Below are 72,089 nucleotides of genomic sequence, written 5' to 3'. Positions count from 1 at the left end.
GATAAGTTTTAACTAACACTTATATAGCACTCTAAGGTTTACAAAACATTTTACAAGTGTCATTTCATTTTATCCTTATTAAAAATGATGTTAAAACTCTCATTTTACAGATGGGGAAACTGGGGCAGATTGAGGTTCAGTGACTTGCCTGAGATCAAAAAGGTTATTAAGTGCATAAGGGAGGATTTGAACTTTGCTTTTCCTGACTCCATGTTCCATGTTCTTTCTATTCTACCACCTAACTGCTTCCTTTTTAATAATAGCTTTTTGTTTTCAAAATATATGCAAAGATGGTTTTCAACATTCACGCTTGCAAAACCTTGTGTTCCAAAATTGTTTTACCTCCCCTCCCCACATCCCTTCCCATAAACATTAAGTAATCCAATATATGTTAAAAATATGGAATTCTTATATACATATTTCTATGTTTATCATGCTGCACAAGAAAAATCATATCAAAAAGGGAAAAAAGTGAGAAAGAGAAAAATATCAATCACCTCATTGTTGAAAAGACCCTAGTCCATCAAAGTTGATCATCATATAATCCTGTTGCCATGTACAATGATCTCTGGTTCTGCTCATTTCACTCAGCATCAGTTCATGTAAGTCTCTCCAGGCCTTTCTGAAATCATCCTGCTAATCATTTCTTATAGAACAATAATATTTCATAACATTCATATATGACTGAATATGGATCCCAACATATTATTTTCACCTTTGTTGTTGTTTGCTTGTCTTTTTTTTCTCTTTCTCACTTTTTTTTCCTTTTTGATTTGATTTTTCTTGTGCAGCAATAACTTATTCAGCCATTCCCCAAATAATGGGCATCTACTCCACTTTCAGTTACTTGCCCCTACAAAAAGAGCTGCTACAAACATTTTTGCACATATGGATCCTTTCCCCCTTTTTATGATTTTTTTGGGATACAGGCTCAGTAAAGACACTGGTATATTAAAGGGTATACACAGTATCATACTTATTAAGGCATAGTTCCAAACTGCTCTCCAGAATGGTTGGATCAGTTCACAACTCCACCAACAATGTATTATTAGTGTCCAGTTTTCCCACATCCCTATCAACATTTACCATTATCTTTTCCTGTCTTAGTCAATTTGAGCAGTGTATAGTGGTACCTCAGAGTTATCTTAATTAACATAAATCAATATAAGTGATTAAAAGTATTTTATATGACTAGAAATGGTTTTAATTTCTTCATCTGAAAATTATCTATTCATATCCTTTGACCATTTATCAATTGTAGAATGATTTGTATTCTTATAAATTTGAGTAAATTCTCTATATAGTTTAGAAATGAAGTCTTTAGCAGACCCCTTGGATATTAAAATTTTCCCCAGTTTTCTGCTTCCCTTCTAATCTTGTGTGCATTGGTGTTGTTTGTAAAAAAAAATTAACTTAATATAATCAAGATTATCTATTTTTCATTTCATAATGTACTCTAGTTCTTCTTTGGCCACAAGTATCTTCCTTCTTCACAGATCTGAGAGGTAGACTACTCTCTGTTCTAATTTGCTTATAGTATCACTCTTTATGTCTAAATCATGCACTCTTTTGACCTTATCTTGATATCACCTAATTGCTTCTTTGATGTCCTTATGTTTATTGCAAGTCCTTTATGTATCCTTACGGTATTGTTATTGTAGAAAATGTTCTGTTCATTTCATTCTGCATCCATACAAGTCTTCCAAGGTTTCTCTGAAACCATCCCTTTCACTATTTCTCATGATAGGAGAGTAGTCCTTTACGTTCATATGCCATAATTATTTTTAGCAATTCCCCAAATGATGGACCCTCCTTGAATGTCCAGATCTTCAACACTACAAAAAGAATTGATGTAAGTATATTTATACATAAGCATCTTTTTCTCCCTGTTTTTTTTGATTCCCATTAGATAAAGGAATAGTAGTGATACCACTTCCTCTTTGAGGAAGCCCATTCTATTTTGTACAATTCTGTTTCTTAAGAATTCCCTTCTTAGTCTGAGATGAAATGTATCTCCGTTAACTTTCCCTCTTCTTCCTCTATTTCTAATAGTTCTGCCCTCTATGACCAAACTAAAAAATTTCATCCAGACAGAGATGGGAGGGTGTGATATGGGCAAGGGGAAAAGAAAGAGTGATGTAGAACTGGTATCCCTGCTAAGGAAGAGGGAAATAAATCACAATCATGTGTCTTAGCCAAGCCAAAAAGTTAATATAGGAACATTATTCTAAAATAAAATGTAATCCAACTGTCTTTTAAATTGGATGGGCACATTTCAGGTAAAATTGACCTATCTACATAGATCTACAACTTATAGAAACACTAATTTCAGTCAAAATGAACAAAGCAAGATCATATATTTAGAGTTGGATAGGACCTTAAAGTCAGGTAGTCTTGATTGTGTTTGTAAATGGTTAACAACTGCCCCCAAAAAATGCATGTGTGTGATATGCTTTTAAATTTGATCTGCATTATTAACTTTCTCTCTGTCATTTATTTGTCTAAACAATCAACAGAACAATAATTGATTTTTAAAAACATTTAACAAAATGTAAATAGTCATACTGAAAACTTAACAATCAAAACAGTAGCTGTTATTTTGACATTTAATAAGTTCCAAGATGTAAATGGCCACACTGAAAATTGTACAATTAGGTCTGGAGAGCCAATTTCAACTGATTTCAGCACAACTCTATACTTAGTGCTAATCCCCACATTTTTCAGGTAAGAAAATTGAGATCCAATGCTGTTGAGTGAACAGTCTCTCAGGTTAGAAAAGAATGGGTTAAATATAAGTAGCAAAGTGAATTTAAATTTGTTGAGATAAATTAAGCACAAAATGTATTCCAAAGACAAATAGCAATAATTTTGGGATTACCTATATGTGTTGAATTATTTTTTAAAAGAATTTATACCTCTTCCCTTCTATTGTCTTAGATCTTCTGAGCCTTAAGTCTTACAACAATTTTCCAGTTTTCAAGTTAATTTTATATTCATTATCTTATTTGTTCTTCACAAGTCTCATAAATTCAAGAACACCTATTTTGCAGATTAGAAAAATGACGTTCAGATAGATAACGTGCAATGAATGTCCCTGTTTTAAATAAATACTAAAAAAATTTTGACAATTTTTAGTGTTCCTCTTTTGTGTTCTTGTCTAAATAACAAATCAAAAGTTAATTCCATGTCCTGTACTCAACTTCTTTCCTTTGGATATCTCCTTTTTCATCTTTCTTTCAAATATTGTTTTCCCCTTTTAGAATGTAAACCCCTTCAAAAAAGGGTCTGTCTTTCTTTTAACCTAAATTTGTATTCCCAGAATTTAGCACAGTGCTTAACAAATACTTGTTCACTGGTGGTTTGCCTGAAATCATGTAGCTAATTATGTAATGTTTAACATTTGATTTTAGATCTTTCTAAATCCATTCATTATACTATATTGTTTCTATGGATATTTAGAGTGGATTACAATATGAATTATTTCAAATTCAGAAAGCCATTTGGAAGTTTGAAAACATTTTATTCACATTGCTTTTCCTGAAATAAGCCATACAATGACAAAAAAATGCCCAAGAGATGAGAAGAATATGTAGCATGGCTTTTGCAAGTATAGTGAGACTCCTTCTTGGCATCTGTCTGCACCTCTGGAGTTATTTACAACCTCCAATCCATTCTGGCACATTTTCTGTTCTCACTATGGCAACCAAGGAGAGTTATCTTCAGTGCTATGGTTAATCAGGCTGTTGCTTGTTTCTCAGCTGTGAATCCTTCATTTCCTCTCATTTCATGGGCTCTAATCTTCAAAACTTTAATTCATTCATTCAAGAATTTTCCTTGATTTGTGATCAGAGATCTCACTAATAGGTCTCTGTATATGATCTTAAAGAAGAGAAAAAATGGTACCACTAGTTATGGAAAGATGACTACCCTAAGAGCTTGGGATTTGTAGCCAGAGGATCTTTATTTGAGTCTGAGCTCTGCTATTTGCTTCCTGATTGAGTTTAGGTAAATGACATCACTCTTCTGGATCCTGTTTCTTAATCTGTAAAATCCAGAAATTAGATAGGTTACCTTTAGATGTTTTTGAAATCTAAATCCTATGAACCTTCAACAGACCTTTAATAGAAATATTGCATCTCAATCCCTCTCAGAGTTTAAATGCACCATAAAATGGTAGTATCAGAAAGGCCAGAATTCATATCGAGAAATGTGAATTCCTTCATATAACTCCTTAATAAGTAGTCATCCAGTTTTTGCTTCAAAGTCTACAGAGATCTCATTCCTTCTTCATTCCATCCATTTTTTGGAAAGACAGGCCTCATTGTTAGAATATTCCTAATTAAAATGAGTCAACAACTTCCACTTATTTCTTCCAAGCAGAAAAAAAAAATAATAATTTTTACAGTCACACTTTACCAATACCCTCTCACATATTGAAGAAATGAATATGTACCTACCTATTTTTCTTCTTCAAGCTAGGCAACTCCAAGTTCTTCACTCCCTGTTTTTGTGGAATATTCACTGCTAGAAGTGTTCCAGATTGTCAATATCCTTCTTAAAATAGGATGCTCAAAACTAAGGTCATGTTATGTCCAGATTTGTACCAACAAGCATTTTCTTAGTAAGGTACATACTTGAGTACATAATTGTGCACTTGATTACCTGTGTGACTATATATCTGAACATTTCTTTTCAAAAGAATCCATCTGTTTCAAAGAAGTGGAGATTTCACTCAATTTCTAAGGAAATGCTTTCTTTGTATTTGCTCAAATAGCCAAGTGTCTTAAATTCTTTTTTACTGAAAGTGCACAAAAGACAGGATTTTTGAAGTGGAAGAACTCCAAAGATTATCTAAATCTCCTTCCTTATGTTTGCAGATATGGAGACTGAGGCCCAGAGGCATATCCAAGGTTAAATAGTTAAAAAGTTATATAATAGAATTTCCTTTCAGGTTGTTTGACTCCAAATTCAGTTTCCTTTCTACTCCTCCACATTGCTGGGATTCTATAACTAATTCAATTCAACAAATGTTCACTTTATCATCTAAGATACCATGCCAAATGATAGAGATACAAACATGAATAGCACTCAGTTCCTGCCATCTCAGTTTACAACCCACCTTTATTTAGTGCCTTCTGATTACAATTTCCATGGAATCTATGTGTTGAAAAATGCTAATGGAATGCAAAATCTAGCAAGTACCTTGAAACTGAAAATGCTTAAACTATGATTTGGGTAATCATTCTTCATCTAAGGCCCAGCCTAGGTAAAATCACAGTACCTTATCACCAGATTACTTCAAGGAGATGGATATTTCCACCTGCTTTAACACTATGACTATGTTTTAGTCATGTCTTTTGTTTTATAAATACCTCATCACTAGCAAAGGATCTTTCCATTGTTAGAAAAAAAAAAGGTAGGCAAAAGCAAATAAATTAATGTTTTACATTTCCTCCTGAATGTCAAACCTATAGCCCACCATCTACCCGTGGCAAAGAAGTTCTTAATATCATCTCTGAGGGGTTAAAAGTAAGCATAATAATGAATCTGCATTAGCTTTGTTTTAATATTCTTTTAATTTTAAAATACTGATGTCATTCTGTGTATTTTTATCCTTGCTTTTCTTCCTTTACTCTGGCTCCATTCATATAAGCCTTCCCATATTTCTTTGAATTTCTGGTATTCATTGTTCTTTAAGCCACAATAAATATTCCATTTACCTTCATATACATAATTCATCCAGTCATTTCCCAATAAATAAACACCCACTTCATTTCTAATTTTTTTTTGCTACCACAAAAATTGATATTGCAAATATAATGGGGAGAGGGAGATGGGGGGAAATCCTGAATTTAAATTGACTTCAGTTACTACCTATATGACTCAGGTCAAGTTGTTTAACTTTTGTTTTTGTTGCCTTATGTATAAAGTGGAGCTAATATAGTAACTACATACTAGGATTTTTATGAGAATAAAATGAGAAAATATTTGTAAAACATTTTGCAAGCCTTTAAGTACTATATAAATATTAATATTTATTATTATTATAATTGTCCCATAATAGGATCTCTAGATCAAATAGTAAGAACAATTTGATTCTTCTCAAATAATTCCAAATTGCTTTCAAAAACAGACCAATTCACAGATCCACCAATAGTATGTTTTAGGAATATTCCTGCAGTCCTTCCAACATTGATTATTTCTTTTTATTATCTTTGCCAATTTTCATAGCAATTTTTAATGGCTATCGGCTAAGTTACAGAGGAGTTGGGATCTATAATTGTTGTGCCACAATTCCCGGTTATTGTCCTGCCTCAGTTTCCATAATGGTCCTGCCTCAGTTTTTCTAATTGTTCTGCCTCAGTTTCCCTGGTTTCAAGCCACCTTTTCTGCTCATTAGAACTGAGATAATTAGGGCTGTGGAGATCTGACATACCAAAAAATAAAACTCCACATGTCCTATTGATGAGGAGTAAATTGTGGTCTAAACCGAGATGGGTCAGGTCCTTTTCTCTCTTTCCTTCCTTCCCCAAAGTAACCAATGGCGGGTTCGGCAGCAAAGGAATTTGCTACTTAAAGCTGTCTTTATTGATTAGACTGGAAACACTGGAGAGCCGGTGGGCAAAATGGCTGCATGGTACAAGGCCATTTTTGCAAAAAGCAGATCCCCGAGTTCTCTCTTTTATACCAGAGCACAATCATTCAGCCTGAGTGATGTAATAAGATAAGGATTCTCTTGTTATCTTTTGAGTAGAGACAGAAGTCTATTCCCCTGCTGTGACATTTGGTCTGTTTGAGCAGATTAGAATGGGGGCTGTAAAACCCTGGCCATCTCAGATAGCCCAAACTAGTTTGACCACATCACTATGTCAGATACCTAATTGGTATCCTTTAAGTCCAGACTTCCTGGCTCTAGTTGCACATCTCCTTAACACTCTTTTAGTAAGAATTTATGGTCCTACCCCCAACCTGTCAGAACCAGATTGATGGTTCCCTGTCTGGAAATTCTCGATCACTAGAGTTTGGACTCCACCCCACTTTGTGTACTCGAGCTTAGAGTCATATATATGTCATTGAGAACTCACATTCACTGCTGGATTCTTTGAGACGAAAGTGTCATTCAGCCCTGGGATCAAAAATGGATTTTTTTTGGTGCCAGTAAATCTCTCCCTCTCAGAAATCCAAATAAAATATTAAAAACTCTCTAGTCTCTCTCTTGCCTCAGTTTCTCCAGCATTACATCGTATTTATACTGATAAAATTTCATACTCTTAAATATTAGCATATTTAAGCCTTATACATCTATCATCCCACTTAATTTCCCCAGCATCTCTGAGATAGCTATTAGAAATATCATTGTCTTTATTTTGCAGATGAATTAACCAAGTCTCTGAGAAGTCAATTGATTTCTTCAAGATATACAGGGCTTGGTTATAGTTTATGTTAGCGCTAGAATTTGAGTTTGAATTTTCTAACTCCAGATCTAATATCTTTTTCCCCCATTCTCTATGGACTCTTTAAATATATGCTGATATTTGTCTCAAATGATTTTGCATTCAGACAGAAAGATAAATTAATACTTATGTACACAAATTGGATAAGCATTAATGAAAAAAAGCAGTTTCAGTACCTGACATCAGTTGTGTAGACTCTTCAAGAGTAATCTTACTCTTTACTGAAATTCACACTTGTCAGCTATTTGCCATCTTATCCACAGCCCTTCCTCAGCTTGAACTCTACGTTTCCTTAATTGGCATTTTCAGTCCCCTGTTCAGTTCTGTGCCTTGTAGACTGTTTGTATCCAATGAAAGGATTATGGCACATCTCAACTGTTCAGTTTGGCCGTCTTAACAATCCATCTGGATTGATTCAGCTGTGGTGCATCTGGGTAGATTGACAATATGCCAAGTCAGCACAAATATACTAGGTTAGTCTTTCCAAGGTCTGGTTATTTTTGCTCTGCAAACTTGGCTATAGAATCATAAAACTGAGGTTTAAACTCTTTCAGACAGTGATTTCCATTGTAATTATCTATCAAAGGCTCCTAAAGGGTAGTGGAAAAAATGCTTGACTTTGGGAGTCAGAAGTCAGAGATATGAAGCCCCAGCTTCCACTACTATGTAAATTTGGACAAATTTTTCTGCCACTTTAGGGTTCAGTTGCTTCCTATGCAGCCTGAAACATGTTGCACTCAATGAGCTTTAAATTCTCTCCCAACTCTAAAATTAGGATTCCTTTTTCAGAGGAAGAAACTGAGACCCCAAATTGGTCAAGAGACTTGCTCAGAGTCACACAGCTTTTTCCATTTGTAGGTTGTGGACTAGCACTGATACAGGCAGGAGCAGTTGAAACTGCTAAATGTATTCCTCCTGGAACATAAGATTTACCCAAATTCCTTATTCCAGGTGATGGGCAGTGAAGTATTCCCTTTTGTCACAGCTGGAGCAGGGAGACATATTGCTTCTCTCCATCTTTGCATCATTTTTCTCCCTCCCCTCCCCCAACTCCCTAGGATTCCTAGCTCAAGGGGGTTTATTGCCTCCAGCCGAGGTTGCCTAGCAACTGAATTCAGTAGCTTCCTGCTAGACAAAGGCTTTTCCATCCCTTTCTATGGCAGTGTTAATGCTAATTGTTGTCCAGGGAACCATTCCAACTATAGATGCTAAGAGATGTTAGGATGGGTTCTGGGATTTAGGATGCCCTTAGGGGCCAAGAGTGACCCTCTAGTCAGGCTGTAGAATGGGGGAAATTAGCTTTTCAGTTCCAGGCCTCCTGCTTTATATCCCTCTGTCCCCCTCCGGAATGCAGAGGTACACACTGGGCCTTCTATATCCCTTCTGCAGAGGCAGCTATGGTCCAAAGATTTAGGACTCGAGCACCAAAGGACCTGTGTTCCTATCCCAGTTCTGCTATTTCCTACCTATATTACTCTGAGCCTTAGTTTCTCCTCTGAAATAGGGGGAATATATTACTTACCTAATTTGTTGTGGGGATCAAATAATATAATGATGTATGTTATGTTACTTTTAAAATGTCAGGGGATCGTTATAAATGAATATAATTATTATTGTTGAATAAACTAATTTAAACAGCTAATATGCAGTGGTCATGTGAGATCTCATTTGTTTTTTGTTGCTTTTTTGTGGCATCTCTGGCAGGTAAAGGTAAATTCAAATAATTTCATAAAGAAACATGCACAGAGACAATTCTGGTTGAAATTCATATAGCAAGTCAGAGCATCCTTTTGTCACCCTGGCTTAGTGTCAGCAAAAATTAGACATTGTATCTTCCTACGTTGCAAGGTCACGAATGCCTCACTAGGCATGAACCCTATTGGTTTAATCTTAGGGCACATTTTTCTCACTAAAATTGGGTTTGAATAAAAATGGAATGTGACCTTTTCATTGTTTCTCTATATATGTGTATATACACACATACACACAGATACATATATAATCACTTAAACATATGGGTTTATTTTGTTGTTTTTTTTTCATTTCACAGAATCTCATTTTAAGGATGTGGTTTACAATTAGGGAGAGGAAGAGAGAAGAGGAAGAAAGTAGCTTATATTCAGGCCAATGCAGAATTTAGATGGTATTTTTACCTTCAGATACTTTCCTTTAACCAGCCTGATCTTGCAAAATAGCTTGGTGATATCAAGCTCATTTTTCAAAGTGAGCATAAATAATGGTCAAGGGACTTGTTTATGTTTACATAATTAATCAATGATTGAAACTAAGACTAAAATACCAGATATCTAAAACCTTACCCAGCTAAATTATATCCAATGATATAGTCTTAGGTTTGATCTAAGAAAGGACTTTTTTGTCAATGGAGGTTTATTACTGAGGAATGTTTTGAATGATTAGACAACCTCCATCTGTAGCAGAATAATTTAAATGTAGGTTAGTCTGAGGAAGAGTGTTGGTAGATATGACCCCTTCCATCTTCAGGATTCTGCCACTCTGGATTCATACATTTTTCTCTCTTCATTCTTCATCAGAGTAACAACTCAGTACATAAAAATATTAGAGTTGGGAACAATAGTATAGGTTTTGCCCCCTGACTGGGGTCCACTTCCTCACTGCCTCAGTTCATGTCACCATTCATTTGAGACCTTCCTTAATCCCTCAACCTTGACCACCAAACCTTTTGTCACCCTGGCTTAGTGTCAGCAAAAATTAGACATTGTATCTTCCTACGTTGCAAAGTCATGAATGCCTCACTAGGCATGAACTCTATTGGTTTAATCTTAGGGCACATTTTTCTCACTAAAATTTGACCACCAAAATGACCTTGTGATTATTTTGAATGTATTTTACATTTACTTATATGTATGTAGGCTTCAATAAGGAAGGCCTTAGTAAATAGGTCCAACCATACATACTTCCTAGTTGTGTGATCCCGGGCAGGTCATAATCTCTGTCGGCCTGTGTTACTTCATCTGTAAAATGGAGATAATAGCATTTACCTTAGAAATTATTGTGAGGGTAAAATTAGGTAATATTTTAACGTGCTTTATAAATTTTTAAGTATACAAATTCTAGCTTATTATTATTTAACCTGAAAGAACATAAACTCCTTAAGGGATGGTGCTATTTAGTTTTTGTCTTTCTATTTCCAGAACATAGCACATCACTTGGTTTATAATAGGTTTTCAATACTCTGCAAAGCAGTGAAACTGGACTTGCTGTTTCTTGAACAGAATATTCTATCTCCCAACTTTGGGCATTTTTCCAGTGCCTCTAATATTCTCTCTCCTCCCATCTTCCTCCTAGCTTCTCTGGCTTCCTTCAAATCCCAGCTAAAATCCTACCTTTATCCATTCCCTTTAATGCTCCTTTCTAAAATTGATTTATTTTTTATATATCTGGCTTGTACCTACTATTTGTATAGTATGTATATCATCTTTCCCATTAGATTATCAGCCCCCTAAGGACAGGAACAGTTTTTGCCTTTCTTTGTATCTCCAGAAGTTAGCACAGTGATGCTGCTTAAAATAAATGCATGTTGACTTAAACATTTGCTGGTTGATTGATACAGAACACTTTCCCCACAATAATCCTGAGCAGTAGTTAGTCTAGTATTATATTTTACACATAAACTGAACCTTTGAGAAATCAGCAGACTGCTTAAGGTCCACTGATTAGGGTCAGTTATAAGACTGGAACCCACTACTCCTGATTACCTTTAACCTCCATCTAGTGGCCTGGGAGTTGAAATCATTCCTTTTTCCCAGTCATCTACTCTCAGGACCTTATTTTAAAAAGTAGATGAAAGGATGCTAGAGTAAATAGAGACTCTTTCAATAAATAGGGACAACTCTTTCAAAAGCTCAGACTTTCAAGGAAATTTCTAGTTTATTTATCAATATGCAACACATCAAAAATTATTTCTATAAATTGAAGATATAATACTTAATAGTGTTAAATATATAGACACATAAGCCTTACTGTTAAAAGAGATGATAGTGGTGATGATAATGATGATAATAATGAAGATAACAAGCTAACATTTATATGGCACTTAGATATTTCTAATGTGTTTTGTATGTATTATTTCATTTGTTCTAAGCCTCTCAATAATAGTGTGAGGTAGATGCTATTATTATTCCCATTTAAAAATTATGAAAATGAAGTTGAGAGATTGTGAATCGCTCAGAATGATAGTACCAGTAAGTGTCTGTGAGTCAGGATTCAAACTCAGGTCTTCCAATACCTTTCTTGGGCCTTATTATGCATATTTTGACTTGACACAATATCCTCTTCTGGGTCCAAGATGAGAGAGAGAGAGAGAGAGAGAGAGAGAGAGAGAGAGAGAGAGAGAGAGAGAGAGAGAGAGAGAGAGAGAGAACAGAGGTAAGAAAAGAGAGAAGAGTGAGGAAAAAAGAAAAGAAAATGAGAAAAGTGTGAGGAAAGAGAAAGAAAGAGAAAGAATGAAAGCAAAGACAGAAGGTGAGAGAGTGGAGAAAGGAGTGAGAAAAGAGGAGAAAGAACAGCAACTGAGAGAAATAAAGTCACAGATGGAAAGAAGGAGCCAGAGAAAGGGCTCACTAACTGATTAACACAATACTGTCAAGGCCTTCATTGAGCGTGCAGGGTGCTTATAAGTGCATATTGCTTCCCTCACAACTCAGCTGAGAAGATCAAGTGAGGTAGATTATGGAATGGAAAGCACTTTATAGCTGGAAAGAGTTATCTAAACATGAGCTGTTGTTCTTATGAGGCCCCCAACAGCCAAAGTAGATATCTCCCTCATTTTGAGTTGCCTTTGATCAATGTTTGTGCTTTCCCCCCTCAGCAGATGCTACCTGTTTTGCACTCTGGCTAATGTCACTCCCATCAAGAACGTTGCCAAATGCAATGAGGTGCGACTGACACGAGGAAGGATGATGAGCAAGGAGAATGGCAGGTGGTTGCATTTCCTACTTGTAGAATTTTAATGAATCAAGGAGCTTCCTGATGTGTTACATCTGTACTTGCCACTTCGGTGGGGCTGGGAGTTGAGAGAAGGGAGGGGGCTTAGAATGGGAAATAAGAGGCCCAGGTATCATTTGAAGTTGACAGCAACCTATGTGCAAAGCAGCACAGTGAAAAGAACATTGAAGAGATTCAGATTCAAATTTCAATTTTCAGCCACTAACTACCTTGTTGTTACTTTAGACAGGCCACTCAAGTCACTTCTCTTCACTAGGTCTCAGTTTCTCCCGTCTGTAAAATAATGAATTTGGATTAGGCACTTTCTAAGATTCCTTCCATCTTTTATATTTTATGTTCTGGTGACCATAGGTTCCTTTTGGCTATAGCATTCTATCTCAATGCTCCAAGAGTCCTTCCAAGGCTAATACTTTGTGTGCTAAAGTCACTTTCAACTCCAACACTTCCAACTCCATGTCCTACCATACCGTCTTCTATGTTCAAAAGTTCCTGCTAGCTATGACTTTCTATGCTATAAGGTCCTTTTTAGCTCTGAAAGTCTATGGCTTAGGATTCCTTCCAGCTCTAATATTCTATGAATTTTTAATATTGGATTTCAGTTTCTGGCCTGCTGGGGCAATCTTCCTAGGCCTCTGTTTCCTCAAGTAACCTGTCATTTACTTGAAGGAAGAACTTCTATTTATAAGTCATTTTATGCCACAGAGGACTTAGCTAGCACAGTACCTTGCATATATTAGGTGCCTAATAAATATGTATTGATTGATTGGTCTGTTAAATTAGGATAAAAAACCATGAAATGGGCTGAATAATATATTCATATGAATAGTATTATGAGAATCAAATAAGATACTGCCATATGAAAAGACTTTATAATCTACCAGTACTTCTTAGATATAAATGATGTAGTTCCTGCCCACATGTCCTAAATAGCCAGAGATAGCTATTCTTGCCTTCAGGAGTTTCTACCTTAAGTCTACACCCCTAACCTGTGGGAACTGCCTGTGGTGAACTTGACAAAGGCAACAGAGTTCCCAGAGCAGAAGAGGCCCGCAACATACTTTGTCCTTCCTAAAGTCTAGCCCCTAATCCAAGTCTGTTTCCAACTTCAGAATCTTAGCTCTTAAGTACAGAATCCTAGAATTGACAGCAAAATTAAGATCGACCTTGTCCAATACCTTGCTTAATAAAGAAGTTAACTCTGTCACATCCCAGGCATTCTCCTATTTCTTTAGTGGCATAGCTTCATTTTTAATGTTCCAGTTATGAGAAACCTAGTTACATCCAAAGGCAACCCATTCCTTTTTCCTAATTGCTTGAAGATTCTTTATTTGAAAGCAACCTCCCTCTAACTTCTACCATTTCTCTTAGTTTTGCCCTAGGATGCAAAAGCAAAAGACATCCAGACATCTATCTAATCCTTCTGCAAAATAAATCTTGAAATATTTATTCTATGTAGATTTGTGCTTCAAAGAAGAGAAATCCTTCTCTGGGTATCTACAGTTTTTAGTATCCCTCCTAAGGCATGATAGAAGTAAACATACAATTTGGAACTATCCCCAAATGACAACTTAACTGCATACCATCTGATCCAGCAATACCACTATGAGGTCTATATCTCCACTGAAAGGAGAAAATAACCTATATGGGCAAAAAATTATAGCAGTTCTTTTCGTGGTGACAAAATATTGGAAGTTTAGGGCATTTCCATCAATTGGGGAATGACTAAACAAGTTGTGATATATGAATATATTTGTGGATTACTACATCAAAGTTTTGACCATTTTAAGAAGAGAGAAGATGAAGGGAGAAAATATTGAATTCAAAATTTTTCTGAAATGAGTGCTAAAATTGTCTTTATATATAACTTGGGGAGGGAATAAAATACTATTTAAAAAAAAGAAAGAGAACTCAGCACAATATTTAGAATGGTGATATTCATGATGAGTTTGTTTGGAAAGGAATTCTACAGACCAGGTATGGCCAACCTATGGAAGGAAAGAAATCAATTAGGTTTAATGAAAACAACAAGAATAATAACACTGGATTCAGCAGTATAAGAATTGATTTCTGGTTCTAACTCTAATGGGATATTTATTAGCCTTGTCACTCTAGGCAAGGCTCTGTGTCTCAGTTTCCTCATCTGTAAAATTAAGATAATAGTGTTTGTACTAGTTACTTCATTGCTATTTCAAAGAAAGCATTTCATAATCTGTAAATCTGACCTATTATTTTGATAGTTTAGACCAGTTTTCAGCAGTGTACAGGCTGGTTGCCACCAGCAAATAGCTGCTTTGTGAGCCTATTACATGTTCCCCAATAGAAAGTCAGTTTAGAAACAACCTACTGAGAGGCATCATTTTATAGATGAGGAAACTGAGGCCCAAAAAGGGGAGATGGATTTCCTATGTTTTCATATTAGTCAGTGATAGAGGAAATATTTAAATTCAAGTCTTCTGACTCTGATTCCAAATTTGTTTTTTCTACTCCACTACACTATTGAATATAGGCCACGGACCCCCAGGAGTCACAAAATCATTGCAAGAATTTAGCAATACATATATAAACAAACATACTTTCTGTAGACTGAATAAATAATGTCTCCCTTTTTTGGTATATAAATGCATATAAATACATGGGTAAATAGATAGGTCAGTATATTTGGTCAAGTCTCTTATTTAATCAGTGTGAAAAGTACCCTCTTCTAATGAATAGCATTCATTCATCTATAATTTATAGTTTGGGGAGTTGCCTGGGGGTACTGAATGGTTAAATTTATGATAATTAAGGACGGACATATTAAACACAGAATTTAAACCCATATGTTCCTTACTTTGAAGTTCACTGTCTAACCACTTCACCATGCTAATACATGTTGGCAAATGCTGTTTCACAAATACATGTTGTTTATTATAAAATGTATGTAGATGCTTTTTTGTTTAAAAAGTTACAAATACCTGCAAAATCATTATTTTAGCATTATTATATATTAACAGAATTATATGTTAGCCATTTTTCATTGTCTTTGTTCTCATTCAATGAATACTAATCAGAAAGGTAGGCTCACAAGAGGAGACCATATTCACAAATTTTATTATAAAGAGATCATCCTAATTGAAATGTTACAGAATGAGTGAAACACATTATATTTTTAACAGATTACTTTCTTAGCATTCCAGATTGAGAGAATGAAGTAATGAGTAGATTTTTCCTAAATCATTCTATGATTATATATCTATATAAGAGCAATATTAAATTGTAAGATTTCCAACTGCCAGGCGAAAGTTCTGTCCCCCTAAAAACTGTCCCCTCTATCAGGATATGCCCAGAACAGTGTTGTCTTACATTACATTGGAGTTCAATGGGCTTAGAGAGCAAAAATAACCCAGAACTTTCTTCTGCTTAATGTTAATGAATTAATTCTTTTTTTTTTGCTTTATGGAAATGGTATCCAAAAAATTGCAATAATTCATAATTGTTGTCATTAATAAACTTGGTTGCTATTTCCCTAACTGAACTCGGGAAACTTAATTACTAGGATTGTAAACACATTCTAAGGAGAGAGGAAAGCATGAATATTCAGTGGTACCAGCAACTTTCAGTTAATGGCCTACTATGGTTATTAATATTACTATTAATTTAGTGTGGGAAGGATGCTCCAAATATGACAGTTCTCCTCAGAGACCTCTGAAAGCAAAAGAATACCCATCCAAGAAAAATGGTATCCATATTACATTCAAGATAGATATTATTTAATCTATTAATCTATAAACAAAAAATGTTTTATAAGATTTTAGATTTAGAGATGAAAAGGATATAAAAGATCATTTAGTCTAATATCCTTAGTGTTGAGAGGAGAATAAACTGAGGATCAGAGAAATTAAGTAACTTTACCATGTCACACAAACAGTAAGTACCAGAATCAAGATTCAAACCCAGATCTTCTGACTTTGTCTATTCTTCCTTCCACTGTACCATGCTATTCTATCATTATCATCATCATCTTTACCATCATGTAATATTTTGTAATTAGTCAAATGTTACATCTAAAATCAAATGATCGGGGTTTAAATCCTATGCCTGTGACCATAGGTGATAATAAGCAAATCACTTAACCCCTCTGAGCCCCAATTTCTTTATCCACAAAAGGAAAATTGTAATGCCTACCCTGACAGGGTAGATGTGGTTTCAAGATAATGCATCTAGGACACTTTGCAAGCTTCAAGAGCTATATTACAAGCTCTAAAAAACAAAAATAAAATAATGTTCCACATTTGCATGCCATACATTATCCTCTTTGAACTTTCCATCATGACCCTGTGAGGTAGAAAGTAAAATCATAATTATTTTCATTCTATAGATTTGGAAACTGATGGTCAAAGAAAGTTGTGTCTGTTAAGATTGGTGGGGAATGTAAATATAACTGGGTTTGACTAGAAAAGGAAGAATAGATAGAATTGAACAATTTGGTTTTGATATCTTATAGGTCTTGGGTTCATAATTTTATTTCACCTATTTTTTTATCCTCTGAAAGTTCCATTAATGAACCAAACTTGCTCGTGAGACTACTGATAGTATTATTCCTGAAATGAACTTACTCTTCTCTTTAACCTCCTAGAGACCATGGCTTGCTTTGAGACTCAGTTTTTCCACATGAGAACTTTTCTATTCCCCACAATTAGCAATATCTTGCCACACTAAAGTTAGATTTAGTGAATTTAAAAAAGTATGTATGAAATATTTACTATGTACCAAGAATTGTGTTAAGTACAAGTGATACAGATACAAAGGCAAGATACTCAAAAGAATGGACAAAATATAGCAGAAGAGCAGGAAGATGCCAATTCCATGCCCTATATCTGTTTTTCATGTGTTTTGTCCATATATATATATATATATATATATATATATATATATATATATATATATATATGTTTCCTCTTTTAAATATAAAGTCCTTGAGAGCAGAAACTAGTTAAATTTTTTTCTTTGTATTCCTGGTGGCCACAATTGATATTTAATTAATACTATTTGCTTAATTAATTGATTGTTGTGTGTTTTCATGGCTCAGTGCTAAGAATTATGGACAACGGTCCAAGTAAAAGATTTTATAGTCATGTGTTTAGGAGAATGAAATCTTAATTGTGGAGTTCTTTTGATTTATAAGTACTATGAAGAAGGTAAAAGAATCACAAAATCTTAGAATTGGAGAGGACCTCAGAAGTCATCTAGTTCAACTCTTGTCTGCAGAGGAATCTCCATGAAAACATTATTGAACCATACATTCATACTCTGCTTGAAGATCTTTGTTAGAGATAAGGAAAACATTCTTTCATAAAATATACCATTATACTTCTAAATGTGTCTCATTGTTAGGAAACTTTCTTTTTCATGAACTGAAATCTTCCTCATAGCAATTATTACCCATCAATCTTAGATTAGTCGTTTAGTATCTATCATCTATCTACAAGCTGTTACATAGGACATCTTCCATATTAGAGCACACTATAATTTTATCTCTGCTTCCTAGAGTTCCTAGTTTCCCTCACAGTTCAACTTAATCTCACCTTTTACATGCATCATTTTATTCCCCTCCAGATATTAGAGCCTCTCTTGCCTAAAAAGAGCTTGTGTATTTTGCATCTTTTTATATGCATCTTGCTATCTCTAGAATTAATCTATTTGAGAGAATACAGGTTTCTTCTTTATATACTTCACACGAAAAATTGACTAATCATATGATCCCTACCATATTGAACTCATACTGCTGATTTTTTTTAATCCAAATATAGGCTGATCCACCATGACTTTGATATTTTATCTTATTGGATCCAGAATAGAATAAGAAAGGGTATGCTAAATCTCATCCAGGAAACTATAGTGTTTTCAACAATCATATTTAACTTCTCCATGGCATACATATTCACAAAAATATTTTAATACTAATTTTCCCAGGAATACTAAATAGTCATAAATAGTGCAACTCCATAATCACCAAAGCATTAGAACTGCAAATAACTCAAAAGGCAATGGAGAGACTTAGGTCAAGTAATAGTATGTTATTAATAATGACCTGCATATAATAAGTCTCAGGGATATCAAAGGAATATATTTTAATTATTTGTTATTGAGTTGTTTCAGTCCTGTCAGACTCTTCATGATTCTTTTGGATTTTCCTTCACAAAACTATTGGAATGGTTTGCCTTTTCCTTCTCCAGCTATTTTACAAAAGAGAAAACTTCTGTAAAGCTTTGCTTCTATAAAGCAAACAGGATTAAATAACATCTCCAGGAGTGCATAGATAGCAAATCTTTGAGGCCAGATTTGAATTCAGGAAATATAAATCTTCCTGACTCCAGACTAGGCACCCTATCTACTATGCTACCTAGCCACCCATGATAAATGCAATATGCATTTATAGAGTACTTTGAAATTTGTCTCATTTTATTATCTTATTTGATCTTCATAACAACCTTTATAATAACCCTGAGAGGGATGTCATTATTATTATTCCCATTTTGTAGATAAGAAAACTGGAGTTGCAGGACATGAGGTGATTTTTTCCAAAGTCACATAGTTACAAAATATCTGAACTCAGATCTTCCTGACTCCAGGTTCAGCACTCTATCTATACTACCACATAGTTGCCTGATGACTAAAAAGAAGGTGAATCAGTCATTTAACAAGCACAAAGCATAGATGACAGATGAATAACATGAGAGCTTTTATATGAAACCTTGAAATACCTAAATGAAAACCTCCATAAGGAGCCAAGATGATATAGGCCAGGACCCAGCTGAACTCTCTTAAAAATTCCCTCTAAACAATTTTAAAATAATGTTTCAAGTGAAATTTTGGAGATACAACAAATAGTCAGTGGGAAATATTTATCCAGCCTAAATCAACATTGGATGTCCACAGGAGAAATTTGTAACATTGGGTTGGTATAGGTCAGAGCACAATAAAAATACCAGTGATAGGCTTTGAATACAGCAATAGGTGTTGCAGCAGCTTCAGGAGCTCTTAGCCCAAAAACAAAAGGAGGATTGGAAAACTGGTCAAAAAGAGATTATAAAAAACTCTTTGCTGGCTCTGGTTGCAACTGGCACTGACTAATAATATTATTGTCCATAATCAATTTTGGATTTGGGCAGAATAGTGTTCTTCCTGAAACCATGACAGATCTGAAGAAGATACCAGGATGAAGATTTACCTCATGAGGTGTAAGCAACTCCAGACTGAGGGAGGAGGACTATAATTTTGAAACCTACTCATATCAGGAATGAGTTAAAAAGGGAACAATACATGCAAACACACACATATACATATAAAAATCTTCTAAATGTATAAATAGGAGGAGGAAATAGTATTAAAGGTAGAGAAGGATGTGTAGATTGATGGGAATGGGATAAAGAAGGAGGGAAAAGATTAGGAAAGATCTTTTGAAGCAGTGTAGGTTAAGTAATAGCAAGGAAAGATAGCAGATAAAGTAAAATAAATGAGTCAGCAGGGATAGGAAATGAGATACACACAAACATAATGATAATTATCATGAGCAGAATTATTCGGCAGGGAAAGAGAGGTAGCATCATTGATCTCAGACAAAGTTAGTCCCAAAATAGATTTAATCAAGAGAAAAAAATAGAAAAAACTACACTGTAAAAAGTTGAACAAGTCAAATGAAAGAGGAGATACAAAAATTCACTAAATAAAAGAACTCCTTAAAAAAGCAGAATTGGCCAAATAGTAAAACAAGTACGAAAGCTCACTAAGGAAAATAATTCCAAATAATTAGAAAAAAGGCAAGTAGAAGTTAAAGATTCAACAAAACATCAAGAACCCCCCAAAACAATGAAAAAATAGAAGAAAATATAAAACATCTCATCAGAAAAGCAAATGACCTGGGAAAATAGATCAAGGAAAGATAATTTAAGAATTACTAGAGTATCTGAAAGCCATGGGGAAAAAATGCAGACATCATATTTCAAGAAATTACAAAGAAAAATTGCCCCAATAGATTCAGAGAGCAAAATATAAATTGAAAGAATTCATCCATAATTTCCTAGAAAAAATCCCAAAATGAAAAATAGGAATATCATCATCAAATTCCAGAGTTCCCACATCAAGGAGAAATTATTTCAAAGAGCCAGAAGGAAACAATTCAAATATCATGGATCCATAATCAAAATAACAAAAGATCTAGTAATTTTCATATTTAAGAAGTTGAAGCCTTGGCATGTGACATTCCCAAAAGCAAAGGAATTAGAATTACAACCAAGAATCACCTACCCAGAAAAATTAGCATAATTCTGGGGGGGGGGTGTAAGGGCAACTAATAAAAGAATGGACTTCCAAGTAGTTTTAATAAAAGACCATAGCTACATAGACAATATGACTCTCAAATACGACTCAAGAGAAGCATAAAAAGGTAAACATAAAAGAGTAATCATAAAGAATTCAATAAAATCAAACTGTTTGCATTCCTATATGGGAACATGATATATGCAACCCCTAAGAACTTTTATCACTATTAGGACAGTTATAAAGAATCTACATCAACAGAGGGCATGGGCATGAGCATGGAATCAATTATGTTGGGATGATCTCCAAAAAAAAAAAAAAAAAAAAAAAAAAGTGAGAAAAAGGAATGTCCTGCAAGAAGGGAGAAGGAAAATGTAGAATGGGGAAATTTTATCACATTAAAGTTATTAAAGGAAGAGTTTTTATGGTGAGAAGAGAGAAAGGTGAATGCTTTAATGTCATTATCATCATAATTGATTGAAAGAAGGAAGAATATCTATACACACTAAATTGGTATAGAAATCTTTGAGGACAAAAGATATGGGGAGAGGGAGGATGACCAAAAATATGCAATCTGAAAATTATCAGAACAGCCTTTTGAAAAGGCAGGAGAACTAGAAATCAGGATGCCAATATTTGCTGGATTATAGAGAAAGTCAGGGAATTATGGGGCAGGGGGAGAGAACTATTTCTTCTTCATTAACTATACCAAAACCTTTAACTGTGTGAAAACAATAAAATATGGGAAGTTTTCAAAGACATGGGAGTACCAGATCATTTGATTCGGCTGCTGAAAAACCTATATGTAAGTGAAGAAACAACACTTATAACTAAACAATGACTCTGATGTTGGAAAAGATTGAAGGCAAAAGGAAAGGAGGACAACAGAGGATAAGATGGATAGATAGCATCATGAAAGAAACAAAAGTGAACTTGTACAGACTTTGAGAGAGTAGAAAATAGAAAGGTATGAAGTGTCATGGAAATACAGTTATTAATCATAACTGTGAATGTGAATGAGATTAGCTAACCCATAACATTGAAGCAGATAGCAGAATGTGTTAGAAATCAGAACTTAACAATATGTTGTATCCATATTGCAAACAACATTCTTAAAAAAGAAAGACAATTAAAACAAAGGTCTGAAAAGAATCAATTATGCTTCAGCTGAAGTAAAAAGGCAAGGTAGAAATCATGATTTCAAACAAAGCAAAAGCAAAATTAAATCTAATTGAAAGAGATAATTAGGAAACTACATTTTGCTAAAATGAAGACAATTAAGTTATATTTAAATTTTTACAGCAAGTTTTTTTCTGATAAAGGCCTCATTTTTTTCAAATATATAATAAATTGAGTTGCATTTATTAAAATATGAGCATTCCCCAATTGATAAATGATCAAGAAATATGAATCATCAGTTTTTGGAAGAAATCAAAGTTGTCTCTATTCATATAAAAATGTTTTAACTAACTACTGGTTAGAGAAAATCAAATTAAAACAATTCTGAGTACCACCTCAAGCCTATCAGAAATGCTACTTCCTAGAGGGGATGGGGGGAAATTAGTACATTATTGAATTGTTGGTAGAATAATAAAGTGGTCCAGCCATTTTGGAAAACAATGTGGAATTGTCAAAAGGGCAATAAAACTACATAACCTTTGATCCAGCAATACTAGGGCCTGTATTCCAAAGAGATTAAAGAAAAAGGAAAAGGACCTGTATGTACAAAAATATTTATAGTACCTTTTTGTAGTGGCAAAATATTGAATATGGAATTAGTGTTCATCAATTATGGAATGGCTAAAGAAATCATGACTTGATGAGGTATTATTGTGCTATAAGAAATGATCCGGGAGGTAGTGTTTAGAAATTATGGGCAAGATGCATATGAACTGATTTCAGCAAAATGAATTGAAAAGAATCAGGATATTATTGTGCACAATAAAACCAAAGTTATAATGATGATTAATTGTGAAAGACTTGGTTCCTCTTAGCAATACAATGATCCAAGACAATTCCAAAGTACTCACAACTGTTATCCATATCCAGAGAGAGAACTGATGAATTCTGAGTGAAAAATTGCAGCATAATTTCCTCATTTTTTTGCTTTTTTGTTATGTAGCTAATATGGAAATATGTTTTAGATGATTTCATGTCTATACTTGATTTCATATTGTGTTTGTCTTTTCACTGAGTAGGAGAGGTAGGGAAGGTAGGGGAGGTAAGGAATGTGGGGGGGAAAGTGGGAGAGCATCTAGAACTCAAAATTTAAAAAGAAAAGAATGTTAAAAATTTTAAAAAGAACATTCAAATAAAAAAACACCTCCAGGATACCTCATAGATTCTCTGTGGGTAATTAATAAGGAAATATGGAAAAGACTCATTCAAGATGAGACCAAAAGAGGCAGTAATAACCACATCAGTAAAATGCACTGAAGTATTGATAATTGCAATTTAAACTGTGTCCTCTTAACTTTGACCCATCATTATAGTCTAGGAATAACTTTTGAATCCTGATTACATCATGCAACAAATTAATTATCCTTTCTCTTGTTCAGAAACTTGAAAAGCATATCAATTATGCCTTCATTGAAGTCATTGATAAAAAATTTCGAACAGAATAGGAACAAAGACAAGAGCCCTAGCTCACTCTGTGGGAAATTCCCTTCAAGTGCTTGGTCTGTGATGTTTAATATCTTCATCAACGATTTGGATAAAGGGAGGCTTATCCTCCCCCATCTTATTTGAATAAAATGGGAGTCTTATTAAATTTTCAGATGACACACAGCTAGTGATGGTGGCAAGATAGTTAACATATTGAATGAGAGTGATATTATTAAAAACCATCCCAAAATATCTCAATAGGTTAGAATGTTGGATCAAATTAAATAAAATTAAATGTGAAAAGAAATTAACTTATTACAAATTTCAGTGTCACCTCATTTGTAGAACTAGTATCAGGAACAAGCCCTTCTGGGCCTCAATCACCATGTTTGTAAAATGAGGTGGACTTCTGAGATTACTCTTAGCTCTTTATCTATGATATTATGATAATAAATAGAAAAAGGCTATGAAAAGTTTAGCAGGTTTAACAATTAACAGGTTATATAATCATTTCCAATTTATTATGGATCCTATTTTCTCAGCATATTTCCCATCTTTTCCCTTCTCTCCATTCATGAGGCCATCACACTAGTTTAGACTATCATCACCTCTCCCCTGGACTATTGAAATAGTTTCCCATTTAGAATATTGGTCCCAGTTCCTTTCCAATCCAATAACCACATAATTGCCAAAATAAATTTCTGATTTTCCTGAAGTCCAAGTCTAACCACTTCACTGTCCTTGCATGAGAGTGTTCATTTCAATAACTCCCTTTTGCCTCCAGGATTAAACACAGACACCTCAGCGCTATTTTTCAGGTTCTTCATAATCTAGCTTTAACATTCTTTTCTAGATTTATTTCATTATTAATCATTTTCACATACTCTAGGTTCCAGTCACAATGGCCAAACTTTTTTTTTTCAAAGTTTTGACATGCCATCTACTATTTCAATCTGCACAAACTAATTTCATGCTAGGAATCTATGCTTTCCTTACCTCACCCCTCTTAGAATTCCTGAAGGCCAAAGTCTCCCATTGCTTCCAGGGCCATCTCCAGTCATCCTGACTATATCTGGCCACCAGACCCAAATATCTCTAGAGGGGAAAGTGAGGCAGGTGCCCTTGCACAGCCCTCCCTCACTTAAATACATTTCACTGGCATGGCATGCCATCATCTCCTTGATGACAACTTTCTTCCCTCATGTTCTAACTGCACTGTAAGCTTTGCTGGATGCCTCTGCTTAATAATTATTACTCTCCTCCTCCTGAAATAATTTTCTGGATACACATTGCATCTCCTACCCCTTCCTTTCCATAGAATATAAACTCCTTAAAAGCTGGGACCCACTACTCTCCTTGTTTTCTGGCCTTTGCATTGACATAATCTAAACAAAATGTCCTGGACATTTTAGACACTTTTAAAATGCTATTTGGATTGTATTGGATTGCAATAAAAACCATGTCTCATAAATCTTATGGCTTACAAGAGTTAGCCACTGGGTAATACCTAATGAATTTAAGGGTTTCTTATAGGGAAGGAGAATAAAGGGATTGTGATTCAGCAAGGCCCTGCAGGAAAGAACTGAGAGAAAGGCTAGGTGGAAGCAGGAGGCTGAAGAGAAAGTCTGAAACAACACATTCCCCATGGGAACTGGAGGCATCTTGTACTTTGGAAAAACTTGGCAAAGTTGGGGGAGGCTCCTCGCCAGATGAAGATAAGAGAAGAGGCTCTTCTCCCCAAGGAAGATGGCAAGTTACAGTTTACTAAGTGGAGAGTACAATCGGTGAGAGTGAATCTCGCCTGTGTGGGAGGGGAAGGAAAAGCAAAAGAGAGAAGGAGGGGAGGGGAGAAGGATTGAGGAGCAGGGAGTGGGTGGGGGAAGAAGAGAAAAAGGGAGCAGAGCCCAATCTTTAACAGGCAGGCTGGAAAGAAAGACTGAGCTCTGTTAGTGTGACTGTTGATTTCACAAGACAACACACTCACCCATACAGAATCCACCAACACACAGCGATATCTCAACAGTACCACCAGATATATACATACATCATACTTTCACACAAATACAAAGATATCCTATAATTCTAATCTGAGCCCAAGTATGCTCCACTCACACAGATAATCTATAGCACATATACACCAGAGACTCCTAAACCATACACCCACATTGCAATCAAAACTAAAGCCCTCTCATACATACACATGAACACATGTAACACACTGAAGTTAACTTATTTTCCACTGTTCCTACACAACATACCGTATACTATACACCATAAACGTACCACAAACCCATACTCACTTACCCCAATCTTACTGCTTTCACACATGCACACCCACATATGTCCATCTCAGTTCACATAAAACAACTTTTAATCTTCCTTGATGCACCGACTCCAACAGTCCTATAGGCTTTTCATAGACATATCTATGTGTATATATACATAATCTCTCTGTCCTCAGCCTTCCCAAATCACTCACTACCCACAGAAATAGCAAGAGTAGAAAAGTTGCTATCAGCAGAGGGGAGATAACCATAAAATCTTACAGTTTCAGAAGGCAGAGGTTACCCACTGTAAAATCTACTTGAGCAGGAGCCCCTTCTAAAATATCCTCAATAAGTGGTCATCCTTCCTGCATTCAGGGGTGAGATGAGGATCCCATGTCTCCCCTTTTTCTCAAAGAAAGAAAAAAACATGGCAAGCCAACTAGAAGAAAAGTAGAACCAGGTTCATTTTATGAAATGACAGATAATGTCTAGCAATTAAAGTAAGTTACAGATTGTATTCAACAGATATGTTGCTGAGGGAGGTCAGGAGGCAGCAGAAAGGCTTCTCAAAATTATAAATTTTGGTAAGATCCTGTTCAAATGGACCTTCATTAAAGGCTTAAATGACCCTTAATTAATATAAGGAATCTGGGGCAAATAACTTGCCTCAGGTCACCTGTGGTGACAGAGCCAGAACTAGGAGGCATAGATGCCAACTTTTAATCTAGTACTCAATGAACCACCCCGACTCCCTTAGAGGCAATTGGCATTGATCAAAAAAGCATTTATTAAGTGCCTAGAATATACCAAGTACTATGCTAAATTCAAGAATATGAAGAAAAGCAAAAGACCATAACTTACAGTCTAAAAGGGGAAACAGGAAATACAATTATGCACAAAGATTTAAACAAGATAAACTGGAGATAATATGTAGAGAAAATGTATATTAGGGAATAACAGGAAAGACATTTTATATTTTTGTGGGGGGGAATATATTCTCATTTATTCTTTTTATAGTAAAAGCTTTTTTAAAAATATATATATGCAAAGATTTTTCTCCCTCCTTTTTCCCCTCTTTCCTCCCCTAGACAACAAGTAATCCAGTTTAGATTAAAAATGTGCAATTCCTCTAAACATATTTCCACATTTATCAGGCTGCACAAGAAAAATCAGATCAAAAAGGGAAAAAATGAGAAAGAAAAAAGCAAGCAAGCAAACCATAATAAAAAGAGTGAAAATGCTATGTTATGATCCACCCTCAGTTCCCACAATCCTTTCTCTGGTTCTTTCTATCACAAGTCTATTGGAATTGGCCTGGATTACCTCGTTATTGAAAAGAGCCAAATCTATCACAGTTAATCTATCACATATTTTACTTGTTGCTGTTTCTCTTGGTTCTACTCATAGAAGACAAAATTTTAACAGGGAAGAAAACAGCAGAGATGTTGGGAGAGAATATTCTAAGAATGCTGGATTTGAGAGTTCAAATTCTACATCTAAAACTTATTGCCTGCAAGATCTGGAGCAAGTTTTTGAACTTTTCTGGACCCATTTTATCATCTATAATATGGAGAAGGTAAATTAGGTGACAGATATATATAGATATATAAAATGTGTGTATAACTACATGCAAACATGTATATTATTGTAGTTCTAAGGCTTCTTCCAGTTCTAGAGCTATGATCCTATGTTTTCCTGTGTCTTAAATTTCTACCCAAATGTAGATTATTATATATTTCCTATATGATATTTCAAACAACTTGGGTTATTTCTGGACTTATTTTACATCTTCTGATAGACTGGAGCTCTTTAAGGGACTAGGCCCTCACTTTGATTTGATTCACAACACCCAACATAGTTAAGGACAAAATGACTCAATACATATTTGTTATGGATAAGTTAATGAATGACTAGATAGAAAATCAAAAAATGTGCTACAATGTTTGAGTAGAAAAAGATTTTACAAATTAGAACATTTTTAAAGCTGACATTTCTATATTTCCAAAATGCTTTACATCCATTGTACTGATTCCCAAACAATCTTCTCTGGCAGATATGAGATTTTATGGAAATAATGCGACACAGAGAAAGAAATGATTCACCTAAGATTATGCAGCTAATAAAAAGCAGAACTGGTAACTTAGAACATAACATGTTAGATCTGGAAGAGACCATAGACCTTATATATCAAAATAAAAAATAACTTTAAAAACCAACCTCCTCATTCTTAAAATAAAAAAAAATTTCAAATCAAAAAGGGGAAAGCACTCTAGGTAGCCTGACTCCTAATTTGCTACTCTTCTACTCTACATCTAATTACTATACATTTGTTATTCTAATATCTATTGGGGGAAAACTGGAATTTTGGGAAACATTTCCTGTTGTTCAAAATCAGTTATTTTTGTTTGTTTGTTTTGTTTTGTTTTTTATTAATTTTATAATTATTAAATTTTTGACAGTATATATGCATGAGTAATTTTTTATATAATATTATCCCTTGTATTCATTTTTCCAAATTTTTCCCTCTCTCCCTTTACTCCCTCCCCTAGATGACAGGCAATCCCATACATTTTACATGTGTTACAGTATAACCTAGATACAATATATTTTCTTGTTGCACGTTAAGTATTGGATTCCGAAGGTATAAGTAACCTGGGTAGATAGACAGTAGTGCTAATAGTTTACATCAATTCCCAGTGTTCCTTCTCTGGGTGTAATTGTTTCTATCCATCATTGATCAACTGGAAGTGAGTTGGATCTTCTTTATGTTGAAGATATCCACTTCAATCAGAATACTTCTTCATACAGTATTGTTGTTGAAGTGTATAGTGATCTTCTGGTTCCGCTCATTTCACTCAGCATCAGTTGATGTAAGTCTCTCCAAACCTTTCTGAATTCATCCTCCTGGTCATTTCTTACAGAGCAATAATATTCCATAACCTTCATATACCATAATTTGCCCAACCATTCTCCAATTGATGGACATCCATTTCATCTTCCAGTTTCTAGCCACTACGAAAAGAGCTTCCACAAACATAAAATTAGTCATTTTTTAAGGTCACTAAAATTTTTTCAGTATCTCTCTTCCCCCACTTTAAATAATTCCATATAACAAAACAGTTTTAAGAAAAAGAAGAGGAAAGAAAAAGCAAAACTGATCAATATTCCAAAAATGTTGAAAACATGTACAATATTCCATAACCACTCTCCTCCTGCCTCTGCAAGGGAAGAAATAGAATAGTCTTTTTATATCTCTTCTTTTGTGCCATGTTTGTTGATTATAATTTTATACTATTTGGGTTTTCATTCTCTTGTGTTTTATTATATTGTGATGATTTTTCACTTTATATTGTTGTATCATTGTTTCCTTGGCTCTGCTTACTCCACTCTGCATTAGTTCATGTAAGTCTTTTCATGTTCCTCTGTTTTCATCACAATCTTCATTTCCTCCAGCACAATAATATTTCATTACTTTAGCATATCACTGCACTTTGTTTAACCATTCTCCAATCAATGGACATGCAATTTGTTTCTAATTCTTTACTATCACAAAAAAAATTGCTGCTATAAATATTTGTCTATTGATGGCTTCCTCAATATATAAGCTCAGTAATAGAATCTGTGGATCAAGAGCCATGCACATTTTATTTACTTAATTCCAAAATACTTTCCAAAATGGTTTTTACTAATTCATGGCTTTATCAAGAACACACTACTTAGTGTCTATCTTCCCACAATCCCTACAGCATTTACTATTCCCATATTTTACCATTTTTGCCAGTTTGCAGAATTTAAGGTAAAATCCATAGTTCATTTTATTCCCATCACTTTACTAGTGCTGAATGTGCATTCCTAGATAACAATTTTTTGGAACTTTTCATGGACATAAAGAACATTGCTCCGTTTGGCTCTTGACATAGACATGATAGGAAAGAGCACTAAAAAATGTAGCCAGAGATTCAGGATGATAATTTCTATGTTGTTTATTCAACTTCTGGAACTGAAGTCTTTGGTTCCTGGCCAAAACTCACATTGTCTTAGAGAAAGCCAATTCCTAGTTATATGCTGGCTCGGGATCATTCTTTGAGCAGAGAATGAAGTCCTGGTAACTTCTCTACTGATGTAGTCTATTCACTAAACAAATATCTACTCAATTCTTTCTATGTGTGTGCTGAATGGGATACCTAAAAAATAAAAGATAATATACCCCCTAAAGGGATGTATAATATAGTATTAATCTTAGAACCAAAATTCTTAGAGTTAGAAAGAATATTAGAACTTAAAGTGGTTTAGTTAAAAGAAAACAGAATAAATTTAGAGACAAACTAGCTCATGCAATGTAGCCATAATAAACTTTTAAGCTTAATCTACATTTTAAACATTTTTGTCATCACTTTCTTAAGTATAGACAATGCTATACAAACAGTAAACAAGTATACAAAGCCTGATTTGAGTTTTCCAATTTGTAAATTCTCACACTGAAAATTTAACAATGGGCTCTCAAGAATCATTTCAAGCTACCCCCAACATATCTCTGTTCCAAATCAAATTTCATCTCAGAGGCAAGCTTAGGTACTGAGACAATCAACTATCTTTAGCTCTTTCAACTAGTTGCAAAAAGACATGTCCACATCTTCCATAAAGCAATGCTTTTAAAAGTCTAAAGACTTGCTACCCTGAAAACTCAATAAGCTGATAAGAAAATTCCCTTGATGCCTCCTTTATGATGTCATAATTATATATAACCTACAAAGAAAAAATTCGGAGATAGCAAGAATTCTCAAAATCATTTCACAGATAAGGAAACTAAGTCTCAGAAAGGTTCAGTTTATTCCCCAAAGTCACATAGGAAATAATTATAGGGCTGGATTTGAATACAGGTTTTCTGACTCCTGGCCCATTGGTATTTCCAATGTTCTACACAACTTCTGAATTTGGAGCTCATTCCCTGAAATGAAGCCAGAACCAGCTTTGAGTTTTATTTAGCCAACTGAAAGTTTTGGAATGGAACTGTACTTGTGATATGGCACTTGTGAATTTCATCTGTAGGAAATAACTGGGTAAATATCCTGCCAGGTGTCCATCTGGAATTAGTTCCGTGGCCTTTCAGCTCTCATTCCTAAAAATCCTCCTCTGATGTACAGCCTTCCAAAGTTCAGCTGGCCAAACCTGGTCAAGTTATAGCATTGACATTTCCATGTCTTCTCACTCTTCAAGACAATTCAAATCTCTCCTCAACAATAATTCAAAATGTATCAGGAGCCTACTGTATACAGTCTAATTCAGTGGTGAGGAAAATATAAGTAATGGAGGAAAAATAAGATGTGGTCCTGACCCTCAAGAATATGCTTACCTTCTGTTTTCTTGAGTCCTTCTCTGTTCTAATATTCTATCTTCTAAAATTCTTTCTAGCTCTGACAGTTTATGTTCCAAAATAATTCCCAAGATGAAGAAAGTTCTTTCTAATGTGGATATTCTATGTTCTAAGGTCCCTTAGTTAAGTTCACTACCAAATTCCTATTTGAAATACAGTAAGAGTCTTCTAAAATGAATCACAAAACTACATGACAGATGGGAAAAATAGCTTTGTTTTTTTGTTTCCTTATAGAAAGAAGCATTCAACTGTGAACTAAAGAACTGGGAGGTGGATTGAATTTCATGATTTACAAATAGCTTGATATAAACCAAGTGGGGTATCTCTTCCCAGGATCATGGCTCAGAGTCTATAAAGACAGAAGGGAAGGGACCAGTGAAATTAGCTAGGAAGCAGTGGTCAAGGCCAAAGAGACAGACATCTGATTAATGGTTTAGTTTAAAATCACTGAACAAGGAATAAATAGACCAGGATTCAATTCAAAGCTTTGATACTTGATAAACTTATATTCTGAGCAAGTCACTTCCCTTATGTGACCCTTAGTTTCCCTATTATGTAAAATATAGATGCTTAACTCTATCTCTCTCATAGAATCAAATGAGATAATGTGAATCAAAAAAGTACTTTGCCCCCATAAAGTGCTACAGCAATGGGAGCAATTATTGTTATAGACAAGGAGCATTATCTTCATACAGCAAGTAGAGCACATTATTACATTATATTCCATCATCCATTAGTTTTGCAGAGCTGCCAAAATCATTTTTATCATGATGCGAAAGTGGTGGTATTTGAGCTGCCTTCCTCTTTCTTTCTGAGTTGAATGTCTCTTTTAGATGAAGAAAAAAAAAAAAAAGACTGAATCTTTTGTCCTGTCTGTCAGGCAATTTTCTGATTTTTTTTTTTTAAAGAGTCTCACTGTATTTCAAATACAGGTTGAGTATTATTTGAGGTCAAGTTCTCCTGCTGGCTAACAGACATATTGGCTGGGAGAGTCACAATACTGTGAAGTACTATTTAGCACCAGTTTGATAGACCAGGAGTCAACAATCCAAAGCCTTTGATGAAGGGGATGTCAGAGAAGCCTTGGTCTGGCAGGCTTATATAGGTGCCAAATCTCTCTATCATCTCCCTCTTCCCCACCCTCCACTTACCCACCACTACCATACACATACTCATCTACTCAGGGAAAAATTGTGAAGCTTGTGAAGTTCATTGTTGGTGCCCCTCCAATTACCTCTACTGCCTTTCAGTCCTTTCCTTCTATTACCAATCATTTCCTCCCATGCTTATTCTATTTCCTATTCCTACCGAACTCTTACTAAGATGTTAACTGAAAAATCTACAACTAGTCTGTAAATTGAATTATATGAACTCTAAGGATACTTCCAGATTCATTATTCTGTAATTATAATTTTAATGTCACTTCTGTCATTCTACGTTCTGCTTTAGGGTCTTTCCTATTGTTCATTATTTGTTCCATGCTCCAGGGTTTCATCTGTCTGTAGAATTTTGTGTTGTATGTTAAAAGATCTCTTCCAGGTTTGATAACCTAGGCTCTAAGGTCTTTTCTATTGCTGACATTCTGCATTCTCTATTATGACTTTCTATGGTCCAAGGTCTCTTTTATTTCTAACATTCTGATGGACTATAGTAATCAGAAGGTATGATGGATTTTACAGGCTGAGAAGAGAACATCTCATTCTCTCCATCTGAAATGTTCAAGTCATCTAAACAGCTTTTCACTGGAAAGACAATGTAGATCTTATGTTTAAAACATATAGTCATATAGCAATAGTGTCTGGCACCAGAAATATACTTGTTTATTGACTTTAGGAAAAAGAAGACTGGGAGGGGGTAGTAGAAAAGAAAAATGGTCTGTTTTACAGATTAGGTTATTAGGAGTGGGAATTGCCCCTGGGCAAGCAATGTGTTCATTTAAAATGTAAATGAACCTCTACCATCCCTCACTCTGTATTCTCCCTATCTCTATTACTTGAAATCAAATAAGGTTTTATGTTGCTGAACAGTTCAGTTCACAGCAGGTTACTCCTACCCCATATGCTTATAGTTGCTTTGGTCAGAGAACTCTTTCTGGCTTCTTGTCAAGAAGAGAAAGTCACCTATATGATTTCACTTTGTGAAAACAGTGAAGAGGGGACCCGGAACTCCGAAAATTCTTGAAGGAGAAAATCTCCTTCAATTCTGCCTCAATAACAGACTCTGCCCCAACTCCTTTTTTCTCTTAGATGAATTAAAGTTTTAACTGCTTGAGGGGGGAATGAATAGCGTTGTGGTCCCTTTAAGAAATTAGTCCTTTCAGATTGATTTATTCCTTTCTGATTGAGATTACTCCCAGCCCCTCCTGGTTGATACATTATCAGTTCAGGAAGCCTGCACCTTTGATTCACAAATCCTGGTCAAAAGCACCCTTTTGAATTCCAATAGGAAATCCTGGTTTGTCCCAGTCCCCACCAGATCTGGGACTCCACCCATGGACCCCTTTAGCTACATCTCTCATTATAAAAAGAGCCAAGCTGGAGTCCTCTCTTTGCAGAGGTTCCAAACATGCTAGTTACCATGCTTAGCACTCCGATCTCTGCCCACTGGAACACTGTTTCCGGTGCCCTCCTTTCTTTACCTAGCACCTTTTACTAATTAGACTTTAACCTTACTTCCAAACCTTACCTTTATCAATCTAGGTTTTAGGGTCTATAAATTCCTTTACAGAGAACTGTTTGCACCGCCACTAAACTTCATTTATCCTTGAGCTGAATCCTGAGGGATTGCAGGGAAGCTCCATTTGACTCCCTGAACCCCAAACCTGCCACTAGACCAGAAACCCTAATTTCATTTGGGTACTCCAAATCTAAACATCATCAACAGTTCCAGGCAGCAGTCTCCTGAGAATGATGGCAGCAATAGGTTGGAAATCAGGAATACTTTGATGCAAACTCATGCTAACGCTTAAACAGAATATATGAGTGATGAGGTCCTAAATGGTGAGTATGGTTGGCCAAGAGAAATTGGAACACTGGATCAGACAGGGAGAAAGCACTGATAGGGATCACTTTAGCTAAAGTCCCACCCTCTGGGGAGGTCATCCAGTCATAAATACAAATTATGTCAAATCTCTGAGACCTACCGTCTATCAGATCATTGGCAGCCTCACCTTGCCATGTCCTATCAGAAATCCTAGTCCATGAGACTAAATTTTCTCTATAAAACAGCTTATGGCCCATGGCTTCCACACTGTGACTCCTTTGGGTCAGTCCACCATGCCACTCTGCCTCATGGTGTCTTTCCCCTTGTCTCTCCCCCATACCATATGGGTTCTTCTAACCCCAACATATCTTATGGTATCTCTCCTCTTCTGTCCCCACTTCTCTTCCTGACAACTAACTAACTCTTAGGGTGCTAAATTCCTTTACAATTTATCCTGCCAACTAAGGGCATGCCCCAACTTCATGTAGTATTCTCTTTCTAACTAGGTAATTGTGAGTTTCATAAAGGAGCTTGTCTTTTATATGCTCTCCCACTCTATTTCATATTTACCATTTTGTGTATCTATTGAATTGCTTCATATTGTCTGTAACCTCTTTCCTTAAATAAATCTACCTTTAGCCAAAGAGAATGGGCATTGTGAATTCTTCACATGACTGAACCCCAATATTTGGTGCTTCTACTAAAGATCATCATCTAGTGCCTACATCAGCCACATCATTTAGAATGTTGTGTTCTGTTTTGGGAATTACATTTTATTTTTTTAATTAAAGATTTTTAATTTTCAAAAGATAAGCATGGATAATTTTTAACATTAACCCTTGCAAAACCTTGTGTTCCAATTTTCTCCCCTTCTATCCATCCCCTCCCCTAGATAGCAAGTAATCCAATTCATGTTAAACATAGTAAAATATATATGTTAAATCTAATATATGCATTCATATTTATACAATTATCTTGATGCACAAGAAAAATCGAATCAAAAAGAAAGAAAATGAGAAAGAAAATTGAATGCAAGCAAAAAGAGTGAAAATGCTATGTTGTGATCCACATTCAGTCCCCACAGTTCACTCTCTGGGTGTAGATGGCTCTCTTCCTCATAAGATAACTGGAACTGGCTTGAATCATCTCATTGTTAAGAAATGCCATGTCTACCAGAATTGATCATTATATAATCTTGTTGTTGCTGTGTACAGTGATCATTTCACTTAGCATCAGGTCATGCAAGTCTCATCCTGCTGATTGTTTCTTATAGAATAATAATATTCTATAACATTCATATACTATAACTTGATTCAGCCATTCTTCAACTGATGGGAAGCCACTGAGTTTCCAGTTTCTTGCCAATAAACAAAGGGCTGCATTAATCTATTATTAATTCAAAGAGGGAAGAAAACTTCCCTTTTTCTGGTCCTCTGGTTTCTTGTCTTATGTGAAAAGAGGGAGATGGACTATGGATCTTAAGGAGTCTTTTGGCACTATTACTCTATGAGGGTAGAGTAGAGTAGAGTAGAACTACAGAAAGGCTTTTAAATTAAGCTTTCTTGACATTCTTCATGATTCAATAGAACTGAAAAAATAATAAAATGTAGAATGTTGGATAAGGAGAGAATCTTAGAACATTGAATATAGTTTGCTAAAACTGGGAAATATATTTTAATAGGTCTGTAGAATACAGATCTAGATGGGATGTTAGAAATAATATATATATTTTATTGCTGGAATTTGAGAGGTATGGGCCAAGAAATTCCTTTCAGCAAGCTTCCTAAGTCTCTCCCATTTTCTGCCATAATGCAGAATTCTACCATTAAAGTTTCACTTATTCTGCTATTCAAGACTGTTTGGACTTCTCAAATTTTCCTACAAACCTATAAGTTCCTCTAGAATTGATGAGCTTTATCATATAACATCTTGGACATTCAGAACAGTGAGACAAAACTGGGACAAAGGATACAGAAATGGGAACTACTATGTAAAAGGGAAGTGTAAAGAAAACACCTTTATAATTATGCCTTAGGTTTAGGTTACACTTAGCCAAATAGAAGTATGGGAAAGTTAATTCAAGTCTTTACTATATTTTGTCTCAACTATTACAGTAACTTCTGTAAATTAATTTATTCTGTAAATTATTTATTCTATAAATTAATGTTTCTAAAGCATAAGTCTGAGGACATATTTCTCTGATCAAAATCTTTCAACTACTTCAACTACTCATAATTACTTAAACCCCAATTCCTTGGGCCTTACATTCAAGGCCTTTCTTATTTTGGATAATTCTTTGCTTTTTAGAAATGCCATGCTTTACCAATATTAAATTATGTGATACTCTAACCAAAACAAACAACAAGCAAACATACCTCACTCTATGTCTTCTGAGCTTTTTCTCATTATATTTTTTGTATCTCAAGAAGTCTTTCAATTTAACCTACTGATATTCAAGCTCTTACTTCAAGGACTAGCCAATATTATATTTTTCCACAAAATCGTTTGTATTCCATCCAAAGAATTTCAGTCCATGAATACTTAAGATATTAATGAAGCACTTCTTATTCTAAATAATGAAGCATAAGGCTATGAAATCTCTGAAGTCCCTTCCAAATCTGAGATTCTATCATGTCCTGAACTCTCTTTGCATATTATATTTCTCCTATTCACATCTCATGATCTACTTTATGATTATCTTATTTGCCTTATTAGTCCTATTTGTGAATATATCTCATCTCCTCCTCTCAGGGCTTGGAGTTTCATGAGATAAGGTTATTTCTTATTTATCTTTGTCTGTACCCAACACAGTGCCTTAAACAAAGTGGTTGCTTAGTAAATGCTTATGAAATATATACAGGATAAACTAATTAGCATTTCTTCTTGTTCAGTCATCTTTTCTCACTCATATTTCATTTTGTGATCCCATTTGCAGTTTTCTTGCCAAAAATACTGGAGTGGCTTGCCATTTCCTTCTCCAACTCATTGTACAGATGATAAAACTGAAGCAAACAGGATTAAGTGAGTTGTTCAAAGTTACATAGCTAATAAATGTCTGAGGTCAAATTGAAATCACAAAGACTCACCTTCTAGACCCAGGGCCCTCTATCCACTGCACCAACTAGCTGCATTTAATAAAATACCAATTTTTGCCAAGCATTTGTAGGACACTGAAGACAACAGAGATAAATAAAACATTGTCGCTGTCTTCAAGTACCTTATATTCTATTGGGAGAAATAGCATGTATACACATCAGTACACATAAAAATGCAGCATATTATATATTTTTATGTATACATATTTAATGTGTGTACACATATTTTTCAAAAAATACATTCATGGTGATGTAGCAGGGAAAGGCATTAGCATTTGGGTGTATCAGGAAAAAAACTGTAGGAATGACATTTGGGCTGCTCTTTAAAGGAAGCTGAGAATTTTAAGAAAAGGAAAGAGTGGATTCCAGGCACAAGGAACAAAAAAAGCAAAGAGATATAAAATAAAATGCTGTGTGTGAGGAACTACAAAAAGACCATTTTGGCAAAATTATAGAATATGTTAAAGGCATTAATGTAGGGAGGAGACTCTTTGGGCTACCTTAAGACCTCAGCATGATCTCTCAAGGTAATTCAATCAGCATCACTGACTGTTAGATCCAGAAGGGATGCCAGTTCTGCAGATGAGGAAACTGAGAGGCAAAAGATCTTGTCCAAAACCACATGGCTGATAGAGAGTGAGTTGGAATTCAAATTCAAGTTCTCTTACCTCAAATTCAGGGTATTTTCCCCTCTGCTCTCTGCTACCAGCTGAGATGCAATTTGGTACATATATATTGAGTTGAGCTTTAAATTATTTTTATTCCCTGAAGAATAAATATTTTTGTCAGGGAAATGTCAAGTGGTTAGCAATGTCACCCCTTGCAGCAGTCACTCACAATATCCTGAGGGACAGAAGAGGCCGGATGTACCAAAATACAGCTCTGTGTAGCTGCTGGGCTCTGCCAAGTGCAGAATTCACACTGACTCATGTCAATCCTCCTCTTCCGGTTATCATTTTCCTGATGATAATGTTTTCTAAATATGTCAGGTTCACGATGTTTCCCAAATAGGGTGCCCTATTTGAATTAAAGCTGTTCTAAGTCTTCTGTTTAAACACACAAAGAAGTCACTGGAGAAAAGAAAAATCCTTGGCATGGAAACTGGGTTGGGCATTCTTAAGGAGACAGAAAGTGTGATGTAGCAACAAGACCCCTTCATTTGGTATAAAAAGACCTAAATTTGAATCCTGACTCTGCCACACTACCCGTTTGAGGATGAAATTTCTTTAAATTTGCACTTTCTGGACTTCCAAGAACCAAGATGGTGGAATAAGCCATAAATTGTTATAATCTCATATTCAATTCTAAACAACCATAAAATATACCCCCCCAAAAAAAGTCCTGGAAGACCAGAACCAACAAAAAGACAAGGTGAAACAATATTTTAGTTCAAGAAATTTAGAAAATTGTTAAAAAAAAAAAAAAAAAAAAGTCTGTCTCATTCAGGAAAAAGGAGAAGGCAGTTTCAGATAGGAGGTGTCCCAGCAAATCAGCACAAGTCCACTTCAGCAACCAGCAAGAGATCCCCCTATTCAGTACAGTAGAACAGGCAAATGCCAACAAATGACATATAATGTGCCTTAGTGTAAGTAGAGGAATGAGGAGAACCCATTTCTAAATATTAGCATGTGCTTCAATGTAACTCTGGGTAAACAGGCAACTTTTAGTAGCCAGACTTCCACAGTTCCTCAGGATAGCCTAGGGAAGCAGGTGGGCAACAATCTTACAGGTGCCTCAGCAAACAGGCAGCTTCCAGACAGTCTTAGAAAAATACAGAAACATCCCAACAGACTCAACACACACCGGACACCAGCACTAGGACCCAGCCTCAGCCCCAGGCAAGCTGCCAGGCCTCTCCTGGTGCCAGTCATCCCTAGTCTACTCCCTCAGTGCAACACCAGGCACAAGTCCTCCATGGCTGCCTAAAACAACACCTTGTGTAGCATGGGAATAGAGCTAAATTTTTTTTTATTATGGCTTTTTTTTTTTTTTTACGAAACATATGCATGAGTAATTTTTCAACACTGATCCTTGCAAAATGTTCCATTCCAAATTTCTCCCTCCTTTCTCCCACCCTCATCCCTAGATGGCAGGTATTCCAATACATGTTAAAATATGTTAAAGTATATGTTAAATCATATATATATATATATATATATATATATATATATATATATATATATATATATATATCCATAAAATTATCTTGCTGCACAAAAAAAAAAAATGGATCTAGAAAGGAAAAAAAAACCTGAGGAGGAAAACAAAAATGCAAGCAAACAATAACAGAAAGAGTGGAAATGCTAGGTTGTGGTCTACACTCAGTTCTCACAGTCCTCTCCCTGGGTATAGATGGATATCTTCATTACTGAACAATTGGAACTGGTCTGAATCATTTCATTGTTGAAAAGAGTCACATCCATCAGAATTGATCGTTGTATAATCTTGTTGCCGTGTACAATGATCTCCTGGTTCTGCTTGTTTTACTTAGCATCAGTTCATATAAGTCACTCCAAGCCACTCTGAAATCATCCTGTTGGTCATTTCTTACAGAACAATAATATTCCATAACATTCATATACCATAATTTATTCAGCCATTCTCCAATTGAAGGGTGTCCATTCAGTTTTCAGTTTCTTGACACTACAAACAGGACTGCCACAAACATTCTTGCACATACAGGTCTTTTTCCCTCCTTTAAGATCTCTTTGGGATATAAGTCCATTAGTAACACTGCTGGATCAAAGGGTATGCACAGTTTGATGACATTTTGGGCATAGTTCCAAATTGCTAATAGAACTCAAATTTAAAAAAAAAATTAAAAAGACCAAAAATGTGAGCAAAAAATGAAACAAGAAATCTGATTGTACAAAATTATTATGGTGACAGGGAAGATTGACACAAACTCAGAGGAGGACAATAATATTGCAACCCCTATGGGAAAAACCCAAAAGAAAAACAGAAAGAAGCCTAAAGTCTAGAAAGAATTTATGGAAGAGGCAAAAAAAGAGCTTAAAAATAATAGAAGAAAAATAGAAGAAAAACTGGGAAGATAAATGAGAGTGGTACAAGAGAATTATGAAAAAAAAGTCAATAGCTTGGGGAAAAAACAACTTCTTAAAAAAGTAGAATCAACCAAATGGAAAAAGTAGTACAAAAGGCAACTGAGGAAAACAGCTCCTTAAAAGTTAGAATTGGAGAAATGGAAAGAAATAACTCTATGAGGCATCAAGAATGAGTCAAATTCAAAAGAATGAAAAAATATTAGAAAAAAAATGTAGATTACTTTATGGGGGGAAAAAAATGACCTGGAAAATGGATTCCAGGAGAGACAATTTCAGAATCACTGGATTACCTGAAAACCATAATCAAAAGGAAAGCCTGGAAGAATGCATCTTTCAACAAACTATCAAGGAATACTATTCTGATATCCTGGAACTAGAGGGCAAAATAAGCATTGAAAGAAATCACTAGTAACCTCAGAAAAGAGGTCTCAAAATGAAAACTCCAAGGAACATTCAAGCCAAACTTTCAAACTATCAGGTTGAGGAAAAAAATTACAAATAGCCAGAAAGAAATGATTCAAACGTCAGAGAATCACAATCAGGATTCCACAGGACTTAGCAACTGCAACATTAAAATATCAGAGGTCATGGAATATGATATTCTGAAAGGCAAAGGAGCTTGGACAACAACCAAGAATTACCTACCTGGAAAAATTAATTATAATACATTAAGGGGAAAATGTCATTCAATGAAATAGAAGCTTTTAATGCTTTCATAAAGGAGAAAAAAATTAAAACAAAAATTTGATCTCTACAAAATCAAAACTTGTAAAGTACAGGCTAGTACTTGGAGGACTCAGAGTCAGCCAGAGTCAGGATAAATTAAAGTCCTTGGTCTTTAGGGGGAGAAGTGAAGAAGATAGACAAACTGCTGCAAGGCTTGCCAAAAATGTATCCTGGATTCTCCAGTCCAGAGCCACCAGCTTCTCACCTCCTGGTCTTGCCAAAAAGTGACCTTCTGGCCCTTTTCTCTGCCCTCCAATCCTTGCCTATGGTTATCTTAACACCAAACATTCAGCAAGCACCCAACAGTGAGCTATTTATCCAAACATATATGCTAATGGAGTCATTGTCTCACATGGAATAGGTAATTAGCCTTAAATGTTCTCTTGTCTGATTCAAGCACACCTTTTTAGAATTTCAGCCTTCTACAAAGACTCAAAAGAAATCTAAAAAGAAAAAGAAAAAGAAAGCATGAGGCATTCAATGGAGCTGAACTGTTTATATAGGTACATATGAAGATGATGTTTCTAATTGCTAAAAATTGTAACATTAATAGTACAGTTTGAAGGAATTTGCATAGACAGAGGGTCTGGGTATGAGGTGAATTTAAGGGAATAATAGAAAATTAATTAAGGGATGAGAAAGAGAAGTACACTGGATCCAGAAAGGAGAGAGACATGAGATGGGGTAAATTATTTAACATAAAGAAGCACAAAAAAACCTATTACAATGGAGGGAAAGATGCAAGAGTGAGCTTTGGGCATCACTTGAACCTTACTGTCATCAGTATTTGCTGAAAGAGGGAATAATAGACACAATCAATTGAATACAGAAATCTATTTTACCCAACAAAAGGGGAGAACATTAACTAAAAAAAGAGTGAGAGGGAAAGACAGGAAAAAGGGAAGACTGTAGAATGTAGTAGAAAAAAAGCAAGACAATGGTGGGAAGGAAAAGGGTTAAAAAAAAAGAGGACAAACAGGAGGGGAAATAGGATGGAAGAAAATTCACAGTTAGCGATCATAACTGTAAATGTGAATAGAATTAGTATAGAATAGAATAGAAGTAGAAGCAGATAGCAGAATGGATTGAAAACCAAAATCCTATAATATATTGTTTATAAGAAACACACACTTGAAGCAGAGAGACACACAGTAAAGGTAAGAGACTGGAGCAAAATTCATCATGCTTCAGCTGAAGTTAAAAAGGGGAGGAGGGAGAGAGTATTGCAATCCTTATCTCAGACAAAGTAAAAGAAAAAGAGTATCTAATTAAAAGAGAAAAGGAATAAAACTGTACTTTAGTAAACAGACAATGAAGTAACACAATTACTAAACATATGCACCAAGTGGTTTTTTTAATTTTTTTCAATTTTTTTCATTTTTCTTTTTTGTTTGTTTTTTATTAGAGCTTTTTATTTTCAAAACATATGCATAGATAATTTTTCAACATTCACCCTTGCAAAACATTGTGTTACAAATTTTTTTTCCTTCCCTTCCCTCCACTCCCTCCCCTAGATAGCGAGTAATCCAACATATGCTAAACATATTAACATCCAAATTATTTTATTATTATTATTATTATTATTATTATTGTTAGAGGTTTTACATTTCAAAACATATGCACAGGGAGTTTTGGGAAGTGGAGCCAAGATGGCAGAGCAAAGTCAGGAAGCTGCTTAAGTTCTCCTAGTTTCCCTTGAAAACCAGATGAAACCAAGCCTCTGAACAGAGGCTGATGGAATGAAACCACTCTCTAGCTCAATATATACTGAAAAAACTTCAAGAAAGGTCTATCTCACTGGGGTGAAAAGGATATTCAATCCAGGTCAGATAGACTCTGGAAAAGTCAGTGAGAGGGTCTTAATCACAGCAAATCAGCAACTAAGACCCTCAGTCCTAATTCAGTAGAGGAGCAAATAAGTGGGGCAGACCTCAGTACCAGCTCAGAAGGGAAACTCTGGGAAACCAGGCTGTTTCCTGGAAAGAGCAGCCAAGCTATCCCCTACAAATACAAGGGATTCCTGTGCTCAAAACCAAGGCTCAGAGCTGCACAGGAAGCTTGGGTCAGTGTCACCTTTACCCCAGGAGCAGAGTTCTACCTTAAAAGTAAAAAATAAAAGGAAATACCAAAAGAAAAGGAAAGAAAATGAGCAAGAAACAGAAAAGAACCTTGACCATAGAAAGCTACTATGGTGACAGAGCAGATCAAACAAACTGAAACAAAGACAAAATGTCCACAGAAGAAATCTCAAGGAATGAGATAAATTGGTCTCAAGCCCCTCTTTGGGCTTCTTGGAAATACTCATAAAAGACTTAAAAAGGCAAATAAGAGAGGTAGAAAAAAAATAAGAAAAGAAATGAGAGGTATGCATGAGAGAGTCTACAGTTGGAAAAAGGAAGGGAAAACATTTATAAAGAAAACAACTCCTTAAACAGTAGAAGAAACCAAATGGAAAAAGAGATACAAAAGATAACTGAAGAAAATCACACATTAAAAACTAGAAGAGGGAAAATGGAAGCTAGTGACTTTGTGAGACAGCAAGAATCAGTCAAACTAAAAAGAATGAAAAAATGGAAGAAAACATGAAATACCTCATTGACAAAACAGCCAACCTGGAAAATAGACCTAGAAGAGACAATTTTTAAATTATTGGCCTACTTGAAGGCCAAAAAAAAAAAAAAAAAAGAGTCTGGATAGCATTCTACAAGAGGTCATTAAAGAAAATTGCCCACATATTCTAGAAACAGAGGGGGAAATATTAATTGAAAGAAATCATCAATCACTTCTGGAAAGAGATCCCATAAGTTGGGATTTCCTGTCATCTAGGGGAGGGAAAGAGATCCCATAAGGTGGGATTGCCTGTCATCTAGGGGAGGGAGTAGAGGGAGGGAGGGGAAAATTTGGAAAAGTGAATACAAAGTATAATGTCATAAAAAAAAAAATTACCCATGCATATGTACTGTCAAAAAATATATAAATAGGCCAAGATGGCGGAGAAGAAACACACTACTCAGTGAACGTCCTCACTCCCTCACAACCAATTAGATAAATTAAGTCTCAAAATTAGCTCAGGACTGATAGATACCACAAGGACTGGAAGCACGACTTACCAGCTAAAGAGAATCTGGAGTTTCAACAGGAAAGGTCAGTTCTCAGGGGAGGAATAAGAAAGACCAGCACAGACGGTGGGGTAGGGGCACGCTGCGCCCATTGCGCTGGGAGGGGCTCTGGGATCAGAGAAGCCACTGAGGTAAAGGAATCTGGCACAGGCTGTTAGCTCTTCTCTGCTAATTATTTAGCAGTTCAGAAGAGAAAGCCAAAATATTTTAAAACTCAGATTAGATTTCCCCCCCCCCACCCTGGGGGTGACTCGGCAGACTCGGCACCAGGGGGTGTGGCCTCAGCTACCTCCTGAGAATAGTTAAGAGACTGACAAGTGGGTGGATACGGCCCAAGGCAACACACACGGCCTAGCTTAGCTGGAGGGAGTGGAACTCAGCTCCAGGAAGTCCCAGAGAAGCGGAAACTTTGAACTAGGGACCGCGGTTTCTGGCAGACACTTCCAGTTTGAGCGCAGGGGCTTCTCACGTCACCTGCTGCAGACATCCACTCCCCACCCGGACACATAGGCTGAGCTTCTTGCTGTCTTCACTATTCTACGCCCTCAAAGCACAGCAGTGCTAATCACCTCTGAGGCGCTTCCAGGGAGGGGGTGGGGAACTCTCTCCCAGAGCTCTCTCTTAGCTCAGGCTCAGGGGCCGCTTCATCCATCCGGTCTGGGAGGAAGCTGGTAAAGAAGTAAATAATTTCCTACCCCAGGGACAGACCCCAAAACATTTTTTAAGTATGAGCAAAAAAGCTAGAAAAACTATAGATTCCTTCTATACAGAGAAAGAGCGGGTACCCAACCCCGAGGAAGTTAACAGCAAAGATTCAGAAGATAACAACCTAAAGGGGAACGATTCCTGCCCCCCATCACATAACTCTCTCCTAGAAGAAGCTCTTAAGAAATTGAGGGAGATCGAAGAAAAATGGGGCAAGGAAAGGGAAGTTATGATAGAGAATAACAACGTCCTGAAATTGGAGTTGGAAAAAATAAAGAATTCACAGGAGATGCAGGGAAACAAAATTAGTGAATTAGAAAAGGTTAAAAAAACACAGGAAAGTAGGATTTCTGAATTGGAAAAGATAAAAAAGTCTCAAGAAAATAGAATTTCTGAATTGGAAAAAGAAAATAATTCTCAAAAAAAAAAAATTAGGGAAATGGAAAAAAATTCAATAGAGCAAAATAATTCATTTAAAAACGAAATTGGGCATTTACAAAAAGAACTAAAAACTGTGAAAGAAGAAAATAACTCCTTAAAAGTCAGGATGGAACAAATAGAAATGAATGATTCACAGAGAACCCAAGAATCAGTCAAACAAAACAAAAAAAATGAGAAGCTGGAGAACAACGTCAAATACTTACTGGGAAAATCTATAGACCTGGAAAATAGATCTAGGAGAGATAATCTGCGGATTATTGGACTTCCAGAAAACTATGACCAAAAAAAGAGCCTAGATTCTATTTTACAGGAAATTATCAAAGAGAACTGTCCAGAGATAATAGAAACAGAGGGGAAAGTAGATGTTGAAAGAATTCATCGAACTCCTTCTGAAATAGACCCTAAAAAAAGAACACCACGGAATATTGTGGCTAAGCTGCAGAATTACCACACAAAGGAGAAAATCCTGCAAGCAGCTAGAAAAAAACAATTTAAATACCAAGGTGCCACAATAAGGGTCACCCAAGATCTGGCTGCCTCCACATTAAAAGATAGAAGGGCCTGGAACCTGATATTCCGTAAGGCAAAAGATCAAGGACTGCAACCAAGAATGAACTACCCAGCTAAGTTTAGCATCTTTTTCCACGGAAGAAGATGGTCATTCAATGAAACAGAGGAATTCTATATGTTTCTAAGAAAAAAACCAGACTTAAACAAAAAATTTGATCTACATCCACAAGACTGAAGAGAAACAGAAAAAGGTACACAGAACCCTTGAGAACTGTAACTCTGTTGTGGGTATATAAAAAATACTCAAGGATAATTTGATTTTACTGATATAAAAGAAAAAAAGGGGGGTGTAGTAAAGGGAAGGAGGTCGGTTCAGAAAAAGGGGAAGGAGTGATAAAAAGAGGGAAACTACATCCCAGGAAGAGACATAGAAAATACACCATATCTGAAGGAACTTAGTGAGGGGGAGAATCATTGTGTGAATCTTACTCTCATCAGAAGAGGCTCAAAGAGTAAATAATTAACATATTTGTTTTTCAGAGAATTTTCTCTCACCTCATTAAAAGGGGGGAGAGGAAAAGGGAAAAGGAAAAGGGGAATAAGTGAAGGGACTTGGAGGGAGGGGGGAGGGATCCTAAAAAAAAAAAAAAAAAAAGAGGGAGGGTTGCGCGTCACAAGGGGGGTCTGTAAATTAAATATCGGGGAGGGGGATCAGGGGGGTCAAGGGAAAAAAGCATAATCTGGGGATAATACGATGGCAGGAAATACAGAATTAGTAATTTTAACTGTAAATGTAAATGGGATGAACGATCCCATCAAACGGAGACGGATAGTAGATTGGATCAAAAAGCAGAACCCTACAATATGTTGCCTACAGGAAACACACTTAAAGCAGGGAGATACATACAGAATAAAGGTAAAAGGTTGGAACAGAGCCTATTATGCTTCAGGTAAAGCCAAAAAAGCAGGGGTAGCTATCCTTATCTCAGATCAAGCAAAAGCAGAAGTAGATCTCGTTAAAAAAGATAAGGAAGGAAACTATATCCTGCTGAAAGGTAGCATAAATAATGAAGCCATATCAATACTAAACATATATGCACCAAGTGGTATAGCATCTAACTTTCTAAAGGAAAAGTTAAGAGAACTGCAAGAAGAAATAGACAGTAAAACTATAATAGTGGGAGATCTCAACCTTGCACTCTCAGATTTAGACAAATCAAACCACAAAACAAACAAGAAAGAAATTAAAAAAGTAAATAGAACATTAGAAAAACTAGGTATGATAGACCTTTGGAGAAAACTGAATGGCAATAGGAAGGAATATACTTTCTTCTCAGCAGTTCATGGATCCTATACAAAAATTGACCATATACTAGGACATAAAGATCTCAAAATTAAATGTAGGAAGGCAGAAATAATAAATGCCTTCTTCTCAGATCACAATGCAATAAAAGCTACATTCAGTAAAAAGTTAGGGGTAAATAGACCAAAAAGTAATTGGAAACTGAATAATCTCATCTTAAAGAATGACTGGGTGAAAGAGCAAATTATAGAAACAATTAACAATTTCACCCAAGATAATGATAATGATGAGACATCATATCAAAATCTTTGGGATGCAGCTAAAGCGGTAATAAGGGGAAATTTTATATCTTTAGAGGCTTATTTGAAGAAAATTGAGAAAGAGAAGATTAACGAATTGGGCTTACAACTTAAAAGGCTAGAAAAAGACCAAATTATAAACCCCCAACCAAAAATTAAACTCGAAATACAAAAATTAAAAGGAGAAATCAATAAAATTGAAAGTAAAAAAACTATTGAATTAATAAATAAAACCAAGAGTTGGTTTTATGAAAAAGCCAATAAAATAGATAAACCTTTGGTAAATTTGATCAAAAAAAAGAAAGAGGAAAATCAAATTGATAGTCTTACAAATGAAAAGGGGGATCTTTCCACCAATGAAGAGGAAATTAGAGAAATAATAAGGAGTTACTTTGCCCAACTTTATGCCAATAAATTTGATAACTTAAGTGAAATGGATGACTTCCTCCAAAAATATAGGCTCCCTAGATTAACAGAGGAGGAGATAAATTGCTTAAATAGTCCCATTTCAGAAAAAGAAATAGAACAAGCTATTAATCAACTCCCCAGGAAAAAATCCCCAGGGCCAGATGGATTCACATGTGAATTCTACCAAACATTTAAAGAACAATTAGCCCCAATGTTATATAAATTATTTGAAAAAATAGGGGATGAAGGAGTCCTACCAAATTCCTTTTATGACACAGACATGGTACTGATACCTAAACCAGGTAGACTGAAAACTGAGAAAGAAAATTATAGACCAATCTCCTTAATGAATATTGATGCTAAAATCTTAAATAAGATATTAGCAAAAAGACTTCAGAAAATCATCTCCAAGATAATACACTATGATCAAGTAGGATTTATTCCAGGAATGCAGGGCTGGTTTAATATTAGGAAAACTATTAATATAATTGACCATATTAATAATCAAATTAATAAGAACCATATGATCATCTCAATAGATGCAGAAAAAGCATTTGACAAAATCCAACATCCATTCCTACTAAAAACTCTTGAGAGTATAGGAATAAATGGATTATTCCTTAGAATAATCAGGAGTATATATTTAAGACCGTCAGTAAGCATAATATGCAATAGAAATAAACTGCAACCTTTCCCAGTAAGATCAGGAGTGAAACAAGGTTGCCCACTATCACCATTACTATTCAATATAGTACTAGAAACGCTAGCCTCGGCAATAAGAGCCGAGAAAGAGATTCAAGGAATTAGAGTAGGAAATGAGGAAATTAAACTATCACTTTTTGCAGATGACATGATGGTATACTTAGAGAACCCCAAAGACTCTGCTAAAAAGCTACTAGAAATAATTCAAAATTTCAGCAAAGTGGCAGGATACAAAATAAATCCACATAAATCCTCGGCATTTTTATATATCACTAACAAAATGCAACAGCAAGAGATACAAAGAGAAATTCCATTCCAAACAAATGTTGAGAGTATAAAATATTTGGGAATCCATCTACCAAAGAAAAGTCAGGAATTATATGAGAAAAATTACAAAACACTTGCCACAAAAATAAAATCAGATTTAAATAATTGGAAAGACATTCAGTGCTCTTGGATAGGCCGAGCGAATATAATAAAGATGACAATACTCCCCAAACTAATCTATTTATTTAGTGCTATACCAATCAGACTCCCAAGAAACTATTTTAATGACCTAGAAAAAATAACAACAAAATTCATATGGAAGAATAAAAGGTCAAGAATTGCAAGGGAACTAATGAAAAAAAACTCAGAGGAAGGTGGTCTAAGTGTACCTGATCTAAAGCTATATTATATAGCAGCAGTCACCAAAACCATTTGGTATTGGCTAAGAAATAGACCGGTAGATCAGTGGAACAGATTAGATACAAAGGACAAAAAAGGGTACATCTATAGCAATCTAATCTTTGACAAACCCAAAGATTCCAACATTAGGGATAAAAATTCATTATTCGGAAAAAACTGTTGGGAAAACTGGAAATTAGTATGGCAGAAATTAGATATGGATCCACACTTAACACCATATACCAAGATAAGATCAAAATGGGTCCATGATTTAGGCATAAAGAGGGAGATAATAAATAGATTAGAGGAACAGAGGATAATCTACCTCTCAGACTTGTGGAGGAGGAAGGAATTTATGACCAGAGGAGAACTAGAGATCATTATTGATCACAAAATAGAAGATTTTGATTACATCAAACTAAAAAGTTTCTGTACAAATAATACTAATGCAAACAAGATTAGAAGGGAAGTAACAAATTGGGAAAATATTTTTAAAAACAAAGGTTCTGACAAAGGTCTCATTTCCAAAATATATAGAGAACTGACCATAATTTATAAGAAACCAAACCATTCTCCAATTGATAAATGGTCAAAGGATATGAACAGACAATTCTCAGAGGAAGAAATTGAAACTATATCCACTCACATGAAAGAGTGTTCCAAATCACTACTGATCAGAGAAATGCAAATTAAGACCACTCTGAGATACCACTACACACCTGTCAGATTGGCTAAGATGACAGGAACAAATAATGACAAATGTTGGAGGGGATGTGGGGAAATTGGGACACTAATACATTGCTGGTGGAGTTGTGAAAGAATCCAGCCATTCTGGAGAGCAATCTGGAATTATGCCCAAAAAGTTATCAAACTGTGCATACCCTTTGACCCAGCAGCGCTACTACTGGGATTATATCCCAAAGAAATACTAAAGAGCGGAAAGAGACATATATGTGCCAAAATGTTTGTGGCAGCTCTTTTTGTTGTAGCTAGAAACTGGAAGATGAATGGATGTCCATCAGTTGGAGAATGGTTGGGTAAATTGTGGTATATGAAAGTTATGGAATATTATTGCTCTGTAAGAAATGACCAGCAGGAGGAATACAGAGAGGCTTGGAGAGACTTAAATCAACTGATGCTGAGTGAAATGAGCAGAACCAGAAGATCACTGTACACTTCAACAACAATACTGTATGAGGATGTATTCTGATGGAAGTGGAAATCTTCAACATAAAGAAGATTCAACTCACTTCCAGTTGATCAATGATGGACAGAGGTAGATACACCCAGAGAAGAAACACTGGGAGGGGAATGTAAATTGTTAGCACTAATATCTGTCTGCCCAGGTTGCATGTACCTTCGGATTCTAATGTTTATTGTGCAACAAGAAAATGATATTCACACACATGTATTGTACTTAGACTATATTGTAACACATGTAAAATGTATGGTATTGCCTGTCGTCGGGGGGAGGGAATAAGGGAGGGGGGGTAATTTGGAAAAATGAATAAAAAAAAAAATATATATATATATATATAAATATAAAATTAATAAATTATTTTTAAAAGTATTACAAAAAAAATTAAGCTCAATATAAGGGTGCTAGTATGTCAACTTCTAATCATTAAGGGACATTGTCCAATTATACACAGTGATAATAGTTTCAATACTTGTATATATGTATGTAATATATTCATCACCTGTTTTGAATGAATAACCCAATTAAGTGAGAGGAAAAGTTCCAGAGCTGGAATGAATGGATAAGAAGCACATAGAGGAAATTTAAAGAAATTGTGATACTTTAATATATTTATTGAGCTACTTGTAGTAGATCACACTGAAAATAAATCAGAAAGGTAATTGCTTCTTAAAAAAAAAAAAGAAAAGAAAAAGAAAAAGAAAGAGATCCCATAAGGAAAACCCCAAGGAACATTGTTGCAAAATTCCAAAACTATAATCTCAAGGAAAAAAAATACTGCAAGCTGCCAGATAAAAACAATTCAAATATCTAGGAGCAACATTCAGGATTACTTAGGATCTGGTAGCTCCTACAATTAAGGATCAGAGGGTCTGGAATATCATATTTTAGAAGACAAAAGACTTAAGGTTACAACCAAGAATTAAGTACCTAGGAAGACTGAGCATCATCTTTCAGGGGAGAAGATGGAGCTTCAATGAAGTAAGAGACTTTCAGTTATTTCTGTTGAAAAAAAAACAGAACTAAACAGAAAATTTAATTTATAAACACAGGACACAAAAGAACCATAAAAAAGTAAACAGGGGAAAGTATGTATACATATATGTATATATGAATATATGTATGGATGTGTGTGTATATATGTATATATGTATATATATATATATATATATATACATATATATATATATATATATATATATAAAGGTTACTGTTTACAACCCTAAATAGGAAAATAATAAAACAATATCTGTAACTTTTGAGAACTATCTTTCACTAGGAATCACATAGACTGAGAATGTGGTTGTGAATGGTTCCTGATTGATGGCAGCAAAGAAAAAGACATTAAGGGATGGGAAAAGGTCTGTACTAGAAAAGAGGAAAGGGGAGGTAAAATGGTATTAGTTCACATGAAAAGGTACAAAAGACCTATTACAATCCAGGAGAAAAGGGGAGGGGAATGAGCATTGTCTGAAGCTTGATCTCATCTGTTTTTTCTTTAAGAGGGAATAATTTACTCATTTATTTGGGTATAGAAATTCATCTAACCCTATAAAGAAGCAGGAGGAGAAAGAGGAAAAGAAAAGGGAGAGAAAGGAGGGCAGAAACACTAGGGGAAAAAAGGTAAGAGAAGGGAATAGATAGAAGCTAAGATAGTGGGTGAAGTGGGTTAAAAAAAAAAACACTACTAAGGGAAAGGGGAGAGGGGTGATAGGAGATAAAGTAGTATAGCAGTAAAAAAAAAAAAAAACAAGACTAAGGACAAAGTGGAAAGAGAAAATAAAAGGATATACAGGGGAGAAAATAGGATGAAAGGAAATACAGAGCTGGTAATCATAACTGCTAATGTGAATGGGATGAACTCCATAAAATGGAAGCAAATAGCATAGTGGACTAAAAAACAGAATCCTACACCATGTTGTTTACAAGTAATACATTTAACATGGAGAGACACATACAGAGTAAAGGTAAAAGGCTGGAAAAAATTATACTTCAGCTAAAAAAAGCAGGATAGCAATTCTGATCCCAGAAAAAAAGTAAAAATGGATTTTATTAAAAGGAATAAGGAGGGAAAGTACATCTTGATAAATGGTACTGCAAATAATGAAGTAGAAATTATACTAAATGTATATGCACCAAGTGTAGAATAGGCAAATTCCTAGAGAAGATATTAAGCCAGTTACAGGAAGAAATAGACAGCAAAAATATATTGATGGGGAACTTCAAGCTTCCCCTCTCAGAATCAGACAAGTCTAACCTCAAAATAAACAAGACACTAAGGAGGTTAATGGGATTCTAGAAAGCCTAGATGTGATAAATCTCTGGAGAAAAGTGAATAAGGACAGAAAGGAATACACCTTTTTCTTGGCAGTACATGGCACTACAAAAAATTGAACATGTATTAGGATATAAAATCACAATCAAATGCAAAAAGGAAGAAATAGTAAATGCTTCATTTTCAGACCACAATTCAATAAAAGTTGTATTCAATAAAGAGTCAGAGAAAGATAGACTAACAATCAATTGGAAATTAAATAATCTAATTCCAAAGAATGAGTGGGACAAACAATAAATTACAGAAACAATCCATAATTTCAAACAAGAAAATGATAATAATGAAATAATATACCAAAACCTATGAAGAATATGAACAATTTTCAGAAGACAAAATTAAAGCCATTTGTAGTTAAATGAGAAAATGTTCTAAATCCCTATTGATTAGAGAAATGAAACTCTGAAGTGTCACCTCACACCTCTCAGATTAACTAAAATGAAGGAAAAGATAATGATAAATGTTGGTTGGGATGTGGGAAAACCGATACACTAATGCATTGTTGATGGAGTTGTACATGATCCAACCATTCTGGAGAGCAATCTGGAACTAGAGACAAAGACTATAAAATAGTGCATACCCTTTGACCCAGCAGTGCCATTACTGAGTCTATATCCCAAGGAAATCTTAAAGAAGGGAAAAGGACACCCATGGTCAAAAATGTTTGTAGCAGCTTTTTATGGTAGCAAAGAATTGGAAAATGAGTAGATGCCCATCAATTGGGGAATGGCTGAACAAATTGTGATATAAGTAATGGAATATTATTGTTCTATAAAAAATGATGAACAAGCTGATTTTAGAAATGGCTGTAAAGACTTAAATGAACTGATGTTGAGCAAAACAAGTAGAACCAGTAATATATTGTACACAATAACAGCAAGAATGTGTCATGCTCAACTATGAAAGATTTGATTCTTTGTAGTGGTTCAGTGATCCAAAGCAATCCTAGTAGACTTTATACAGAAAATTCCATCTGCATCCAGAAAAATATCTAAGAAGACTAAATGTAAATCAACACATTCTATGTTCACATTTTCTATTTTTTTTTTATCTCCCATGGTTTTCCCCTTTTTCTCTGATTTTTCTCTCCCAACAAGATTCATAATGTGTGTTAAAAATAAATAAATTTACTAGAAAAAAATTATAGTATATCATTAAAATGTGGAAATAGGCCATTAGAAAGGAAAGAACTTTAGAATTCATTTAAGCCAATCTCATCTTTTTTATTAAATAGAAATGAGGAAACTAGGACCCAGGTTAAGGAAACATCTACCCAAAACCAGCAAGTGAGTTATTCACAGGGCCAATCAGTAACACTGAAAAAAAAAAAAAAAAAACTAAAAAAATAACTAATTTTGCACAAGTCAAATAAAATTCCTGTCTTTCAATTTCTTCTTCTCTAAAGTTCATTTTATATAATTAATGGTTGCAGACACTAAAAAACTTATAATCTAATACAGAGGAAAAGATATATATATATATGTGTGTGTGTGTGTGTGTGTGTATGTATACACACACATAAAATATAAAGTGTCAATTATACAAATATGCATAATATAAGACAGAATACAGAAAGTATAAAAGGAATATCCAAAAAGCATTGTATTTGATGATCTTGAAAGACTTCCAAACTCTAAGAATATTCTATGTTCTCCCAGATCTACAGAATATCCTAAGAAAAGTGCTGAGGAAACATAAGTATATTTGCCAAGCATTTTCCAAATCTTGAAAGTGAAAAAAAAAAAGAAAAGAAAAAAAAATGAACATTGCAGAATTACAAAGGAAAAGCTTGGAACCACAGAAAAGATGAAAAAATCATATACAACTCCTTTGCAGAGACAAGAGATCCAGTAATGTGAAATGTGACATATATTTTCAGACTTTTTGATACATTGATCAGTTCCTCATCTGGAAAAATGAAGAAGGAAATGGTAAACCATTCCAGTATCTTTGCCAAGAAAACCCCAAATGGGATCACAAAGAATTGTGATATAACAACAACATCTCAAGAAATATTTCCACCTGTTTTGGGGACAGCTAGATTGCACAGTTGGTAGAACACTGGGCTTGAAATCAGGAAGCCTCATCTTTGTGAATTCAAATCCAACGTCAGATACTTACTGTGAGACCCTGGGCATGTAATTTAGCCCTGTTTGCCTCAGTTCTTCAAATGTAAAATAAGTTGGAGAAGGAAATGGCAAATAACTTAATTGTCTTTGTCAAGAAAACCCCAAATGGGTTGTCTAAGACTTAGACAATATGAAATCACTGAACAAGTATAACATTAGGATTGGAAAAGATCATGATAAGCTTGAGCAATGAACCAAATTTTTTAAGCTGTTTTTTGCTTTATTTTTTATTAAAGCCTATGACTTCATTAGTATGAGTTCCTTGTGAAGAAAATCCCCACTAAAATATAGATTGATCCCTTAGCTGTAGAATAGGGTCTAAGAGTGTTATCAGACACAAGACATGAAACATCTTGTTCAGTACCATGTAACTAGGATAGGTCAAATATGAGCCTTGAATTCAGGACATCTGACTTCTGAGGTCAGTTTGTGACTGATGCGGTTTGAATGCTCTCAATTCCTGATGATGAGAGTTAGAAAAGGAGGATCCCCTTTTGGTTTGGTGCAAGGATACTTAGTTAAATGAAGTCTAGTGACAGTGCAGAGTCCCCTGTAAAGGAATTTGCAGGCCCAAAAACCTAGATTGATTAAAAAAAAAAAAAGGTTTATTGTAGAATTTGGAAGTAAGATTAAAAGGTAAGAAAACACCAGAGCCAGGGTGGCTCCAGTGAGCAGAAATCCTTGACATGACTAGCGTAAGGATGCCATATTTAAGATCTCTGCAAAGCGTGGACTCCAGGGTTGCCCCTTTTATAATGGGGACTCTTGGTGATCTTGAAGGTGGATGGAGTCCCAGGCTCCTGGCGGGTTTTCGGCCAGGGCCAACATTGAATAAAATTCAATGGGTTTTCAGATAAGGAAGAAACTGTTTGTGGGGATTGGAAAACCTGAGCAGATAGTGGGGGGCTGGAAAAACCCAAGTTAGCTCAGATCCGGTCGGGGCTGGGGAAAGCCCGGATATCATTGGAATTCAAAAGTGTAATTTTTGACCATGATTTGTAAATCAGAAGATCCTAATTTCTTCAGCCATGGTGGGGGGAGGGGTGTTTGGAAATCAGAAAGGAATCTTAAAGGTATCTCAACCCCCATCACTGGTATTCATGGGGTTAGTGGCAATAAGAGAGCTATTACAATATCCCCTTAATTGGCCACAGGCTTAAAGATGAAAGAATTCACTTATTCCCAAATCATTAGTTGCAAAATGAAAGTTTATTGTTGGACAGAAATCAGTTTACTAAGGAACTGACTTCTATAGTGGCAGAGAACTATTGGAAATTGAGTTTTATGCTAAGAGAATCAGCGGGCAAGGTCCAAGCTATCTGCAAAGAGCTTAGCTCTAGGAAGCTGTTATATTGGGTATCTTGGTGGGGGGCTGGGACAGCCCAAGCTGATCAGACTAGGATTCCTCAATTGAATGAGAATTTAGAATTTCTATGGGAGTTGATTTGCCCCTGAATAGTATTGCTTCTCTTATCCTGGGAGAATGGGCTCTATCTCCACTCCTTGGAGCCTGGGATATCATGATCTATGAGATCAGAAAAGGGGATACAATCACTAAGAGCAATTATCTTAAAGGGACCACTACTTCAGTAAAAGGAAGGACATACAATTCAACATGCCCAGTTGTGGAGGAAACAGTCCCAGAGAGGACAGATTTGGCCAAGATCATGCAAGTAGTAAGTAGCAGAGCCAGAATTAAATTCTGGGTCATCCAACTCTGAATATAGTGCCCTTTCTTTCTTTTTTAAATATTAAATTTTTAAAATTCAGCTTCAGCTTTCTTTCTCCTCCCATCCCTTTCCCACCTATTGAGAAATCTATAAATAAAAAACATATTACAAATAATGAAATCATGCAAAACAAAGTTCCACATTAGTCTTAGTGTAATAAAATAAAACAAGATAAAATAAAGAGAAAAAATGTTCAAGTTATACTCTGAGTCCATTTATCTTGTATTTAGATTTTTTATATTGCAGTCATATTTAGGTTCTGTAGTTTGTTTAGGCATTCCCCAATTGATAAGCATCATCTCAGTTTCTAAATTTTTACTACTTGGAAAAGATTGGTTGTAAATATTTTGTACACATAGGTCCTTTAAATAAATAAAATTTCTGGGGTCTAAACCTAGAAGTTGAATTTTTGGGTCAAAATACATACATAATTTAATACTTTTGGGCATAGTTCCAAATTGCTTTCTAGAAGAGTTGGATTAGTTCATAACTCTACCACTAGCACATTAGTGTATCTATTTTCCCATAGCCTCTTTAGCATTTGTTATTTTCTTTTCTATCATCTTAGCCAAAATGATAGGTTGTGAAGTAGTACCTCAAATTTATTTTCATTTGCAATTCTCTAATTATTAGTGGTTGAGAACATTTTTCATAAGACTATTGATAACTTTGATTTCTTCCTCTAAAACTACCTGTTTGATATCCCTTGACCATTTGTCAGTTGAGAGATGGCTTATATGCTTAATAACTTTGACTCAATTTCTTATATATTTAAGCAATGAGACCTTTATCACATTTTGCCTTACAGTTATCATTGTGCCTGATTTAACTTTCTCTCCCATTAGATTGTAAATACCTTAAGAGTATGGTCAGTGTTATATTTCACTTTTATATGCTGAGCAAAAGGTCCTACATATAGGATTTATTTCATGTGTTTGTAATTTAATTTAATAATTCAACCTCTCAGTCCACATAGACACTCTTTGATAATCCTAAAACAGGGGCAGCTAGGTGGCTCGGTGGATAGAGCACCAGCCCTGAAGTCAGGAGGACCTGAGTTCAAGTCTGGTCTCAGACACTTAACACACTTCCTAGCTATGTGACTCTGGGCAAGTCACTTAACCCCAATTGCCTCAGAAGAAAAAAAAAAGGTAATCCTAAAACAAGGGAAAAAAGTATGTTTTTTAGTGGCAGTGGCTTTCTTCATGTCTAGCCCCTTTGCTCAAACTCTTCCCAATACCTACATATATTCCTGTATATTCAAACAGGGCTACTTTTATGACAGCATTTAACTAAAAACTCTATGAGATTCCATATTCCTACTCTCTTGATCTTCCCACCTAGTTGACACTGGTTATACCTTCACAGCACTGATGAACTTTTATCTACATTTCACAGAACTATGGATTTCTCTGAGTGGAAAAGATCTCAAAGGACATTTAATTTAACCCCTAACAAAAGAAAGGTTTTTCTAGAAGACCTACAATGACAGAGAACTTCCAATAGAAAATAATTTGAATTGTATTCTTACATAGCACTGTTTCAATTAATTTGGATGCCCAATTCAATTCAATAGTGGAAGTTATAGGAAAACATTTAAGCAGAATTTGGATTGCATAGGGATTCCCTCACCAGAAGCAATTTCTAAATTACTCCCTGGATCCATTCTAATGCTAAGATTCTATGAATTTGTTATTTGAATTAATCAACATGTTTTTATTAAGCACTGACTATGTCAGGTACTATGCTAAGAGCTAAGAAAGCAAATACAAAGAATAAAAGGATCCCTAATTTAAAGGAGTTTCTTTTCTGTCTTCCAACTAGTTTTTTTTCAAGGCACAATTAAAATCTTGCCTTCTACAAGAAATCTTTCCTTGTCCCTCTTAATACTAATGCCTTCCCTCTGAAATTACTTCCAATTTTTCCAATATATATCAAATATTTTCCAAGTTGTCTTCCCCATTAAACTCTGAGCTCTTGAGAGGAGGGATTTTGTTTATATCTTTTTTTATATCTCTAGTATCGAGCACAGCTTCTGGCATGTAATAGGTTCTTTAATAAATACTTATTGACTTGGCTTAACAGGGGGTATGAGTTATTATACAAGTATATAAAGGATGAATACAAAAAGAATAAATTCAACTGAAATAAAAAGAATAAATTCAAATAGGGAGGGCATTAGCAGTATAAGAGATCACTAAAAAAAAAAAAGTAGAAGCTGATGCTAATTGAATTGAAAATGAGGAAATTGAATTACAGTCACCCTCTTCAGAAGAACATACCAATTTTGTCAATGTTCTTTCTAAATGTGGTACACAGAACAGATTTGAATATGCCAGATGGGTTTTGAACAAGTCAGGCCCTCTGGCTTCTTCCATTCTGGACCCTAGACATCTTCATGAAGCCCACATTACATGCTGCCCCATTACATCACTAATCCACATGCTTGCAGTCATTAAAAATGTCTGTTTTCCCCCCCCTTCTCACATGTTCTATTATTAAAGCAGGTTGTGGTCCCTTTAAGAAACTAGTCCTTTAGGATTGATTTATTCCTTTCTGATTGAGATTACTCCCAGCCCCTCCTGGCTGATGCATTATCAGTTCAGGAAGCCTGCACCTTTGATTCACAAATCCTGGTCAAAAGCATCCCTTTGAATTCCAATAGGAGATATCCGGGGTTGTCCCCAGCCCCCATGGGATCTGAGCCAACTTGGGCTGTCCTATCCCCCAGTCTAAAGATCTGCTCAGGTTTCCCAATCACCACCAAGCAAATTCTAGCCCTAGCTGAAACCCAGGAGTCAACTTGGGACTCCATCCAGGAGCCCTTTAACTAAATCTCTCATTATAAAAGGAGCCAAATTAAAATCCTCTCTTTGCAGAGGGTCCAAACATGCCAGCACCATGCCTGGCACCCCAAGGACTCTCTGCCCACTTGAATACGATTTCCTTCTCTTTACTCTCTTTCTTAACTAGACTTTAACCTTACTTCCAGTCCCCATAATAAACATCTTTTATCAATCTAGGTTTTTGGGTCTGTAAATTCCTTTACAGAGAACTCCTTGTGCCGCCACTAGATCTCATTTAATTCCCTATCCTTGTGCTGCATTCTGAGGGGTTTCAGCGGAGCGCCATTTGACTTTCTGAACCCCAAACTTGCCTCTAGACCTCATTTAACTCCCTGACCACCAGGTAACCTTAATTTCATTTGGATACCCCAAATCTAAACCTCATCATTATCTTCTAAACTTCCTGTAGCTTGTGCATGAACAGTAGGTATTTTTTAAACCCATAGTATCAGCTTTCATATTTATCTATCTCTATTAAATTTCAGCATAGTTAAGGTCTTGTAGCCTTGGTCATGAAGAGAGAGGGAAACTTATTACACCAAGGCTAATGTGGAACTTTGTTTTGCATGATTTCATTATTTGTAATAGGTGGGAAAGGGATAGGAGGAGAAAGAAATATGAAACTGTATTCTTAAAATTAATATTTAAAAAAGAAAGAAAGAGCACTAGATTTGGAGTTGGATGACCCAGAATTTAATTCTGGCTCTGCTACTTGCTACTTGCATTATCTTGGCCAAATCTACCCTCTCTGGGACTGTTTCCTCCACAACTGGGCATGTTAGATTATATGAACTTTAGTTTTAAATATATGATTCTAAAAAAGAAAGAACAGGTTCACATAAAGTATTTTGGGAGTAAAGTATCAGGATAAAGAGATGAATTTCAGATGGTAGAAATTAAGAAATCATGGAAGAGGTATCTTTCTAGAGATAAGTTTTAACATTCAGTAAAAATTTTCAACAGAGAATGGAAAAGATATTCTAGGGCAGAAATTCTTACACCCCTTTGTCAGTCTGATGAAGCCTATGGGGCACTTCTCAGAATTATTTTAAGACTAATAAAATAAAATATAAGATTACAAAAGAAATAAATTATGTTGAAATGTGCTCATTAAAATATCTCTTTTAAGTTATAAGCCACAAGTTAAGGAAGTCTGGTGTAGGGAATTGTTTAGCTTGTGGATTGCAAAATACTACACATTTACTTTAGCATGCTTTACATGAAATCAAAGAATCCTGGGGTTGGAAGAAACCTTACAATTTACCTAGTCCCATTCTCTGATTTACTGAAGAAAGTGAAGTTCAGAAAGATTAAAGGATTAGTTCATTATAATTTATTTTTAAAGTGGGAAAGTTGAAAAACAAATTCTGATTTCCCTCTTGCAACTTTGGGGTAATTTTCATTGTATCACTCTAGGTTACTAAAAAAAAAGTTAGAAACAAATTTGAGAGGACCTTACATGCTAAGTTAAATTGTATTCAGTAGATAATGGTTTCATAGTTTGACATAACTTAAAACCAATCCCATTTTTTTCATCTCTTAGCCTTGTCATCTGGGCCTTCTAGACACTTAAGGGTTTTTATTTTTATTTATTTTTTCCAATAAAGTAAAATGATCACTAAACTAGGATTCATGGACCTGAGTTCTAATATCAGCTCCCTTACCACTGACACAGTATAACCTTGGGAAAATGACTTCTATATCTTAACTTCTGCAATTCAGCTCCTCATTTTCTAAATGAATATCTGCCCTAATTCCTAAAAATTAGCGATAGATAAATAAGTGGATGAGTATCTAGGTGCAGCAGGGGATAGAGTGAAGGGTCTGAAGTTAGGAAGACTAATCTTTTTGAGCTGACACTTATTGATCCTGATCCTGAGCAAGTCGTTTTCCATTATTTGCCTCAATTCCTCAATTATAAAATAAGCTGGAGAAAAAAATAGCAGAACACCATAGTATCTTTGCAAAGAAAATCCCAAAATGGTATCATGAAGAGTCACACACAACTGAAACAACTGAACAACAGATAGATAGATAGATAGATAGATAGATAGATAGATAGATAGATAGATAGATAGAGCCAGCAAGCCTCTAATAAATATTTTGATATGCCAAGCACTGTGGTAAATGCTAAGGATACAAAAAGAAGTGATTTAAATCTCCTGTCCTTAAGAAGCTAACATAATAGGTGAAAGAAAATATAAAAAGAAAAGACAGCAAGGGAAGAGGAAGGAGAGAATAAAGTATCATGGTTTAGAAATAGTGGCAAGGGAGTGACATAGAAGCTTGTTCTGAGGCAGATAATATTAATGACTAGGAAAGTTTAATTATGAGGGGAAGGGTATAGACAATATACTTCAAAAATGATGGTCATTAAGTGAATAAAAAACTGTTGTAAGTAATGAATGAAATAATTAATGTGAAAGTTTTTTTTGTAAATAGTACTTTGTTTTTTCCAATTATTTATATAATTTTCAACATTTATATTATTTTGAATTTCAGATTTTTCTCCCTTTTCTCCTTCTCTCCCCTTTCCAAGAGGAAAACTATTTGATATAGGTTATACATGTGCACTCATGAAAATATATTTCCATATTGGTCATTTCATGAAAGAAGAAACAGGACAAAATGGAAAATCCATGAACATACAAACAAATCCCTCCCTGCAAAAAGGATGAAAACAATGTCCCTCAATCCACATTCAGACTCCAAAGTTCTTTCTCTGGATGTAATTAGCATTTTCCTTCATAAATCTTTTGAAATGGTCTTGGATCATTATATTACTAAGAAGAGCTAAGTCAATTCTAGTAGATCATCTCACAGTTTGCTGATTTTGCTTACTCCATTCAGCATCAATTCATGCAAATCTTTCCAAGTTTTTTTTTTTTTTCCTGAAATATATTTTATCATTTTTTGGGCATTTATTTGATTTATTTACATAGCATTTTCTCCCAGTTTCATTCAAAAACAAAGTGTTACATTTGTTTTTAAATTTTTTTTTAGTTCCTTATCCCCATCCACAAATAAGAAACCACATGTGAAGTTATGTAAAACATTTCTATAGAAGTCATGTTGTGAAAGAAAATATAGATCTCCCACCTTAATGAAAATAAAAATCCCTAAGAAAAATTAAGTTTAACAAAAGAGAGATAAAGAAGGAAAGAGAGAATGTTTTAATCTGCATTCAGACAACATCAATTTCATTATGGATAGGATTTTTCTTCATAAGTCTTACAGAGTATTCATGGATGATTATACTATTGAGAGTAGTAAAGTCATTTACAGCTGGTCATCATTGTTATTACTTTTTATACAGTACATTTCACTTTGCTTGAGTTCGTGGAAAACTTTCCAGGTGTTTTTTGTTTTTTGTTTTTTTTTTTCAAGAGCACCCTGATCATCCTTTACCATAGAACAATAATATTCCATCATAAACACAACACAGTTCATTGAGCCATTTCCCAGTTAATGGATATTCCCTCAATTTCCTTTTCTTTCTTTTTTTTTTTTTTTTTGCCCTGAGAAGAGCTAATAAAAGTGATTTTTTATACATATAGGTCATTTTCCTTTAAAAAAATATCTTTTGGTTTTCATGCCTAGTAGTGGTATTGTTGTTAGGTTAAAGGATATGCATGAATTTATAGCCCTTTGTGTACATATCAAATTTTTTGATCATTTATCCATTGGGGAAGCTCATCATTTTTAATAGTATCCCATAACATTTATATTCCACAACTTTTTCAACCATTCACCAAGTGATAGACATTTCCTCATTTCCAGTTCTTTTCCACCACAAAAAGAGCTGCTATAAACATTTTGTATACGTATATCTTTTGTCCCTTTTTTATGATTTCTTTGGGATACAAATTCACTTGTAGTATTGCTGCTCAAAAAGTACACATACTTTGATTGTCCTTTGGGAAAGTTCCAAATTGCTCTCCAAACTGGTTCAGTCAGTTCACAACTCTACCAAAAATGCATCAATGTTCAAATTTTTCCATATTTTCTACAACATTTTTTTTCTTTTTCTGTCATTTTTTTCTTTTCTGTCACATTATCCAGTCTGATAGGTGTGAGGTATTACCTCAGAGTTGTTTTAATTTGCATTTCTCTAATCAATAGAGAGTTAGAGCATTTTTTTCACAAGATTATAGATGGCTTTGGTTTCATCTGAAAATTGTCTGCTCATATCCTTTGGCAATTTATCAACTAGAGAATGGTTTGTATTCTTATAAATTTGGCTCAGTTCTCTCTATATATATTTGATTAATGAAGCCTTTATTAGAAACATTGGCTATAAAAACCACTTCTTGTCTTTCTGCTTTCCTTGTAATTTGTACTGCATTGATTTTATTTTGTAAAAAGTTTTTTAATTCAAGAAATCAAAATTACTTATTTTGTATTTCATAATATAATTCAAAATCTCTTTTTGATCACAAATTCTTTCCTTCCCCATGGATCTGACAGGTAAAATTATTTCTTGGTTTCCTAATTTGCTTATGGTATCACCCTTTATGTCTAAATCATGTACCCATTTTCACCATTATCTTGGTATGTAGTGTGAGATGTTTGTATGTGCTTTATTTCTGCCATACTATTTTCCAATATCCCTGGCAGCTTTTGTCAAATAGTGAGTTCTTATCCTAGAAGCTGGAGTCTTTGGATTTATAAAACAGTAGATAATTATAGTAATTTACTACTGTGTCTTGTGTACCTAATCTATTCCACTGGCCCATCACTCTATTTTTTAGCAATGCTATATAGTTTTGATGATTGTTGCATTTTAATATAGTTTTAGATTGGTATGATTAAATAATCTTTCTTTGCATGTATTCTTTCATGAATTTTCTTCATATTCTTGACCTATAAATTCTGTTGTTTTTTTCTAGCTCTATAAAATAATTGAAGATTGATTGGTATGGCACTGAGTAAATTAATTTAGGTAGGATTGACATTTTTATTATATTTGCTCAGCCTACCCATAAGCAACTGATATTTTTTCATTTGTTTAAATTTGATTTTATTTGTGTAAAAAGTGTTTTATAATTCTGTTCTTATAGCTTCTGGATTTATATTGGCAAGTAGACTCCCAAACATTTTATGTTGTCTGGTTATTTTAAATAGAATTTCACTTCCTATTTCTTGCTGCTAATATACAAAGTAATATACAAAAATGTTGATGATTTATGTGGTTCTATTTTATATTCTGTGACTCTGCTAAAGTAAATTATTTTGAGTATTTTTAGTTGATTCTCTAAATATATCATCATATCAACTGCAGAGTGTTTGTTAGTTCTGTTTCTTTATTACCTACTCTAATTCCTTCAATTTCTTTTTCTTCTTTTGTTGTTACAGCTAATATTGCTGATGTTTGCCCTTAAGACCATGACATCAGGGAGATGATCAGGGAGAACATGCAAGTAAATTAGATTTAAGTGAGGGAGATCTGTGCTTTACTGCTTTACTTTCCTCTCTAGAGGCATATGGGTCCAGTGATCAGATATAAAGCAGGAGTACTGGATATGGCCCTGAATGCAATAAGAGAACTTAGTCTTTCTAAACTAAGGTCTTCAACAGGTTTCAGTTTGACTGAGGCCACACCCATTCAGTGATTAAGAATTAAGGCTAAATAACAATTGAGGCAAAGAATCTCTTTTTCCAACTAGTCAAACAAACAAAAAAAAAAAAGATTTAAATAAATAAATAAACAATTACTACATTAAATAATAGTGGTAATAATGGACATCCCAGCTTCACCCTAATCTTGATGGGAAGGATTCTAGCTTATCCCCATTGCTAATAGTTTTAGATAGATAGATAGATAGATAGATAGATAGATAGATAGATGTTTATCATTTTAAGAAATGCTCCCTTCATTCCTAGGATAGCTGTTATTTTTAATAGTAATGGGTACTGTATTTTGTCAAAAACCTTTTCTGCATTTATTAAGATAATCTTTTTATTTTAATTGGTATTCCTGTTGATATGATTGATTATGCTGATTGTTTTTCTAATATTGAACCATCCTTGCATTCCTGTTAAGTACCATCAGGTATTATCCTGGTGATAGTTTGCTCTAATCTCTTTGTTACTATTTTAAAATTTTGCATCAATATTCATTAGAAACATTGGTATATGATTTCCTTTTTTTTTGTTTTCACTCTTCCTTGTTTAGGTATCTGCACCATATTTGTGTCCTAAAAGGAATTTGGTAAGATTCTTTCACATATTTTACAAAAAAGTTTAGATAGCATTGGAATTAATTGCTCTTTAAAAGATAGAATTCACTTGTAAATCCATCTGACCCCAAATATTTTTTTTTCTTCAGGAGTTCATTCATGGTTTGCTCAATTTCTTTTTTTTCTAAAATGGATTTATTTAAATATTTTATTTCTTCTGATAATCTGGGCAGTTTAACTTTTTACATACTCATTCATTTCACTTAGATTGTCTGATTTATTGGCATGCAGTTGGGCAAAATAGCTCCAAATTATTGCTTTAATTTCCTCTTTACTGGTAGTGAATTCACTCTTTTCATTTTTCATACTGGAAACTTGATTTTTTTTCTTTCTTTTTTAATCAAATTAACCAAAGGTTTATCTATTTTATTGGGTCTTTTTTTATACAAACCAGCTCTTAGTTTCTCAATAGTTGTTTTATTTTTTTTACTTCATATTTTATTGATCTCTCCTTTAACTTTCAAAATTTCTATTTTGGTATTTAACTGGGGATTTTTAATTTTTTCTAGTCTTTTTAGTTGCATTCCCAATTTATTGATCTCCTCTTTTTTTCTATTTTATTCATGTAAGCATTTAAAGAAACAAAATTTCCCCTCATTCTTGAGGATTAGATTATTTAGTTTCCCATTAATTTTTAGTGTATCTTCCATGTGTCTTTATTACATGTAATTTTATTGCATTATGATCTGGAAAGGATGGACTTAATATTTCTGCCTTTCTGTATTTGATCGTGAGTTTTTTGTGCCCAGTTTTTGTGTAGGTATCATGTACCACTGAGAAAGAGGTAAATGCCTTTCTATCCCTATATAGTCCTCTCCAGAGAGTTATTATATCTAAGTTTTATAAAATTCTATTTCTCTCCTTAATTTCTTTCTTGTTTATTTTGTGGTCAAATTTATCTAGTTCTAAGAGGAAAAAGTTGAACCTCCCCCCACCCCACAAGAAGTATAATTTTGCTATTTCTTTCTGTTACTGGCCTAAATTCTCCTCTGATAATTTGGCTGCTATACAATTTTGTCCATACATTTTAGTATTGATATCAGTTCCTGGTGTATGGAAGTTTTTTAGCAAGATATAGTTCCTTTCTGTACTCTTTTAATTAGATCCATTTTTGCTTTTGCTTTGTCTGAGATCAGGATAGCTACTTCTGCTTCTTTTTTAACTTAAGTTGAAGAATAATATATTCTGCTTCACCCTTTTACGTTTATTCTATGTGTGTATGCTTCTTGTAGACAACATATTGTAGCCTTCTGGTTTTTAATTCACTCTAATATCTCTTTCATTTTATGGGAGAGTTCATCCCATTCACATTCTCAGTTATGATTACCACATTTTCCCTTCCATCTTATTTTCCCCCTATTTATACTTTTCTCATTTTCTCCATTCACCCTATTCCTCATTACCAGTGTTTTGCTTTTGGCAAATACTGTCTCCTTTCAATCTTCCCTTCCTTTTATCAAGCCTCATTTGCCTTCTGCATCTCCATAGGGTAAGACAGATTTCTTTACCCAACTGAATCTATATGTTATTCCATCTTTGAGCTAAATCCAATGAGAGTAAAGTTCAAACAATGCTTATTCCCTCCCTTTTTTTGCTCTACTCTAATGTCTGTTCCATGCCTCTTCACATGTTATAATTTACCCCATTCTGCTTCTCTCTTTCCTCTTCTTCCCATACAATTCTTTTTTTCATCCCTTAATTAATTTTTTAATCATTACATCAAAGTCAACTTCTACTCACAACCTCTAAGTATCCTTCTTCTAATTGTCCTAATATAGATAACAATTCTTAAAAATTTCAAGTATCATCTTCCCATGGAGCAATATAAAGTTTAACTTTACTGAATATGATAAGTTAGTTTTTCTTTCCTGTTTACCTCTTTATGCTTCTCTTGAATCTTATATTTGAAGATCAAATTTCCTGTTCAGCTTTTTCATCAGGAAACTTTGAAAGTCCTCTATTTCACTGAATATCCATTTTTCCCCTGAAAGATTCTGTTCAATTTTTCTAGGTATTGATTCTTGGTTGTAATCCAATCTTTTTTTCTTTCTGAAATAATGTATTTAAAACCCTCCAATTCTTTAACATATAAACTGCTAAGTTCTATGTAATCCTGGCTATGGCTTCTTGATATTTGAATTGTTTCTTTCTTAATGCTTGAAGCTTTTTCTTCTTAACCTTATACTTTTGTAATTTGGCAACAGTAATCCTTGGAATTTTCATTTTGGCATTTCTTTTAGGAAATTACTGGTAGATTATCAGAATGACTATCCTCTTGTTCTAGGATATCAGGAAAATTTCCTTCAATAATGTCTTGAAAGATGTTGTGCAGATTATTTTTTTTAATCATGATTTTCAGGTAGTTCAATAATTCTTAAATTATCTCTCCTAGATCTATTTTTTAGGTAATTGATTTTCCCATGAGGTATTTTATATTTTCCTTTATTTTTCCAATGTTTTGACTTTGCTTAACTGATTCTTGATATCTTATCAAGTCATTAGCTTCTATTTGCTAATTTTTAAGCAATTGTTTTCTTCAGTTAGCTTTTGTACTTCATTTTCCATTTGTATTTTAAATTGTTTTTTTTTTCAGTGTTTTTTTTTCCATTTGGCCAATTCTAGTTTTATACAGTTGTTTTCTTTAGTCAATTTAGTGCTTACCTTTTCAAGTTATTGATTCTTTTTTTCTTACTCCTCTTATATAACTCTTATTTCTTTTCCCAATTTTGCTTCTACCTCTCTTACTTGATTTTTAAAATCATTTTTCAATTCTTCCAAGAGGACTCTTTGGTCTGAGACAAATTCTCATTCCCAATTTAGATATTACATGTAGACATTTTGACATGCATGTCTTCTTCTATGGCCAGGGCTCTTTTCCATTTTTTGCTTATTTTTTTTCAAAAAAAAAAGTTGAATTCTTCTCCTAGGGTACAAGTGGCACTGTCTCAAGTTTCTGATTCTGGAGGCCAAGGTTCTGGTCACTAGCCTTTTGCACTAGAGCCTCTGGAACTGGTAATTTACCATTGCATTAACATTACTTGGTACCTGCTATATCCTGGGTCCCAGGACTGGATGCTTGCCTGCTGGGCTAGGATTAGAGGCTACACTGCCGGCTGCTTATCCCAGAAATTAAGGACTTTGTTGCTTATCTGTGCTGTGGCTAATAGCCTCCTGCCAACTTACCTGGACATCTACTGTGCTCCCCTTTTACTCAAGTGAGACAGATCTTTCCTAAAATTCTTCTAAGTTATCTTATACTGGAAAATTATTTCACTCCATCTTTGAATGGCTCTGTGACCCCAAAATCCACTTAGAGACTTGATTTAAAGGTGTTTCTAAAGCAAACTGGGGAGAGCTCTGCCAACTTCATAGCTTCTCTCTGAAATCTTATCTCCATCCCTCAGTGAGCAAGATTTTAAACACACACAAGATATTATGTGGATATATGTCCTTGCATTCAAAATATCTGTGCTTTCACTGGTATAGATGTGTCCTTTGTTGACCTCTCCATCAGAGTCAGTGGCCATGATTTGCTATGGTTATATTTTCTGATAAGTCAGTTTTTTGATAATGAGCTTCTCTGTACATTGCTAAGCTATTCCTGGGAAAATACTCATGTCATCATAAGGGCAACTAATCAAAGTAAGTCTAACTCAAAAAACACTTATATCCATTGAACATTCTTCTCTATGGTTCTGGGATTTTGGAAATAAAAATAATATCTCTGTTTTGTTGTTGTTGTTCAATCATTTCACTCATGTTTGACTCTCTGTGGTTCCATTTGGGGGTTTGTTGGTTTGACATTTCCTTCTCCAGCTCATTTTACAAATAAGAAAATTGAAGCAAACAGGATCAAATGATTTGTCCAGGATCAAAGAGTTAGTAAGTATGAGGCCAGCTTTTGATTAAGGTTTTCTGTCTCCAGGCCCAATATCCCTTTCCCTATGTCGCCTACTTATTACTGCTTTACAAATAAGAAAACATAGATTAGAAAAAATGAGGTAACTGCAGCTAGTAATCAATACAGGTGGAATTCAAATGTGGGTTCTTTGATTCCAAATCCCTAGATTCTTAATGGCTGTAACGGAGCAATCACATCATATTCTAATACAACACAATATCTCTTGACTCGCCAAAATATATGCTAACCCAAATCAGGCTTCAAAAGATCACTTCTGTATCAGAATAAGACTTCATTGGAGAATACAAATGTAAAGATTCATTACTAATTCTAAAGTAAAACTAAACATGTAAAAACACTAACTTATCATCTCATATATTTTCATTTTAAGGTAGTAAGTATAGTGAAGAAGGGAGAATATTTGATTTGGAGTTAAGTGGAAGACCTACTTCAAGTACTGCCTCTGATATTGACTGTATTTGATCTTGGACAATTCAAAATCCCTCTAAGCCATCCCCACAATATATATTTCATGTTGTTGTTAGGAAGATCTTAGGAAGCTTTCAGGAATAATGTACTTTGAAAACTTTAAAGTGCTACACAAATGCTAATTATTACTGTTGTAATAGCCCTGTGAGACAAATAGGACAAATATTATCATTACCAATTTACAAATAAGTAAATTGAGGCTTAGAAAGGTGAAATAACATATTAAAAGTCATTTCAGACTCAGGTCTTCTGATTTTTGTTTTTTCTATTGTATCCCACATTAACCCCATAATATCTACTAAAGTTCTACCTTTCCCACTTCATAGTAATCAAATCCAATAGAGGAATCTAATATTCTCAACTGGAACCTTGCTTTCCTCAGTCTTTATAGTAAAGTTCCAATTTTCTGTATACAAAGACTTCTTTCATGATTTTTCAATGCTGTGCTAAGCCTCAGGTGCAGGTGGTCCAGGAATAACTTCTTGGAAGAAAAGAAAATAGGAATTTTTGCTTCCCTGATTTGAGTTTTGATAAAGCAATTTTGCTTGGTAGAATTGGTGTCAGCACACTGACCTGCAGTCACAACACATTTGTGTCAATTTACTCTACAAATCATCTCTAATGTCAACATTTTCTTCCTGTGCCCAAATGCTCTTAAGCATTATAAATCCCTATTGCAAGAGGAATAAACAATAGAGACTTTGAGAGGGACACAAAGGACAGAATGGATATGGCAGACAAAACCTGAGGATTGAGCACTATCATTCAGTAGAATAGGATAATGAAAACCCCCTCTGTGCTGTGTTTAAAAATGTGATGCCTACAGAATCAATAATTAGGTCAGATCACCTAGAGTACAACCAGTGAATGTAATAAGAGAACAGCATTGATTGGTTTTTACATCTGTCTGTGACTAACTTGCTTTATCAATAACCTCTTGCTCTGATTCAGTCCATAAAATATTTTATTCTTTCACTTTGATGCAAATGATTGCCTGTAGGGTTTCTGTTACTGAGATGAGGGCTTCTTAGTATTGTCATAGATTGAAATTGTAAACCAAATAAAACTGATATTTTTTTCTTTTTCTCCATTCTATCCATTGTCTTTATCTTTCATAGGCCCAGATGATTAGTTATATGCTAGAAAGAGTCCCAGAAAACTCTGAGTCCAAGCAATTCAAGAACTATATCTGTATGATTCTGAACTTTCCCCCTCTGGTAAACAATTTCCCTTTCTGTGAAGTAAATTTCCACTAGGCTCTCTCACTCTCTTGTTCTCTTGCTCTCACATTCATTCTTGCTCTCTCTTTATCTCTCTCCTTTTCTCTTCTTTCTCTATCTCTCCTTCTTTCATACATGTGTGTATATGTACATATAAATAAAATGTATATGTACACATAGACACATATATTCCTATGATTTAATTATTATAAAGCATTCCTCATGAGGACACTAAATGAGCCCCCCTTCCAATTTCTCATTTGAGAGCCATTGTACATAGAATGTGAAAATTAAATCCATATCCTTAGTAAATACCTAATTCAAATCCTACATTTTATAGACAAGGAAGCTGAGAGCTTAAGAAGGTGATGTGACATAACAAAGTCACATAGCTAATGAATATACCAAATTCTAGGTATTTGGAAGAAGGGAGCCTACTGAATTTTAGTACGAGAAAAAGGGAGACATGCATATGATGAAGTTTAACATGAAAGAACACTAATTCATCTCCAAAACATTTTTCTTTCTATAAGTACTTATTTACTGGGGTTTGTTGTCAGGCTTTGATTAAACACATTGATCACTGGCTCCTCTCTGTTAACAAGGTTGGCAATCAGTCCTCTCTAAAGAAGGCTGATTGCCCCCATTGTTGAGGTCTAGAAATTCCAGATGGCTTTATACAGATTTCTGGGTCTTGGCCAACACCACGGACAGTGCCATCCACTCACACACAATAGTCTACAAGTTACAGAATTACAGTACCTCAGAACAGGGATAGATTTTGAAGATCATCTATTCTCAGAGAGTAGGTATTCCTTTTACAATGTACAAGACAAATAGACATCCAAGTTTCATTTGAAGCCTCCAGGGATAGGAAACTTATAGCATATTAAGGCAACTGATTTCACTTTGGCAGAGTTCTAATTGTTAGGAAGTTTTTCCTTATGCTGAGCCAAAATAAGTCTCTCTGGAACTTCCACTCAATGGTTCTAGTTCTGCCA

The sequence above is a fragment of the Sminthopsis crassicaudata genome, chromosome 2, assembly GCF_048593235.1.
Source record: "Sminthopsis crassicaudata isolate SCR6 chromosome 2, ASM4859323v1, whole genome shotgun sequence".
Taxonomy (NCBI): domain Eukaryota; kingdom Metazoa; phylum Chordata; class Mammalia; order Dasyuromorphia; family Dasyuridae; genus Sminthopsis; species Sminthopsis crassicaudata.
The sequence above is the reverse complement of the archived record's forward strand: the minus strand, read 5'-3'. Positions refer to the sequence as shown.